At 41.6% G+C, this 72,089-nt stretch overlaps 1 protein-coding gene across 3 annotated transcripts; it reads left to right on the top strand.

The window, feature by feature from the left end:
• The first annotated feature begins 25,324 nt into the window (after positions 1 to 25,324).
• CEP78 (centrosomal protein 78) lies at positions 25,325 to 61,715 on the top strand. 3 transcript variants are annotated; one of them, XM_066257042.1, is made up of 16 exons: positions 25,325 to 25,865; positions 29,280 to 29,452; positions 29,546 to 29,618; positions 30,616 to 30,719; positions 32,437 to 32,611; positions 35,494 to 35,607; positions 37,667 to 37,731; positions 38,022 to 38,133; positions 44,665 to 44,800; positions 47,248 to 47,293; positions 48,567 to 48,692; positions 57,093 to 57,170; positions 59,000 to 59,166; positions 60,017 to 60,188; positions 60,508 to 60,555; positions 61,102 to 61,714. In XM_066257042.1, exons 1-16 carry the CDS (start codon positions 25,613 to 25,615, stop codon positions 61,660 to 61,662), a joined length of 2,403 nt encoding a protein of 800 aa, XP_066113139.1. In that variant the 5' UTR covers positions 25,325 to 25,612; the 3' UTR covers positions 61,663 to 61,714. The 3 variants fall into 3 exon arrangements, with proteins under 3 accessions (XP_066113139.1, XP_066113141.1, XP_066113140.1); XM_066257044.1 differs by lacking the exon at positions 57,093 to 57,170 and having other exon boundaries at positions 61,102 to 61,715; XM_066257043.1 differs by lacking the exon at positions 60,508 to 60,555 and having other exon boundaries at positions 61,102 to 61,713.
• The last annotated feature ends 10,374 nt before the right edge of the window (positions 61,716 to 72,089 follow it).

Genomic DNA, 72,089 nt, shown 5'->3' with positions numbered 1-72,089 from the left:
CCCGCAACTTCTCTACTGTCTGCCCAAATCCAATGTGGACCTGCCTGGCCTTGGTGGCCCTGCATTACACTGGCCATGGGCTGACACCTTATCTAGGGCTATCAGTCAGAACACTGATATGTTGCCTTTTCTTGTATCTTGGGCTTCCTCACAAAATACTGGCTGAGTTAAAAATGTGAGCATCTTAGAGAAAAGGATCCAAGCAAAAGTTGGATTGCCTTTGAGACCTAATCTTAGAAATTAGTTAATCTCACTGTTGTGGATTGAACTGTCTCTCCCTCAAAAAAAAACCCAAACAAAATAATAATAATAATTATCAAGTTAAAACCCCCAGTATCTGTGAATGTGACCTTATTTGGAAATTGGGTCTTTGCCGATGTAATCAAATTAAGATGAGATCATACTACATATGGTGAGTCCTAATCCAATGACTGGTATCCTTTCCAGAAGAGGAAATTTGGACACAGGATCACAAAGAGGAATGCCATGTGACAAAGGAGGCTGAGATTAGAATAATGCATCCACAAGCCAAGAAATGTCAAGGATTTCTAGCAACCACCAGAGCTAGGAAAGAGACATGGAACAGACTTTCCCTCAGGATTCCTTTCTCAGAAGGAATCTACCTTGCTGAAGCCTTAATTTTGGACTTGTATTTATTGAGACCGCCACAAAGTCTCACTCAACTTTGAGGGAAAGATACATAGGTTTCAACTCTTGGGAGAGACTAGGAACAGGCTGGAAGGGAATGCCAGGTTAGGTATACTGCGACGGTCATTTTAAGAAATGCAATCTGCCACAAATTGAAAATCCCAATTCATAAAACTTGAACATCTGTGGGTAACTGCCTTGCTAAATGAACTCTATATCCAGAAAACATAAAGTTTTCAGTATATTCTACCTGTATGTTGCAAAAACACAAGGGTTAGAATTCCTTTCTTACCAGATTATGTGTTGGGGTTGCTTAAGTAAGTGCAGGTTTATCTTAGAAATATCCTGTAGACAAATAGTCCTGTGGCTCTCTCAAACCTCAAATTCTCCTTTGGTGAGAAGTCCTTGGGTCTCATGAACATGAAAAGCTCACCAACATGAGAAGCTTATCCCCTGAGTCCCCAGTCCTGGTTTTTCTACCTAAGGGGTGACTGAGAATCTCTGAACTTCAAGTTGAGAAAATCAAACACAATCATAAATATGCATTATTGTTCAGTAGATTATAATCAGAAATTAATCTTCCCAGACTCTAGGCTCTGCCTGCTCTCTAAGCCTGTCCCACTCAATAGGCACCAAAGATTGCTTTTCTAGCACCATAATCCAGAAGCCAGGGCAGGCAAACAGCCTGGAAGTGCCAGGTGAGCCACAGTGCTCCTAATCTCTCCACCCTTCTAGGAGCAAAGGATGGCACTGATACGAAAGGTGGCTCCAGTGGCTCTTGCATCACACATCCAGGGGGAACCTCCACACCTCCTTTGTCATGCACTTTGTGGCCTCATGCTCTGAAGTTTTGAGGGGTGTTGCCACCAAATAACACAAATGGGCATGAGGATGAGGAAGCACTGGGTACCTTGGGATACTGACTGCAGGACCACTGAACCCTCAGCATGAGGAGAAGAGCCATATAAGCTAAGGGGCCTAGTGGACACCTATTTTGGCTCCTTCAAGTAGTGATGCAACCCTAATGGCCAAGCAGTTTGCATCAGGACTAGATATGACAAATTGTCATCCAGCATGGCTGAAAAACTCACCAAGATCATCTTCCCATGACAGGGCAATGCCTGGTCTGACAACATCCATGTAGATATTGTTTTTGTGTTCACACATAAAGCCATTCACACCCATGCTAGGAGGCACCCAAGTGCTGCACATTGGCCCACTCGGGCACAAAACCCTATGGCCTGAACCAGGAGGGGGAAGAGAAGACGGGACGGAAGCCATGTCAGATAGGATGCAGGTATTCCCCTTCCCTCCCCGTCTGCTACCTTATTTTTTCTCCTCTTCATTTCTTTTCTTCCTCTGCCATTTGAACATCCATCAAGCTCCACCCCACTCTCTGTCTCATTTTATGCCTAGGTTCTCTATGGCTGTAGGGTGAACACTCCCACCACGGATGGATGGGTGAGTTCTTTGTCCTCCACAAAGTCACCATGCCAGGTACCATGGAGAGATTCTGTGAGGAAGGCTCCTTTCTGAGAAGATGCCCAGCCAGCAGGAGACCTCCAGGATGAGTTCTGATGGTTCCCAGACAGGTTAACACTTCAGACAAAAGAAATCCTCCTAGGGAAATGGAACTCAATAGGCTTTGCTCTCAGAGATCTAACTAAGTAAAGCAGAGAGTAGGATGAGATGGAGAGATTGTCTGAAATTCATTCAGAACAGGAGTTTTCCCATTAAACCATCCACTTCAAGCACCCACTATTGCTTCAAAAATTCCAGTGATCAACTACATAAATCAAGGCAAAGGATCAGTATATCTTCCCCAGAGATATTTTTAAATCCCGGAAAAGGCCTCCAGATTCAGACATTTGAGTGCCAACCACAACAGGAAGCTCACCATACAACCCTTCTAGAGTAAATACACACATCTGTACAAGAGCACACATATTTAAGGTCTTATTCTTAAAGATGAGCTGAAATCCAAGGCTCATCATACACTTAAGAAAAACCTAAAATGGGAAAGATGTAGACTTAAATAATAGAACTTGGAGAAAAAAGAGATAATAAAGGAAGCTAAAGAAAACTATTTAAAAAACCTACCTATTATTAATATCCTCAGAAGTAACAAATAATACTGCATATTTAAAATGTGATTAGAATATCATAAAAATTGAATGGCATGGCATAAGAAAGTATACTTAGAAGTCAAAAATAGTTTCTGAAAGGAAAATCATTCATAGGCAGAATGGAAAATAAACTTTTAAGATATGTCCCAAAGAAGTAAACTATCAATAAAAGACAAAAAGATGAAGTTGAAAAATAGAGGCTTGGTCCAAGAAGATAAGTATCCAATTGGGTAGGTCCTCCAGAAGGGAGGAGATAGAAAAAGTGTTTTATAAACATATACTGCAGTGTGGTCAGAACTAAAGGACTGAGCTTCTCAATATAAAGGGACCACTGAGTACCATGAACAAAAAATGAAAGCATCCACAGCAAGGCACATCCACAGGAAGTCTGAGAGAGCCCAGGAGAAAAAGAGTGTCGGGAGAAAAGCCACGTGTAACCAACATGAGGGAAATCGGAATTGCATCACATTTCTCAACAGCCCCGGAAGCCAGGTGCAGCGAAGAATGTTGTCACAGTTCTAACTGAAAATAATTTCCAACCTTGGAGTCTCTACTTCCACAGGCTATTAATCATGAGGGAAAGTGGAATAAAAACATTTTCAGAAATTCAACGTCTGCAAATTGACCTCCTTCTCACTCAGCATCAAGAAGCTCCTGGAGGATATGTCACCACTAAAACTAGAGGGAAAAACAAGAAAAGGGAAAATTCAGCATCCAGGAAATAGCCTTTAACAGGTCCAGACAACAAATAGTCTGTACTGAATAAGAGGATGTCGGTGCCAGAGGGATATCTGCAGGGAGATAAAAGCAATGCCTGTTTTATGATTTGGGCACATAGGAAATAGGTATGAGATTTAGTATACACAGGAAATCTGGTTAATTAAAAATAAAATTGGAAACCTAAAAGAATATTGCCTGCACAAAGAATAAAATTATATTCCAGGAGTGTTAACATAACTAGACTAGACTATAATATATAAAGCCTAAAATTGATGATTTAATAAAATACTGACTAAAAGCATACTATACGCTGCACATAAAAGCAACCCTGTACTCCTGTCATGTCTGTCTTCATGAGCAGTCGCCCAGGACTCAACCCTCAGAGGGCCTTGTGCTTGGTTTAATGCTGTGTTGTCACTGTCTTGAAATTTTTAATTTTATCTTTCAATTTATAATTTCTAAGTGAAGTCTATGGGACAATGGAGCATGCATGTGAAGAGTAAACACAAATACATATTTTAAGATACAAACATGAATGTCACAAGAAATGGCTACAGTGAGTTTAAAGCCATCGCCTCTGGGAAGCAGGCCTGGAGGTGGGGGAGAAGAGGCCTACCTTTCTTGTTGAAAGACTTTTTAGCAGGATTTGACATTTCAAACAAAGTTCTGATAAAAACAAATGCATAGTTTAAAAAATAACCAGGATAAAAATGTGTATTCATCAGAGGTTTGTGAAATCTGAAGTAGACCTGAAACATTGTGAAATCTGTAAGCAAACAAAAATGTGCTCCGTGATCCCCATTTCTGTCAGTTTGACAAAACTAGGTATTCTGAAAGTCTCTCTCATCACACAACACTGAATGCGGGGTAAATTAGAGCAAACATACCTTTTACATTTCTTAGAAGCTCAAAACAAAAATGAACTTAAATAAACTTTTATTTTATAAGTGCTGAAATGAGTGGCAGCCCAACATGGAAGCCCGATGCCCGAAAGCATGCCCAAAGCAGAACCCCAGAAATAGAAATGTGGGTTAACTGCCCACAGAACGAGGCAAGGCCTAGGCCTCATTCACCTTTGTACTCCTGCCATGTCTGTCTTTATGAGCAGTCACCCAGGACTCAACACTCAGAAGAGCCTTGTCACTGTCTTGAAATTCTTAATTTTATCTTTCAATTTGTAATTTCTAAGTGAAGTCTAAGAACAATGGAGCATGCATGTGAGGAGTAAACACAATACACATGTCCACTGTTCCTTGCTGCCTTATAGCAATCGCAATGCCCCAAGTGCACAGAAATCAGGTGGAGCTGTAATGGGTGGGAGCTCAGCAAGATTCAAAGCCTGTTACCTGGTTGACTGAATAAGTAAAGGTGCTGATAATCCCCAAAGACCAACCTTTACATTTTATGTATTTTTTAAATTAATTTTAATGGGGTGGCATTGATAAATCACGGTACATTTGTTCAGAGAAAACATCTCTAGGTTATTCTGACATTTGATTTTGCTGCATTCCCATCACCCAAAGTCCAATTGTCTTCGTCACCTTCTAACTGGTTTACTTTGTGCCCCTCTACTCCCTTAACCCCCTCCCCCCTCCAACCACCACACTCTTGTCCATGTCTCTGAGTCTCATTTTTATGTCCCACCTAAATATGGAATCATATAGTTCTTAGTTTTTTCTGATTTACTTATTTCGCTCAGTATAATGTTATCAAGGTCCATTCATGTTATTGTAAATGATCCGATGTCATCATTTCTTATGGCTGAGTAGTATTCCATAGTATATATGTACCAAAGCTTTTTAATCCACTTGTCCACTGACGGACACTTGAGCTGTTTCCAGATCTTCGCTATTGTGAACAATGCTGCCATAAACATGGGGGTGCATTTCTCCTTTTGAAACAGTGCTATGGTGTTTTGGGGTATATTCCTAAAAGTGGGATAGCTAGGTCAAAAGGCAGTTCAATTTTTAATTTCTTGAGGAATCTCCATACTGTTTTCCACAGTGGCTGCACCAGTCTGCATTCCCACCAGCAGTGCAGGAGGGTTCCCTTTCCTCCACATCCTTGCCAGCACTTATTCTATGTTGTTTTGTTGATGAGCGCCATTCTGACTGGTGTGAGGTGATATCTCATTGTGGTTTTAATATGCATTTCTCTAATGATTAGTGATGTTAAGCATTTTTTCATATGCTTACTGGCCATCTGTATGTCCTTTATAGAGAAATGTCTATTCATTTCTTTTGCCCATTTTTGGATTGGATTGTCTGTCTTCCTGGTGTTGAGTTTTACAAGATCTTTATAAATTTTGGTTATTAACCCCTTATCAGACGTATTGTCAAATATGTTCTCCCATTGTGTAGTTTGTCTTTTTATTTTGTTCATGGTGTCTTTTGCTGTGCAAAAGCTTTTTAGTTTGATATAGTCCCATTTGTTTATCCTGTCTTTTATTTCACTTGCCCGTGGAGATAAATCAGCAAATATATTGTTGCGAGAGATGTCAGAAAGCTTACTGCCTATGTTTTCTTCTAAGATGCTTATGGTTTTATGGCTTACATTTAAGTCTTTTATTCATTTTGAATTTTTTTTGTGAGTGGTGTAAGTTGGTGGTCTAGTTTCATTTATTTGCAGGTAGCTGTCCAATTTTCCCAACACCATTTGTTGAAGAGGCTGTCTTTACTCTATTGTATGCTCTTACCTCCTTTGTCAAATATCAGTTGTCCATAAAGGTATGGATTTATTTCTGGGTTCTCTGTTCTGTTCCATTGATCTATATGCCTGTTCTTATGCCAGCACCAGGCTGTTATGAGTACAATGGCCTTGTAGTATAACTTAATACCCAGAAGTGTGATACCTCCCACTTTATTCTTCCTTTTCAAGATTGCTGAGGCTATTCGTGTTCTCTTTTGGTTTCATATAAATTTTTTGAATATGTGTTCTATATCTTTAAAGTAAGTCATTGGTATTTTAATTGGTATTGTATTGAATTTACAAATTGCTTTGGGTAATATAGACATTTTAATGATGTTTAGTCTTCCTAACCATGAGCATGGTATATGCTTCCACTGGTTTGTATCTTCCCTGATTTCTTTTATCAATGTTTTATAATTTTCCGAGTACAAGTCTCCTTGGTTATATTTATTCCTAGATACTTTATTTTTTTGGTTGCAATGCTGAAGGGGACTGCTTCCTTAATTTCTCTTTTTGACAGTTCATTGTTAGTGTATAAAAATGCCTCTGATTTCTGAGTATTGATTTTATATCCTGCCACCTTGCTGAATTCATTTATCAGGTCCAGTAGTTTTTTGACTGAGACTTTAAGATTTTCTATATAGAATATCATATCATCTGCAAATAATGATAGTTTTACTTCTTTTCCAATCTGGATGCCTTTTATTTCTCTTTCTTGTCTGATTGTTATGGCTAGGATTTCCAGAACTATGTTGAATAAGAGTGGTGAAAGGGGGTACCCCTGCCTTGTTCCTGATCTTAAGAGGATTGCTTCTAATTTTTGCTCATTGAGTATGATGTTGGTGGTGGGTTTGTCATAGATGGCCTTTATGAGGTATGTTCCCTATATTCCTGTTTTGCTGAGAGTTTTGATCATGAATTGGTGCTGAATTTTATCAAATGCTTTTTCTGCATCTATTGAAATTATCATGTGGGCCTGACCAGGCGGTAGCACAGTGCATAAAGCATCGGACTGAGATGCAGTGGACCCAGGTTCGAGACCCCGTGGTTGCCAGTTTGAGCACAGGTTCATCTGGCTTGAGCAAAAAGCTCACCAGCTTGGACCCAAGGTCGCTGACTCCAGCAAGGGGTTACTTGGTCTGCTGAAGGCCCATGGTCAAGGCACATATGAGAAAGCAATCAATGAACAACTAAAGTGTCACAACAAAAAACTGATGATTGATGCTTTTCATCTCTCTCCCTTCCTGTCTGTCTTTCCTTGTCTGTCCCTCTCTCTGACTCTGTCCCTGTAAAAAATAAAAATGAAAATAAATAATAAAGTGAAATTATCATGTGTTTTTTCTCCTTCCTTTTGTTTATGTGATGTATCACATTAATTGATTTGTGAATAATATACCAGCCTTGCCTCCCAAGAATAAATCCCACTTGATCGTGGTAGATGATTTTTTTCATATATTGCTGGATCTGGTTCGCTAATATATATATTTTTTTTCATTTTTCTGAAGCTGGAAACAGGGAGAGACAGTCAGACAGACTCCCGCATGCGCCCGACCGGGATCCACCCGGCACGCCCACCAGGGGCGATGCTCTGCCCACCAGGGGGCGATGCTCTGCCCATCCTGGGCGTCGCCATGTTGCGACCATAGCCACTCTAGCGCCTGGGGCAGAGGCCACAGAGCCATCCCCAGCGCCCGGGCCATCTTTGCTCCAATGGAGCCTTGGCTGCGGGAAGGGAAGAGAGAGACAGAGAGGAAAGCGCGGTGGAGGGGTGGAGAAGCAAATGGGCGCTTCTCCTGTGTGCCCTGGCCGGGAATCGAACCCGGGTCCTCCGCACGCTAGGCCGCCGCTCTACCGCTGAGCCAACCGGCCAGGGCTGGTTCGCTAATATTTTGTTGAGAATTTTAGCATCTAAATTCATCAGGAATATTGGCCTATACTTTTCATTCTTTGTGTTGTCTTTGCCTGGTTTTGGAATCAGAATTATGCTTGCCTCATAAAAGGAGCTTGGAAGTCTTCCTTCCTCTTGAATTTTCTGAAATAGCTTGAGAAGGATAGGAGTTAGTTCTTCTTTGAATATTTGGTAGAATTCACTTGTGAAGCCATCAGGCCCCGGACTTCTCTTTTTGGGGAGTTTTTTGAAAACTGTTTCAATCTCATTTATTGTAATTGGTCTGTTTAGGTTTTCTGATTCTTCCAGATTAATTTTTGGAAGATTATATGTTTCAAGAAATTTGTCCGTTTCATCTAGGTTGTCTAGTTTTTTGGCATACCATTCTTCATAGTATTTTCTTACAATATTTTGTATTTCTGTTGTGTCAGTTGTTATTTCACCACTCTCATTTCTAATTTTATTTATTTGAGTCCTCTCTCTTTTTTTCTTGGTGAGTCTGGTTAAAGGTTCATCGATCTTGTTTACCTTTTCAAAGAACCAGCTCCTGGTTTCATTGATCCTCTGTATTGTTTCTTTAGCCTCTATGTCATTTATTTCTTATCTGATGTTTATTATTACCTTCCTTCTACTACCTCTGGGCTTTACTTGCTGTTTTTTTTCTAGTTCTTTTAGATGCAGGGTCAAGTTGTTTATTTGAGATTTTTCTAGCTTCTTAAGGTATGCCTGTAATGCTACGAACTTCCCTCTTAGGACTGCTTTTGCTGTGTCCCATAAATTTTGAGTTGATGTATGCTCATTATCATTTGTTTCTAAGAATTTTTTAAATCTCTTCTTTGATCTCATTGTTAACCCATTCGTTATTTAATAACATGCTATATTGGCCCTGGCAGGTTGGCTCAGTGGTAGAGTGTCGGCCTGGTGTGCAGAAGTCCCGGGTTCGATTCCCGGCCAGGGCACACAGGAGAAGTGCCCATCTGCTTCTCCACTCCACCCTCTCCTTCCTCTCTGTCTCTCTCTTTCCCTCCTGCAGCAAGGCTCCATTGGAGCAAAGATGGCCCGGGCGCTGGGGATGGCTCCTTGGCCTGGGCCCCAGGCGCTAGAGTGGCTCTGGTCGCGGCAGAGCGATGTCCCGGAGGGGCAGAGCATTGCCCCCTGGTGGGCAGAGCATCGCCCTCTGGTGGGCGTGCCGGGTGGATCCCAGTCGGGCGCATGCGGGAGTCTTTCTGACTGTCTCTCCCTGTTTCCAGCTTCAGAAAAATACAAAAAAAAATAATAATGACATGCTATTTAGTTTCCAAGTGTTTGAGTATTTTTTCAGTTTTTCTGTTGTGGTTGATTTCTAGTTTCATGCCATTGTGATCAGAGAAAGCACTGTATATGATTTCAACCTTCTTAAATTTGTTAAGACTGCTTTTGTGCCCTAACATGTGGTCTATCCTAGAGAATGTACCATGAGCACTTGAAAAGAATATATATTCTGCTGCTTTGGGGTGAATGGTTCTGAAGATATCTATTAAATCCAGTTGATCTAGTGTGTCCTTTAAGTCTGCTGTTTCTTTGTTAATTTTCTTTCTTGAGGATCTATCTAGTGATGTTAGTGGGATATTGAAATCCCCTATTATAGTATTGCTGTTGATCTCACCCTTTATATCCATCAAAGGTCTGTTTTATATATTTAGGTGCTCCTATATTAGGTGCATAGATATTTATAATGATTATATCTTCCTGTTGGATTGCTCCTTTTATCATTATGTAATGATGTTCTTTATCTCTTACTATAGCCTTTGTTTTAAAGTCCATTTTGTCTGATACAAGTATTGCTACCCCAGCTTTTTTTTCATTTCTATTTGTGTGAAATATTTTTTCCATCCTTTTATCTTCAGTCTATGTGCATCTTTTGTTTTAAGGTGTGTCTCTTGTAGACAGCATATGTATGGGCCCTGTTTTCTTATCCACGCAGCTACTCTGTCTTTTGATCGGATCATTTAATCCATTTACATTTAAGGTTATTATTGATATGTAGTTGTTTATTGCCATTTTATTCTTTAAAACTGTATTACTCTTTTGCTATATTCTTTTTCGTCTTTGATCTGTTTACACAAGGCCCCTTAGCATTTCTTGCAGCATTGGTTTGGTTGTAGTGAGCCTTGAGTTTTTTTTTTGTCTGGAAAGCTTTTTACTTCTCCAATTTAAAATGATAGCCTTGATAGATAAAGTAGTCTTGGTTGTAGGTTCTTGTTCTGCATTACTTTGTATATTTCTTGCCATTCTCTTCTGGCCTCAAGTGTTTCTGTTGAGAAGTCAGAAGTCATCCTTATGGGGGCTCCTTTGTAGGTGATAGTCTTTTTTTCTCTAGCAGCTTTTAATATTTTCTCTTTATCACTTAGCTTTGGTATTTTAAATATGATGTGTCTTGGTGTAGATTTCCTTGGGTTTGTCTTTAATGGAGTAGTCTGTGTTTCTTGAACTTGTGAGAGTTTCTCCTGCCTTAATTTAGGGAAGTTTTCAGCTATGATATGTTTGAACAAAGTCTATATCTCTTGTCTTTCTCTTCTTCTTCAGGAACCCATATGATGTGGATGTTATTTCTCTTCATGTTGTCACAGAGCTCTCTTAGAGTTTCCTCAGACTTTTTGAGTCTCTTTTCTTTTTTCTGCTCGCTTCTGTGCCTTCATTTATCTTGTCCTCTAACTTGCTGATTCAATTCTCAGCTTCATCTATCCTGCTTTTAATTCCTTCCATTGTGTTCTTTATTTCTGATATTGTATTTGTCATTTTGACTGATTCTTTTTTATTATTTCAATGTCCTTTTTTATATTTGCTATGTCTTTATTTAGGTGTTCATAATAACCATCTATTATTGTTCTAAGATCTTTGAGCATCCTAATAATCATTATTTTAAACTCTGCATCTAGTAATTTGGTTATATTTGACTCATTTAGGTCCTTTTCTGGGGATTTCTCTTGATTCATTTGTGTTGCATTTCTTTGCCTTCCCATTTTGTCTGTGTAAAAGAAGGTTTTGGCCACTGAGTGTTGCCTCTGTATTCCCTAGGTGTGGTCTGTCTGCAGGCCTGCCACCCCCTCTGCTGCTGCTGCCTAGGGCATTTGGGTTTGAGGGTTGCTGGTACCAGCCCATTGGGACTGTTGCTGTGGTTTCTGCCTCTCATTAAAAGGAGGGGCTGTGATCACGTGCTCAGGTGTACAAGCCTTGGTGGCCTCGGCCTTTGCCCTGCCCCCACAGGTGGGGTTATGTGCTGCCCCTGGCTGCAAGCCTTATCCCTGAGGGCTGGGGTGAGCACCTTTGCTCAGCTGTGGGTCTCTGCCTGATTCTGGGCTTTCGCCCCGCTGCTGCAGGAGGAGCCTGCTCACAGGAGGGCTGCAAGCCTTGGCTCCAAGGGCCAGGCGGGTCTGCATGCCCTCGCTCTTTCACAGGGCTCTGCCTGTTCTGGGCTTCCGCTTCACCCCCGCAGAGGAGCCAGCTTGTGCATCAGGCCGCAAGCCTCATTTCCCGCAGGCCCAGCGAGGCTGCACTCCTGCGCCCTTGCTCAAGGGCAGGTCTCCACCACTTCCGGGGCTCCTGTCTTTCCCCCGCAGGCTGGATTGCAGGCAGCCCGCAGCTTGACTTGACCACTTTCGCATGTCTCCTCCCCAACCAGGCAAGACTGAGCTCACACCTGGGCCTCAGTGGTGGCCAGCCAGCTTCTGCCCTTGCCGACAGAACCACGCTTCTGCATCCCACCGCTGCCCAACCTCGGGTGAGCCCTCAGCCGTGTGGGTGGCTGCGCTGCAGCTCAGACCCTAACACTCACTACTGTAGTCCCGAAAGCTCCCTCCTTCTAAGTGACTCTGCTCTGAGTGCCGCAGGAGAGCTCGTTTGGCTGGTGTCCTGCTTCCCTTTGCTGGTATTGCTGTTTCCAGGGAAATATTCACCTGATTTGGGGAGTGACTCATCCCGTGGGTTAGGGTGGCTGTCTCTCAAAGTGTTTCTCCCTGTGCCTCCTAGATTACACTCTCTTCCTGCTACTCCAGTCCTCTCCTCTCTCCCCGTCCCCCAGAGCCCCAGGTGAGTGGTTGTGAGAGAGGTTTTCTGTGCGATCCCTTTAAGAAGAATCCTGAATCTCAGAAATCAGTCTCTTTCTCACAAACAGTATCCTGACTTGTTTCCAGCTAAATACTGTCCATACGCCTCTTCTAGGCTCTGGGGCTGCAGGCTGGGGCTTTGTTCCTGGGGCTCAGGACCCTCCCCTCTCTGCTAAACTCACTTCCTGCTAAGCGAGTCTCTCCGGGCTGCCGTTTGCTCTGGGGAGCTGGGCAGCCCTCTCTGCATTTCTGCTTTTCCTACCAGTCTCAGTGTGGCTTCTTCACTGTTCCTTGGTTGAAGAGTTCTCTTAGTTTAGTCCAAAGTTGGTTTTTCCAGATAATGGTTCTTAAAAGTAAGTTGTAATCCACTTTGGTTCTGGGAGGTGGAAGTTGGTATGTCCACCTACTCCATCGCCATCTTGTCCCCCACACTTTACATTTTAATCAGAGGCTTTCACATTTAGAGAAGGCTGCACTGTTCTAAGAATAATGAATGACCAAAGAACCCACTATTCCTTCCTCACTTGTTTACTTGCCTATATTAGCCAATTGCTTACATTGAAAATAATGACATAGAAGGAAAGGGAAAAATAGGACAACCCATAGTTCCCTTCTCTTTCAGTCCTTTACACATCAGTAAGCTGAAGATAGAGAGTAGGCAGAAATTGCATGCATTAAGAAGTAAAATTCTGTTCCTGGCTGGTTTGCTCAGTGGATAGAGCATTGGCCCGCATGCAGACCTCCTGGATTCGATCCCCAGTCAGGGAACACATTAGAAGTGACCATCTGTTTCTCCATCCCTCCCTCCCTCTCCTCTTTCTCTCTCTTTTCCCCTTTTGTGGCCAGTGGCTTGATTGGTTCAAGCACTGGTCCTGGGCATTGAGCATAGCTTGGTTGGTCTGAGTGTCAGCCTCATGGACTGAGGATAGCTCAGTTGATTTGAGCACTGGCCCCAGACAAGGGTTGCTGGATGGATTCATGTCAGGATGGGAGTCTGTCTCACTGTCTCCCCTCCTCTCACTTGAGAAAAAAAGTAAAATTTAAACAGCTGGGTTAGTTTTGTGTGGCATTCCTACAGTATTGGTAAGAAAGACATAAATGTACAATCTACAAAGAATAAATTATATAACTGTGGTGATTTTGCACACAAGTGAAGAGCTCTTATTTTGCACTTAAAACACTTTGTACAATATAAATATGAATGGTTATTTTGTGCTAATAATGTAAAATTTTTATTTTTCTTTACCTTAGAACAGGGGTCCTCAAACTATGGCCTGTGAGCTGCATCTGGCCCACTGAGGCCATTTATCTGGCCCCGCCGCACTTCAGAAAGGGCACCTCTTTCATTGGTGGTCAGTGAGAGGAGCATAGTTCCCACTGAAATACTGGTCAGTTTCTTGATTTAAATTTACTTGTTCTTTATTTTAAATATTTTATTTGTTCCCGTTTTGTTTTTTTTACTTTAAAATAAGATATGTGCAGTGTGCATAGGGATTTGTTCATAGTATTTTTTATAGTCCAGCCCTCCAACGGTCTGAGGGACAGTGAACTGGCCCCCTGTGTAAAAAGTTTGGGGACCCCTGCCTTAGAACAACAGTCAATAACAAATAAAATATGCCGACAAATTGAGACTGACTTTAAAAAAAGTTTTCTATTTTTGTACTGTTAACACCTCATTTCTTGCTTTCCAAACAAGGAACCCCATGTTTATTTTACCCCGGTTCCATAAGTTACAGAGCTGTTCCTCGACATCTCTTAAGATTAATTTAGAGCCATAGAGGGTGAAACGTTTGGAGTGAGGCAGTCACCCACCTCATCCTCCAATAGGCACCAACTGTTTTTACAGCTTTTAATTACACAAGTAACTTAGATTGGGTCCGCAGAAGCAGACTCTGAGAGGGAACTGTTCCAAGACAGCGCAGGAGAACCTGAACTGGCCAGAAAGAAAGTTCAATTTCAAGTAAAGTCCCTTGAAGTCAATAAAGTCATTTGAGCTGAATTGCAGGGATCTAAAAGTATGCCTTTGCGTTGCCAAACAAGGGCTAGGCTGCAGGAGCCTTGTACTCCTCTAGTCTGCTATTTGTCTATGGGAGGAGGTACCACAAACCACTAGCCACGCTGTCTCTCCATCCTCCAGCAAAGCTGTTTCTGGTAGCTTGAAGGCACCCTAGCAAAAAAGAGACACAGATGCTGGCTGTCGGGGGCTGAGCACCTTAGGTGCCAGGAAGCACAAAACATAAATACATTCTAATAAAACTACTTGAAACTTCAGGAATACAGCAAATAGTACAAGTCTTCCACAACACTCCGATGCTGCCCCTAAATAAAAGTAACCCTGATAACAAGGTGATGTTTGCTTTTCCAGGTCATTTTCTCTGCTCTTATATTCCACCCACAAATATTCATGAATGCCTACTCTGTGTCCATTACATGCAGATAAATCAGACAGATGTGGCCTCTGACCTCCTATACCTTACATTCCAAAGGGCACAGCGCTTGTCTGACTGTGCTATAACTTGCCTATTTCACTTTACAATATACCACGAATACTTTGCTACATCAACATAGGCAGATTAGCTGCATATTGCACTGGCTACGTACAATTCCATAGAATAGGTATTGCCTAATTCATTGAACCACTTTCCTTTTGTATTGATTAAGCACTGATTCCTAAAAAAATAGCTGAGGAGAAAATAAAACAAAAACCTTCCTTACATATTCACAGGGGTCTATTCTCTGAGACCGATGGAAAGTGACTGTTTTCAAGGGGGATGTGTGGAGATAAATACAGTGGGCCTCATTTTATTGCACTTTGCTTTATTGCACTTCACAGATACTGTGATTTTACATTTTGAAAGCAAGACCCTCAACCAGGAAAAATGATTACAACTCCCTTTATTGTGATACCCACTTTATTACAGTGGTCTGGAACTGAACCCTCAGTATCTTCAAGGGATGCCTACAAAGCAGTCTGCCTAAAGTTAAACGTAAGAGAATGTTTCAGGAACATTCTGTCTGGGTGAGGATGAAGAAAAGTCTGGGAGCCCGGCCAAACTAAGCATGAAGCTCACATAAAGAGAGGAAGTTGAACTGAGGTTCCAGTTAGAAGCCATTATAAGTCTTTGCGGGAACTTCAAGTCATTTTACAATAGGTGTATATTGTACGACTTCTGGTCATCAATTTGCCAGGCAATCCCCCAATGCACACTAACAATACAGATGAGCAAAATAAAGATCAAGGTCACACAGCCAGTGGGTGGTAAAAATCTGAACTTGACTACTCACCCCATATTTTTCAAAATTAATGCTGCCTGCGCTTTTGCTAAATTGTCAGATTTTAAGTGGCAGAATGTGAAATGGGTTTGCATTTTACTCCCTGGCCCTGGAGAGACTGATGGTTAGGGAGAAAGAAAATTGCTCATCAGCAGGATGGGCCTCCAGGAGAGAATATGAGCTTTATTTTAAAGTAATTTTTAAATAGAAACATAACATATATCCAGAAAAAGTACAAAAATCTGAAGCATCAATACATTTTAATAAAGTAGACCTGTGTAACCAGACCTTAGCACTCAAAACCTAAAACATTACCAACAACCCAGAGCCCCAATGATTCACCATAATTCTGATTTCTGTCACTGTGGATTCATTCATCTGCTTCAGAACTTCAAAAATGGAATCACATCATGTGGTCGCAGCTTCTAAATGAGTTCCAATAACCTCTACGTCAGGGATCCCCAAACTACGGCCCGCGGGCCGCATGCGGCCCCCTGAGGCCATTTATCCGGCCCCCGCCACACTTCCAGAAGGAGCACCTCTTTCATTGGTGGTCAGTGAGAGGAGCATAGTTCCCATTGAAATACTGGTCAGTTTGTTGATTTAAATTTACTTGTTCTTTATTTTAAATATTGTATTTGTTCCTGTTTTTTTTTTTTTTTTTACTTTAAAATAAGATATGTGCAGTGTGCATAGGGATTTGTTCAGTTGTTTTTTTTTATAGTCCGGCCCTCCAATGGTCTGAGGGACAGTGAACTGGCCCCCTGTGTAAAAAGTTTGGGGACCCCTGCTCTACGTCCTGTACTAATGTCCTTGTGCAATCCCCTCCCCTTGAGTGTGGGTTGGAACTAGTGACTTCAAAAGAACAGAATGTGCCAAAAGAGAGATGACCAGACATTACGGGTTTCCTGATGAGATAATATTGTCTCCTCAAAAGGATGGGTCAGTTTCCTATTTTTCGGGAAACAATAAAGGACAGAGAAACATGTTGAACTGCACCATGAAGATGTACTCAGCAAATCCATATTGCAGAAGCCTCTACAGGTCAAGCGGTCTGCATTATTCAATAGATCAATTGAAGGATCCTAAAGGATGAAAAAGTGACCTAGCTTAAAAGAGAAAAAGTCAATTAAAACTGGGGAAAGGCCCTGGCTGGTTTGCTCAGTGGTAGAGCATCAGCCTGGCGTGCAGAAGTCCCGGGTTCGATTCCCGGCCAGGGCACACAGTTAGAGGCGCCCATCTGCCTCTCCACCCCTCCCCCTCTCCTTCCTCTCTGTCTCTCTTCCCCTCCCGCAGCGAGGCTCCATTGGAGCAAAGGTGGCCCGGGCACTGGGGATGGTTCCTTGGCCGCTGCCCCAGGCGCTGGAGTGCCTCTGGTCGTGGCGCTGGAGCAACGCCCTGGAAGGGCAGAGCATCGCCCCCTGGTGGGCAGAGCGTCGCCCCCTGGTGAACGTGCCGGGTGGATCCCGGTTGGGCACATGCAGGAGTCTGTCTGACTGTCTCTCCCTGTTTCCAGCTTCAGAAAAATACAAAAAAAAAAAAAGGGAAAAACTAAACTATGCTGTCTAGGGAGTCAAATGAGTGATGGCAAGTTTATAAAGAAATTTAAGGAAGTGTTAATTATGAAAGTCAGGAAGAGAGGATTTATAACTGGATTAGGACACATGAAGAGGCTTCAGGCACAATTCTGTTTCTTAACCTAGTGGTGATTACAAGGGTATTTGCCTTATAATATAATTAATCAATAAACTTGTTCTTAGTGGTTTCTTGAATCTGTTTTATTTTATAATAAAAACGTTTTAGAATTCAAACACCTAGAAATAAATACAAATTAAAGATTTGAGATTCACATACTCTTCGGTAATATCAGCATTATACAGCACATTCCTGGTGAACTGTGACTGTCACATAACAGTAGTTGAGTTCTGAAGTATACCTTCATCTTTTCTTACAGAAGTTGTTCTACAAGTTAAAAATATTTTCAAATGTGAAAAAATTTCCATGATGTTGCCTGACCAGGCGGTGGTGCAGTAGACAGGGCATCAGACTGGGACGCAAAGGACCCAGGTTCAAAACCCCCAGGTTGCCGGCTTGAGTGCAGGCTCACCAGCTTGACCGCGGGGTCACTGGCTTGAGCCCAAAGGCTGCTGGCAATCCCATGGTCGCTGGCTTGAAGCCCAAACTTGCTGGCTTGAGCCCAAGGTCACTGGTTTGAGCAAGGAGTCACTCGCTCTGCTGTAGCTCCCCAGTCAAGGTACATATGAGAAAGCAATCGATGAACAGCTGAGGTGCCACAATGAAGAACTGATGCTTCTCATCTCTCTCCCCTCCTGTCTGTCTGCCTCTATCTGTCCCTCTATCTCTCTCTGTTTCTGTCACAAAAAAAGAAAAAAATTTCTATGATGTTTATCAAATTTACAAATGCCAATAAAAATGCTATGCTAACATTGTCCAAGATGCAATATTCTTCTGTGAGTTCACCCGACTTTAAATATATGTATATATTCTAGGGCTGACCTGTGGTGGCATAGTGGATAAAGCGTCGACCTGGAAATGCTGAGGTCGCCAGTTCGAAACCCTGGGCTTGCCTGGTCAAGGCACATATGGGAGTTGATGCTTCCTGCTCCTCCCCCCCCTTCTCTTTCTGTCTCTCTCTCCTCTCTCTCCCTCTCTGTCTCTCTCTCCTCTCTAAAAATGAATAAATTAAAAAAATAATAAATAAAAAATTAAAAAATAAATAAATATATGTATATATTCTAAATATAGCTTAGATCTGTGCCATGTTTTGGCAATGGAGACATGATGCCAGCAGGAGCTTTAAATTAGCTTTAGGGTTAGATTCACGTCTTGTGCTTCAATGACCACCACGAGATGAGTGTGCCCTGGGAGCAGATGCTCCACAGCTGCTCCATCTTCTTCCACAAAACCTCAGAGTAAGATGTGTGGGACAGACCTCAAACTGATCCACAGCCTGGAGCAAAACCAGCCATCTGGAGGTCTAAAACAAGTCATTAAGCTAACACATAGATGCAAGAGAATCAAATTCTTGTTTATGCCGCTGAGTTTTGGGGTAATTTGTCCCATAGCATTTTTGCAGCCAGAGCTAAAACGACATCCTCCATCAGTGTTTTTCAACCAGCGTGCCGCGGCACACTAGTGTGCCATGAGACATGGTCAGGTGTGAGTATAAATACATTTAGAAACTATATTATTAACTATATGTATAATATGTACTGTGTTAGAGTGTCATTTTGTGTCATTTTGGTAGGTGGTGTGCCCCAGGATTTTGTAAATGTAAAAAATGTGCCGCGGCTCAAAAAAGGTTGAAAATCACTGCTCCAAATCATGGCTATATAGATGGCTGCCACTGAGCCAGCTGTGTACAACTCAGAAATTTTGAGAATTCTTGAATTCTTGGTAGCTCTCCAAAACAATTCACATAGTTAAAGTTTCCCCAAATAATTTTGGTAATGTGCTATAGACATCACCCTAAACTTTTATTAATTATAATGCAAAGTTGTTTCTAGTCATTTTCTATTTGCATATAGTTAAAATGCCTTTGATGAATCTAAAAGGAAGGAAAATTGTAAATGAGCATCTTTGCAGATAGCTGTTATTCACAAGGGAAAACTACAATCAAAATGGGCATTTTGCTGAGTATACAGCATTGATGCCCCCAGTGCCTCTAACAGCCAAATGAACAAAGACACTTAATAACTACTGAATCCTGCTCTCATCACTTGAGAAGGAGAACATACTTTTCTAAAGTGGTGGTGGGATGCTCTTAGCAGCTATTTGCAACACTCTGTGAGTTGGGGTGTTGTGTTGCTAAGAAGCAGTGTATTGTCTGAGAATAACTACAGAAGCTTGAAAGTGGAAAAAGAGAGAAACAGACCAAGAACATATTCTCATGGTGACTCATTCATTCATTCATTCATTCATTCACCAAGTATTTACTGATAAGGTCGACTATGTGTATAATACCATGCTGAGAACTGCACTGAATGCAGAGATGTAGCCCCACTCTTAGAGATCTTAGATACCCGAGGGGCAGATAAGATGTAGATACCGGGCCCTGGCTAGTTGGCTCAGTGGTAGAGTGTCAGTCCAGCATGTGGATGTCCTGGGTTCAATTCCTGGTCAAGGCACACAGGAGAAGTGACCATCTGCTTCTCCACCCCTCTCATTCTCCCTTCTCTATCTCTCTCTCTTCCACCTCCTGCAGCCATGGCTTGGCTGGAGAAATTTGGCCTCCAGGTGCTGAGGATGGTTCCATGGGCTCGCCTCAGACACTAAAATAGCTCGGTTGCTGAGCAACAGAGCAATGGCCCCAGATGGGCAGAGCATTGTCCTATAGGGGGCTTGCTGGGTGAGTCCTGGTCAGGGCTCATGTGGGAATGTCTCTCTGCCTCCCAGCTTCTCACTTAAGAGAAAAAAGATGTGGATAACTTATAGCAGTTCCAGATGTGCCCTGAGAGAAGAGGTCCATATGTTGCTTGGATTCTCAGTGAACTTTTCCCAGAGAATGAGGGATAAGGTTAATGCCAAGGGGAAAAAAAAAAAAAATATATATATATATTTTTATATATATAATATATATAAATTTTTTATATATTTTATATATATAATTATATAATATATATCATATATATAATATATATCATATATATAATATATTATATTTATATATATAATAGGCAGAGCTGGAAAGGGACAAAGAAGTTGACAATTAGATCCATGAAACTTTTTTTTTTTTTTTCTGAAGCTGGAAACGGGGAGAGACAGTCAGACAGACTCCCGCATGCGCCCGACCGGGATCCACCTGGCACGCCCACCAGGGGCGACACTCTGCCCACCAGGGGGCGATGCTCTGCCCCTCCGGGGCGTCACTCTGCTGCGACCAGAGCCATTCTAGCCCCTGGGGCAGAGGCCAAGGAGCCACCCCCAGCGCCCGGGCCATCTTTGCTCCAATGGAGCCTTGGCTGTGGGAGGGGAAGAGAGAGACAGAGAGGAAGGAGGGGGGGAGGTGGAGAAGCAAATGGGCACCTCTCCTATGTGCCCTGGCCGGGAATCAAACCCAGGTCCCCCGCACGCCAGGCCGACGCTCTACCGCTGAGCCAAACTGCCAGAGCCGAAACTTTTTTTTAAGTCTGAAAAGTGAAATGAAAGTCAAATTATGAAGTGTCTTAAATGTCAATCTTAAGACTTTGGGCAGTATTATGTTAGCAATAGGTGTCACAGAAGGTTTGGGAAGGGCAATGGCAAAATCGAAGAACCCTGGGAGGTGTAGCATGGAAAATGAACCCTTGTAAGTATGCAGGCCTGAAAGGAGGCCACTGTGGGCTGGATTACTGAGAGTTAAAGGAAGTGGGGTGCAAGACAAGGCTGCAGAGCTCACGCCGTCTTCATGGCCAAGGAACGCAGAGTCCTGTGGACTAGTGCACTCCAAGTGCCAGTCCACACGAGATAAGGAGCTTGTTCTAGAACATAACTCAATATTCAATTCCTTAATCAAGAAAGTCTTGTCTGCTGAACCAAACAGTATGGTTAGTGGAGATGTGATTTACGTTTGGAAGCAAATGCATTATCTTATAGAACAGTAACAGTTTTTGACCAGCAGCCAGTCTGTAGACTTCACATAGAGTAGCATTATTTTAGACCATCATGATGAGGTCTGTCGTTATCCTGAGAGCAATGGGAAGTCACAGAAGGATCTGAAGAGGAAGAGGTGGTGGCTACATTATGGAAAATGGGCTGGAAAGCAGCCAGAGTGAGCAGAAAGAAGACGAGGAAGTTTGTGTCTGAAACTTTATTTTCCTGGTGAAACAAGAGGTATCCTCTTTAGGTGAGAAAGCAGGGACATAGAAAAAGAGTCTAGTAGTGATATGAAAAGAGGTGAAGGAGATTTGGAAGAGCCACTGTAAACAGCTGTAAGAAAGGTACTGAAGAAGAGAAATGGGGACCACATATTACTTAAAATAAGATAACCTATTTTGTTGATATACATCCGGGACTGGATCCAACAAGCTCGTTACTCTAGAACACAGATCCAGAGAAGATGAATGTTAGAGATGAGCAAATAGCATTAGTACTGAGGTCCCATGGAAAGGTAAGTTGGCTGGGAATTCTGGGTATAATGTCAGGATAGACTAGAAGTAGGATAGTGAGTAAGAGGTAAAATGATCCCACTAAATCTGTACTCTAGTCAAAACACTCACTCACCAGATCCCTGGAGAGTGAAAGCCCATCTTTTGTACTGCATGTGCCTGCAGGGAAACGAAAGCATGTGTCATAGGCTGGGCATAAACCAGGCTTGTCAGAGTGTCCCAGAGCCACTCTGCTCACTGTATTCAGAAAAGCATGTGGGTAGAAATCACCAAATACTAAAAGAACTAAAGCCATAGCAGCCAAAAGAAGCACCATTAAGCCATAATTAAATGGAAGTAGAGAAGAGATTAATAAGCAAGTCTTGAAAGAAATCTTGGCAGACAGAAAATAAGTAAGCTTGGAGGAAATAATTTTAAATTAATAGTTAATATGATGAAGCTTTCCCTGAGCTGCATCCACAGACAGTGGCCACAGGTGCTGGTGATGACTTACAGGGAGAAGAGAGGAGATCACTCTGTCATTCTTCAGCACTTCCTATGGGAACATAGGCATGAATGAAACAAGGTTCCTGCCTTCAAAGGGATTACAGTTTATGGAAGGAAAACCATCTATAAAGATACTTATCATTAGATATATTAAGTGTTATGATACACACATGTCAAAAAGCAGTGCAGTTAGGCACTAAACAAGCAGGAGAGGAGAGCTGAGGATTAGGGAAAGGCGGCTTCCCAGGGCCTGCCCAGGTGGTGGCGCAGTAGATAGAGCGTCGGACTGGGATGCAAAGGACCCAGGTTCGAGACCCTGAGGTCGCCAGCTTAAGTGCAGGCTCATCTGGTTTGAGCAAAAGCTCAGCAGCTTGGACCCAAGGTTGCTAGCTCTAGCAAGGGGTTACTTGGTCCGCTGAAGGCCTGAAGGCCCACAGTCAAGGCACATATGAGAAAGCAATCAATGAACAACTAAGGTCTCGCAACGAAAAACTGATGATTGATGCTTCTCATCTCTCTCTGTCCCTCTCTGACTCTCTCTCTTTACCTATAAAAAAAAAAGAAGGCCTCACAGGGAAGGTGACCCACCCCCCGCAACCTGAAGCCGGAAACAACTGGAAGTTAGCCCACTAAAGAGGGAGTAGAGGAGGAGGGTCCTAGGTAAAGGCCCAGGTTGGACTGATGGAACATCAGAAATTTCAAGTTTTTCCATGTATCAAGAAAACATTCAGGAAAAAAAAAAAAGAAAACATTCAGGGAGGAATGTAGCAAGAAATAAGACAGCAGAGGTAGTGGAATCGTGAAGGGCAAGCTAAGGAGTACAAACCTGACGCTGGGGGCAATGAGAGATCTTTGGCTTTCCACAGGCAGTTTGATGTTTGGAGAGAGGTATCTTTGTTAGAAGTCATCAGCCTGGAGGGGGTAGATAAACCTGAGAAGGAGATAAGATCACCCAGAAAAACTGAAATGTCACCACAGTTGGACACTATGGATGGGAACCTGAAAAACACCAACATTTAGAATGAGTAAGCAAGAGACAAACAAGAGAGGCAGAGAAGGAATTAGAGAAGTAGAATCAGGAGGCTTTGTGGAAAACAGGGAAGAGGGAGCTTTAAGAAAAACGGTGGACAACACAGTAAGTGATGCTGACCACTAAAAAATGGATGTAGCCACAAAGTAATCATATTGAAAACTGGCAATAATTTAAATTTCCATCCACAGGAAAATAGACAATTATTGCATTTTGCTACACGGAAATCCTATATAGCAAGGAAAAGGTATAAACTAGACCTTTATATGTCAGTATGGATGAACCTAGCAAAGAATGAATAAAGCAAGTAACAGAAGAAAACATAGTAGAATGTTATAGGATGTTTAAAAACCCTTACAAATGTAGCAGAAAAATAAAGACATATATTGCAATAATGAATACCAAGCTCAGAAGAGCAGTTATCCAGGGTCAGTTAAAGAGTGGTTGCGAGCCTGACCTGTGGTGGTGCAGTGGATAAAAAAGTGTTGACCTGGAACGCTGAGGTTGCTGGTTCGAATCTTGAGGCTTGCCTCATGGCACATAGCAGAGGAGCTATGAGTTGATGTTTCTCACTCCTCCCCTCCTCTAAAAATCAATAAATAAAATCTTAAAAAAAGAAAAGAGTGGTTGCAATTGGGAGAGTGGTTATATAGGGCTCTTCAACAGGAATAGTAACGTTTCATTTCATAAGCTGATGGAGGACAGAGGAGTGTTTGCTATATGGTCATGTATCACTTAATGATGTAGATAGGTTCTAAGAAATGGGTCAGTAGGCAATTTTATCATTGTGCAAAGATCATGGGGTGCACTTCAACAAACCCAGATGGTATAGCCTACTACAGACCTAGGCTTTTATGGCATACCTGCATCGTATATGCAGTCTGTCATTAACTGAAATGTCACTATGTGGTGCATGACTATATTATAATTTGAGCGTGTTGCATGTAAAAATTATTACTGACAGAGTATTTTAGAGTAGTGTGCACATAATGGCTGTGGCTGGGGGTATCCAGAATGCAGTGAATGGAAGGAAGAGCAATGCTGTAAACAAATGCCTACGGCCTGACTGAATGGCTATCATTATTCTAGAAACTGGAAACAAATACTGATACATTCAGGTTCTGACGCCAATGTTAAAAGATAAACTGAAGCATATTTTAAAATATTAAGAGTTTATTGAGCAAAAATCAATTCAAATTAGGCAGCACCAAATTGGAAGTCATTAAGCACTCCACCAATAGAAGCTGCGGAGAGACTTTTATAAGAAAAAGGAGGCAGCAAAGCAAGGAAACTATTGACCGTAGCTTAATGTCTAGTCAGCAGTTTGTGATTGGTTGTCTTTAACTTTTCAATTTTCTTAACTTGAGGCATTTATAGGTTTATATTTTGGTTTACATATGTAAGTCACCACAACCTTAGAGCCACCTCAGTCTTTGCTTAATATCAATTGTCTGAGTTCTTTCACTTAGCTGTAGGTTACTTACTGTCCCGTGCCTGTTTCTCTTTTGTAAAATGGATATACCACAATAAACTTTCTGTTAAATTATTAGGAAAATCTGATGATTTCATCTGACCCAGCGCTTAAAATAATGCTTAGGAGACAAAGTACTAGTTACCAAAGTTAGCCACCATCATCAGTACAAAACAAAGAGATTCGTAGCAACTTCAGTAATATCCTGAATTCATGGAACGCTTTCCAACTTGCCAACAACCCTGTGAGGTAAGTAGAAATTTCAGAAATGAAGAGTTCTTTGCAGAAATTACCACAGACGTTAAAGCTTAATGGAGCACAGTTGTTCTACATCCGTTGTTGATTGTACTCCCTCTCCTGGGCGGTGCAAGCAGAGACACTGAGGAGGATGTTTAGACTAGTTTTTTCTTTTAGACTTTTTAAAAAATGCCTTGCTACAGATGGAAGGCGACTTGACTTAGGGTGGTGAGCGCGCATGTGCAGTGTACAGGTGATGTATTTAGGAATACTACACGTAAAACCTGTTTAATTTTATTAACCAATGTTACCCCAATAAATTCAACTTAAAGTAGAAATAAAAATTAAAATTAAGTGCACTGCTACATTCACATCTCACTTTCATTCGGATCAATCAGTAAACCCTTTTTGGGAATCCCAAGTCCCTTAACCACTTACATGTTCTGCACTGTCCCGGTCTTGAAGGTCCCGCCGCTAAGCCTCAAGCACCGCCCCTCGGGAGGCGGGGCCTGCGTGCGGACGCACGGGGGGCGCGCTGACGCCATCGTGCACCGCCCCCGCGGGCTCCGGTCCGCGGGCTTGAACCGCAGGCCCGCGCTGGGGAGGGCTCGGCGGGCGCCAACGGCCGGCTCCGGAGAGCGGGAGGCAGCGCGGGAGCGCGGCGTTGAGGGGCGGCTGATCCGGGGTCCAGGGCCTTGCGCCTTCCTGCGGAGCCTCTGCTGCTGCTGGGCACGCTGCGGGGCCGCAGCCTTTGTGCCGTGGGCGCCCGAGGAGCCGGGCGGCGACCAGGGGCTCCGCGGCGGGAGCGGGCGTTGTCTGCACCGCCGGTGTCCCCCGAGGCCGCCCGCTGGCCATGATCGACTCGGTGAAGCTGCGCCGCGACAGCGCAGCCGACTTCTTCTCGCACTACGAGTACCTGTGCTCGCTGCAGGACTCAGTGCCGCTGCCCGCCGTGCGCGCCTGCCTGCGGGAGGGCGTGCTGGACTTCAACGCCGACCGCCTCCGCTTGGGGGACTGGACGCCGCTCCTGAGCGCCCTCAAGATTAATAAAGACCTGCCCCTGGTCTCTGTCAAGAGCTTCTTCCAACCGTGGGTAGGCGAAACAGGTTTGTAGCCCCCGCGCCCCGCAGCCTGAGTGTTCGTGCCGTAAGCGAGATTTTAAACGGTGCAAGGTACCGCCTGAGCGCTGAAACGGTGCCCAGTGCCAGGGAACTTGTGCCACGGAGGGAGCATGCGGCCTAGGAGACTTACCAGCTTGGTTACCCTGGACAAGTCTCTTTAGGCTTCTAGGTCTCTTCTCAAGGATTGGCCGAGTTAACGCTTGTAGAGCACTTTGCACAGTTTGGGACATCATTAAGCATTCGGCAGATGTTACCTAGTTTATTGAATGGCTTTGCCTAGTATAGAACAAAGCGATTAGGAAATGGATACATCCCAGCTTTTTGCTTCATTTTGTTTTAAGAAAGGCCTGGGCATTGCGCGGTGGTGGTGGTGGTGGTGGGGTTAATAGTAGCATCGTACATGTGAATACAGCCCAGAGTTTGAGTTTTAAGGTTTACACTCTGTGACCTGGACAGGTTACTTTTGAACTAAACATTTGTAAAACGCCGCTTAAAAACTACTCTTTCCTTGGGTTCTTAGAATTCACAGGTTATGTGTGTAAAGTATCCTGGCAATTGAATAAGCTCTGTCTGCACGCAGCACAGCTGGAGTCAAGGCTCGTGCCCTAGAGCATCTTTCTTTTTATTAGAGGAGGCTGCAAGTGAATGCAGCACAGTGGTCAGTGCTCTGAAAGAAGTGAGTGCTGGAGCTGCAGAGTGCAAATACTGGAAGAGAAGGTGCAGGGTAGGCTTCTTGGAGGAGCTATCCTTTCTAAGAATGGGTAGAAGCTACTCAGATGGCTAGATGGAGCAGCTGCACCAAAGTTTTGGAAATGTAAGAATGTATGGCACAACTAAGGTATAGCACTAGAACTTTGGGTTTAAAAAAGAAGTAAATTGAGACTAGGAGCCTGGTGAAGGCCAAATGGGAGGGGAGGAGCTTGTTTGTCCTGTCAAAAAGTTGGCTGTTGCCCTGGCCGGTTGGCTCAGTGGTAGGGCGTCGGCCTGGCGTGCAGAGGTCCCGGGTTCGATTCCCGGCCAGGGCACACAGGAGAAGCGCCCATCTGCTTCTCCACCCCTCCCCCTCTCCTTCCTCTCTGTCTTTCTCTTCCCCTCCCGCAGCCGAAGCTCCATTGGAGCAAAGATGGCCCAGGTGCTGGGGATGGCTCCTTGGCCTCTGCCCCAGGCGCTAGAGTGGCTCTAGTCGCAGCAGAGTGACGCCCCGGAGGGGCAGAGCGTCGCCCCCTGGTGGGCGTGCCGGGTGGATCCCGGTGGGGCGCATGCGGGAGTCTGTCTGACTGTCTCTCCCCGTTTCCAGCTTCAGAAAAATACAAAAAAAAAAAAAAGTTGGCTGTTTATTTTGAAGGTGGTGGGAAACAATTGAAGATGACGTGACCTTTTGATTTGGAAGCTCACTCTGGCCTCCATATGTAAGGCAGTTGATTGGAAGGAGGGTGGATTGTAAACTAAGGGTCCAAATTAAGCTATAGAGAGGGAGGACTGGATTACAAAGATCAAAGAGATAATGCATCTGAGATGGTGACCAGTTAGAAGTGGGAGGACAGCAAGTTTGAGTGACAGTTAAAATCAGCAGTTTTCTGTGAGAGGCAGAGCACTGTAGGAAGGGATTGGACTAGAGAAAGGATCTTCATCTTCGATGCTTGAAGAGAGGCCTGTGGGCATCCAAACATGTCTGCTAGAGAGGTCTGGGCTCAAGGTCCAGATCTGGGCGCTTTGGGAGGACAGATGAAGGTATGGGAGAAACTGAGGTTACCCACAAAGAAGATTCCAAAAATCGTAGGCCTGAAAGTGGTTTTTAAATGGACACTTGAATATGTTTATAAACTGAAAAAGTAGCCAGCAGAGAGGGGGGGTATAAAGAGCGAGAAGAGGAAATGATTATTGATTTTTTTTTTTATAAAACATGAACACTTAGCCAAATTATGTATGTATAACACATAGATACAGATGGCTGGGTTGCAAGTCCCAGAGGGAAAGGAAGGATGGAGATAGGGGGAGGGGGTAAAGGGGTTGAAATGGGAATGGAAAGAGCCTTTGCATGGGACATGGGGTGTACAGTGAGGGGGGTCGCAGGTGTTCTATTGGGTGGGACACTTGAAACCATGTCAACACAATACATTAAAAATAAAAATTAAAAAAACAAAACAAAAACACAACCCTGAACACTTGTGATGTGCCTGGCCCTTTTCTAGGCTGTGGGATTCGTGTCATCTGTTACCTTTTCTGCAAGAACAGTTCAGCTCATCCCCTGGTGAAGAGAAGTCAGGTTGTTCTCTGCATCTTACTCAAGTGTAGGGACTGCTCTGTACCTCTGAAGACTACTTAGCAAAAGCGATAACTTAGAAATCAAAAGAAATTTTAGTTGAAAGAGACCTTAGAGTCGAGGCTAGTTTACTTAACCCTGCGTAATATTTTACACTGAATATAAGAAAAATGTATTAGAATGTATTACAGAGACCATTCTCTTCAGAATTCATTTACTGAACCTTCCTTTTTACGTGCATCCAGTGAGTCTAGGTTAGATTTTAACCTACTAGATTTGCTTCTTCATGCCTAATTACATTTTGCCTGGGCTATTGCAGAAGCTTCTAGTGGTTTTGCTGCTGTTGAGTTCAGTATCTCTCAGTTCATCTGCCAGCTTGTCTTGAGTGATCTTCTAAACTGAGAAGATATGCTTAAAATAGTGCTTTTAATGGTTCATGCCCACAGGATCAGTGCATGTTAGTTGCACAGATTGTGTTCTGCACAGAGGCACGGCATCTGAGCTGTGTTCTGCCAAGCCTCATGGGGCTAGTTGGCCCTCAGAAGGGGTGCTTTTTCTAATCTATCTTAAGTAGGTACCTTTTTGTAATCCTTTCCTTTGACTAATTGGTTCTTCAGCAGTAGGTTGCCTTTTTCTACTCTGCAGAGGCACCTGTTCCACTGGTAGCCCTAATCATCACCTCTGATTAAAGCTATACTGTCTCCTGGGCTTGCTTCTACCAATTTCTCTACTTTACTTTGTCTCTTCCCCCATTTATAGGGCCTTTAGCTAGCCCCCTTTTATACTGTCAGTGTCCGGCAGGTGTCAGGCTTGGAAGTCTTTGCACAAGTGCTCTTCTGCAGTTAATGCACCTCCCACTCCCGCTCTGAAGTCATTCTCATCTTTCTAGATGATTGAACTTCAGCGTTATTTGCAGCCTTCACTTAGCTACAACTTTTTGCTTCCATAGAAACTTTTTTACTCACATAGTTTATGTCTCTATATCTTAGGTGGTTGAAGTTTTTAGTTTACCTGTGTCCCTCCATAAAGACACCTTTAAGGGTAGAAGTCATTTCTTTGCCTTAGCACAGAGCAGGTACTTTTTAGTGATGATAAAGTGTATGGTTGAAATCACTCCCTTTATACTTTTGCTTTAGGTTCTGACAGAAATAAAATTTACAAAAGTCGAGTTCCTGCGATAAGAAGCAAAGATGTAACCTTCCAGCTATGTAAAGCTCTCAAATGTTGTTTAAGTGCATCAAATGCTCTAAAGAACTTGGAGCTAAATGGAATAATACTGAGAGAGAGAGATTTAACTATTTTAACAAAGGTAAGCCTCCTCTATTGTGCCCTGAGAACATTTGATTGTTGCTTTTGGGAGAAACTAAACCAGTAAATTTCTTAACCTTTTTTCTCATTACAGGGATTGAATAAATCAGCTACTTTGGTGCACCTGTCTCTTGCAAATTGTCCAATCGGAGATGGAGGTTTAGAAAGTGAGTTTCAATCTTAAGTCTGTTCTCAGCAGACTGGTCTCATGATTCCCTACACGTCATGTTCATTCCTCTCTGGACCTTTTCTTTGTGCTGCCTCGACCTGCATTATCTCCTGTGCCTGCTCAAGACTGGTCCAGTCTCATTGTACCATAAAAATTCATCATGCGCCATACTTTCTGATTTTACATAACGTTGTGTTGAGCCACAAGGCCCACAGATATATAATATTTTGTATTTTCTATTTCTTGTTCTTTAACAAATATGGGAAGGGAAATAATAGCAAGCAAGATATAAAGAGAAAAAAATCATTATCTGTAAAGAGTTAAAACACCTGTATGCAATCATAATTATAATTTATGGTGGTATGTGTTAAAGTAGGAAATATATTCAAAGTACTCAGAGAGTATATAAAAGGTCAGCCAACTTGATGCTGGTGAGGTCATATTATGGAAGTAATCATAGAGAAGGTGACTGTTGATTGGAGTCCTCAAGAATAGTCTGGAGGGGTGAGGAAACCTGCATTTCAAATGAAGGTACAGTTTGGGGTCCTCTATCTTATATTGCCCTAATATATTGTATAGTCCCTAAAAATATCCTGGGTTTATAGTTGACATTTAAATTGTTGATTGATAATCGAGATGAGGTTATAAGAAATAAAAACAGAAAGACTCTTCCTTAGGCTTTTTAGTTTTTCCTGTGTTTCAAAAGGTCATAATACTTTACCAAAGGTCAAGAATAAAGTTTGCAATATTCGGAGTTCAGTTTTGTCATCTAAATAGAATTAAACTCTTGCTATAAATTGGATAACGCTTTGTTACTGCATATTTTAGAGTGCACCAATCAATATCCATTGTCTGCGAAGATCGTAGATAATGATTTTTAGAGTGAAGCTATAAACCTCCCAACAGTCTCAAGAAAAGTAGAGTAAATCAAGATTGACCAGATTGTATAGGCCCTTTATCTTATTGTATATGCGGTTTTTTCTTTTTTCTTTTAGTTGTTTGTCAAGGTATAAAGAACTCTATCACTCTTAAGACAGTAGACTTCACGGGGTGTAATCTGACATGGCAGGGAGCAGATCACATGGCCAAGATCTTAAAGGTGATTTTATGTTTAAACATGCATGGAAACATATCTGTGATTGAAGCACCTTACTATTTTGATACAATATGGTGGTTATTTTTGTCTTTTGATACATGTGATAATTGTAATTTTAGGTCTGTTGAAAGAATATGACCAGTTTTCAGTTTGGGGTTCTATCATTTAGTAAAAATAGTTCTCTTAATTGTAGAAATCAGAGGTTTAATGTAAAAACATTATAAACAGTGCTTTCATGTATTTTAGTAATTGGAAACATTTATTATGATACTATGAAGAAAGTTTGCCATTACAGCCTTCAAATAACTTAAATAAATCAAATATTTATTAACTACTGTAATTTATAAACTAATAAAAATCACAACCATAGCATTTTATAAATATACTTTTAAAAATAATGCTTTAACAACTTTACAGTCATTATAACTACTTTATTTTTAAGCTAAAATGATTTATTAATAATTTAGCATAAAGCCTTGTTTAATAGTTTGATGGTACAGGTGAGGAATAGGTAGATTATAGCTGGTGAGCCAAATTCAGCCTGTCACCTGTTTTTGTAAATAAAGGTTTTTTTTGGAATACAGTCACAAACATTTGTTAGTATATTAGTAACTATGGCACTTTGACCCCATACCATTCAAGTTGAGTAGTCGCATCAGAAAAGGTATGGCCCACAAAGCTGAAAATTTTACATTTGGGCCTGTACAAAGCAAGTCCATTAACCCCTGGTATAGAAAACAGTCAAGAGCAAAGATTCTGAAACCAAATGGCCTAGGTTAAAATTCCACTTCTCCCATTTCCATAGCTCTTGACCATGGGCAAATTACTTAACCTCTGTGCCTCATTATGTGGATAAAATGAACTAATTTTGTGTAAAGTAGTGTCTGCCACATAGAAGCACTGTGTAAGTGCTTGCTGTTATTTCCACTATTATTGTTAATAGAAAAAGGACACAAATTATTTTCCCTTTTAGAGTGTCCTAGAAACTTTGAGTCTTACTGTTCAAGAATGTAATAAGATTTTTTAACGTCAGTTTTTTTGTTGCCAAAATTTATTTTATGAATAGAAAGAACTGAATATGTCTTTCAGACAATACCTGTGGTTAAAAATGAAACCAATTTTATAAGGCATGTCAAACTGGCTTTGCATATTCAGGGCCTCTAAAGTTGGTGTGCATACCCTAAGTAGTCTGTGAGATCCATTGGGTTAGAAGAAGATATTAGAATTTCTATATTTATTTTTGTATCATTTAAAAATATGTGCAGCATATACTGTATATAAAATACATGCACAGAATTTCATATATATAATTTATTAATAAGTAAGATATATCTTTTAAAAATGTGAGATGCCCAGTCAAGCATTCAGAAACCTCTGAAGCACAGAATGATAGAATTTAGAGCCTTAGCAAGGGAAGAATTTAGAATCAATTTCCTGACTTTACAAATAGTGAAAATAAAATTCCTAGAAGGTAACTGAGTTGTCAGAGTTTACATAACTAATCAGCAACAGGTCATGCAGTGGCTGAAATCTGACTAGTCACTGGCAGACTAGTCTGGGTCATGAGTCCTTTAATTTAAACTTTTTAATTTCTCCAGTTGACTTTCCTGGCTCATATACTTGGTAGGTGTGTAAATCTCAAGCATGGTAAGCCAAACGCAGTATGCATACCCTGTTCCCTTAGTCAGGCGACTTAATTTCATCTTATTAACCTTTGAAGTATCAGACCATGAGAAGATATGAGGAAACCTGGGCTGAGAGTCTTCGTTATAGGAGACCTGATCTTGACTGTATGGCCGGCTTGAGGCGCGTCACTCTGAATTGCAACACGCTTATTGGTGACTTCGGCGCAAGTGCTTTTGCAGAATCCCTTAGTGAGGATTTATGGCTTAGAGGTAAATTCTAAAATTGAAGATATATATATTGTATTTTTTAATACTAAACATGCTTAGCTTTTGGTACAATATCATTTTTTTTTTTTTTTTTGCATTTTTCTGAAGCTGGAAACAGGGAGAGACAGTCAGACAGACTCCCGCATGCGCCCGACTGGGATCCACCCGGCACGCCCACCAGGGGCGATGCTCTGCACACCAGGGGACGATGCTCTGCCCATCCTGGGCGTCGCCATGTTGCGACCAGAGCCACTCTAGCGCCTGAGGCAGAGGCCACAGAGCCATCCCCAGCGCCCGGGCCATCTTTGCTCCAATGGAGCCTTGGCTGTGGGAGGGGAAGAGAGAGACAGGGAGGAAAGCGCGGCAGAGGGGTGGAGAAGCAAATGGGCGCTTCTCCTGTGTGCCCTGGCCGGGAATCGAACCCGGGTCCTCCGCACGCTAGGCCGACGCTCTACCGCTGAGCCAACCGGCCAGGGCCCAATATCATTTTTTAAAGCCTCTTTTTCCTAAAAGTTTTTTCGTGTTTTTAAATTTAAGAGTTGCATATATTCTTTATAGAAAATACAGAGTAAGAAGAAAAAATTGCCCATAATTTTAATAATACCCAGACATAATCACTGTCCATTTTGGTGTATGTACTTTCAGTCTTTTTTTTTTTTATAAATATATATGTACACTTAGAGATTATGAAAATGGAATCACTATACTTACCCTTCATATTCCTACTTTTTTCACTTAGTGATACATCAGGTAGTACTCCACTATATTGATGTACAATAGTTTAATCAATTCTTTGCAATTACATAGATTTAGACAGTTTGTGCTTTTTCCTGTTGGAAAAGGTGTGTAGTGGGGCACTTTGTTTATACATATCTAAGTGTGACATGTTTTATCATTTTCTTTTCACTTCATATAATTTTTTTCTTTTTTTTTTTTTTACAGAGACAGAGAGTCAGATAGGGACAGACAGACAGGAACGGGGAGAGATGAGAAGCAGCAATCATCAGCTTTTCGTTGTGGCACTTCAGTTCATTGATTGCTTTCTCATATGTGCCTTGACCGTGGGGCTACAGCAGACCGAGTAACCCCTTGCTCAAGCCAGCGACCTTGGGTCCAAGCTGGTGAACTTTGCTCAAACCAGATGAGCCTGTGCTCAATATGGCAACCTCGGGGTCTTGAACCTGGGTCCTCCGCATCCCAGTCCGACACTCGATCCACTGCGCCACCGCCTGGTCAGGCTCACTTTGTATAATATTAACATCTTAACAAGTTAGTAAATTTACATATATCACATTATTTGTAGTGACTGTTCAGAGTTCTATTATATGAATATGCCATGGTACACTTACTCTTTCTTGTTAGATGTATAACCATATATATATATCTAGATACATAACTAGATATATTTCCATTTTTTCAGTACTTTGATGTACATCCTTGCCTATGTCTCTAATTATTGTTTTTGGTTAAACTCCTTTTGTTTTTAATTAAGTTAGAGCAGGGGAAGCAGAGAGACAGATTCTTGCATGCGTCCTGACTGAGATCCACCCAGCAAGCCCACTACTGGGCAATGCTCTGCCCATCTGGAGCCATTGCTCAGTTGCTCCACAACTGAGCTATTTTAGTGCCTGAGGTGAGGCCATGGAGCCATCGTTAGTAGTGCCCTGGGCCACCTCACTCGAATCAGTCGAGCCAAGGCTGTAGCGGTAGGAGGTGGAGAAGCAGATGGTTGCTTCTCCTGTGTGCCCTGACCAGAAATCAAACCCAGGATTTCCAGGCATCAAGCAGATTCTTTACCACTGAGCCAACAGGCCAAGGCCAGTTAAATTCTTAGAAAAAGAGTTTTTCTGGGTTAAAAAGGTATACACGTTTTAAAGGCTTTTGCCTATATGGTCATGTTTTACTGTTTTAATTTGTATTTATTGATTTACTAGTGAGAATTACTTCTATTTTTATCAGTTTGGCTATTTGGATAATTCTGTCTTATGTGCACATTTCTGTGGTAAGAGTTTGTAAGTGTTACATCATATTCCCTTAGGTTCGTGTATATGACTTCTTATTTGTGTGTGTCATGAGGTTTTGAAAGACTCCAGTTATTTTGATATAATGGTATACACAACACTTCTTTAAAAAAGGCTCATATGATAGTTTCCTTTTATCTGTACTTTTTTATACCAGTGCTTTTGTGATGATCTCTGGTTTAAATGGGTAAGCTGTATAACTTCAGAACTCTTAGTATTCATGATAATTTTTTCAGTTCTTTGACCTTTTACCAAGGGAGAATTCTTGACTATCACTCTTTCATGATAGGCTTTTAGCATTATTTAACATATATTTTCCCATTCATATATTCACACACTTTTTAAATTTGTCATTATTTGCATCCTCTTAGACATTTTTGTTCTAAATCTAACAGTTACTATATTTTTGCCTATTTTGTTTTCCCTTTTAACTAATTTCAAGAGTAAATTGGGACTCAAGATCATGATCAAAAGAATGCAGTGCAGTTGCTGAGCCCAGCCAGTTAACTACCTACGAGGCTTACACTGCCACCAGCATCCTTGCTAATCATGAGCTGAGATTCTCCTCTGATGTTTTTCACTCAGAGATTATATATGGTTATTTTTTAACTCTAATTGTAAAATAGGCTGGGTGATTTATTGGTACCAAAGGCAGGATAATCATGGCGCATCCAGGAAGAATTTTTTCTTAGATTTTGTATTATGTGTGCATATGCTTTAAAAATAAATTCTTTTTTCAGTGTCCAATATTAACCTATCATGACTATTCTTGCATGGGAATTTTCCATGCGTGAATAAGTGAGAGTTGTATATGTGTTAAATCTGTACAGAATTGGCAAGTGACCTTTTGTCTTTCATTAATAGCACTTGACCTGCAGCAGTGTGGTCTCACCGATGAAGGAGCGAAGACTTTACTAAAGGCCCTCGAAACCAATAGTACTCTGGTCATTCTGGATATAAGAAAAAATCCACTTGTTGGTATGTCTCCACATCTTCTTTATCGATTAACAAATAGCAAAACAAAAAAATTATTTATATATTGACGTTTTTAAAATCTAATGTGTTTATGTTTCTAATCTACATTCTAGTTGAGAAATTCAGTTAGAAATGAGTAAACTGATAAGTAGTATAATTTTAAATATGTAGTAAGTAGTGCAAAAATACCTTACGGTAAGGTGTTTGTCCGGGACAGCTTTACTGGAGAAGTGACATTTGAGTGGGGGCGACCTGAGTGAAGAGAAGGGTAAGCCATGGGAGACCTGGAGAAGCACATTCCAGGACAAGAGAGCAGCGAGTACGCAGGCACATAGGTGGCAGGGTGGCTGGAAGACTGAAGGAGAAACAAGAAGGCCAGGCTGGCCAAACCGCTGAGTGAGGGAGAACGTGGCATACTGGGCAGTCAGGGAGCTGGCCAGGGACCTGATCCTGTAAGGTCTGGGGGGCAGGGTCCGTACATGGATTGTTCTAAATGTGCGAAGTGTTTTGAGCTTACAAAGGCATGATCTGGAAAGTATTTCAGCATAATGACTAGGTGTGGACACTAGACTTATGGAGGGATAAGGCAGCGAAACAGGGAGACCAGTTAGGAGAGTATCAGAGTGGTCCAAATAAGAGCTGATTATGGCTTACCTTAGGGTGGAAAGTTGGAGCTGGTGAAAAGTGGTTGAATTCAGGTTGTGTTTTGAGGATGTAGCTAACAAGACTTGCAGATTGATTAGGTGTGTGGTATGAAGGAAATAGTAATAAAGAAACAAGTTCTAGATGATTATGTGCAACTGAATGGTACCACTTAATGAGAAGAAGGGGGCTGAGGAGAGGAGCAGATTTGAGGGAATATCAGGACTTTGGTTTGATGTTTAGCTGTCTTTTAGGAATCTAAGTGTCTGGACAGTGCCTAGACTCTTTGCTTTCTTTTTTTTTTTTTTTTGTATTTTTTTCTGAAGCTGGAAACGGGGAGAGACAGACAGACTCCGCATGCGCCCGACCGGGATCCACCCGGCACGCCCACCAGGGGCGATGCTCTGCCCACCAGGGAGCGATGCTCTGCCCCTCCGGGGCGTCGCTCTGCCACGACAAGAGCCACTCTAGCGCCTGGGGCAGAGGCCAAGGAGCCATCCCCAGTGCCCGGGCCATCTTTGCTCCAATGGAGCCTCGGCTGCGGGAGGGGAAGAGAGAGACAGAGAGGAAGGAGGGGAAGGAGGTGGGGGGGGTGGAGAAGCAAATGGGCGCTTCTATGTGCCCTGGCCGGGAATCGAACCCGGGTCCCCCGCACGCCAGGCCGACGCTCTACCCGATGAGCCAACCGGCCAGGGCCACTCTTTGCTTTCTATCAAAAGATACCCAAAGTATTCAGATTTGATCTTTGCTGCTGCCAAAATAATAGCCATTGGAGATGAGAGGGGGGCAATATGTGAGGTGACATACTTTCATCTTAGGTTTTTGAGGGAGAAATTACAATACACAAAGGTGGGGTGGGTATACAATTACATATGAGGGTTTTATATATATATATATATATATATATATATATATATATATATATATAATTTTTTTTTTTTTTTTTTTTGTATTTTTCTGAGGTTGGAAACGGGGAGGCAGTCAGACAGATTCCCGCATGCGCCTGACCAGGATCCACCCGGTACGCCCACCAGGGGGCGATGCTCTACCCATCTGGGACATTGTTGCAACCAGAGCCATTTTAGCACCTGAGGCAGAGGCCACAGAGCCATCCTCAGCGCCTGGGCCAACTTTGCTCCAATGGAGCCTTGGCTGCGGGAGGGGAAGAGAGAGACAGAGAAGAAGGAGAGAGGGAGGGGTGGAGAAGCAGATGGGTGCTTCTCCTGTGTGCCCCAGCCAGGAATCGAACCCGGGACTCCTACACACCAGGCCGACGCTCTACCACTGAGCCAACCGGCCAGGGCTGAGGGTTTTATATTTAATTTTATGGAAAAAGCGATAATTGGTTGGCTTTTGTTTTTAAATGTAAATAGCCATTCATTAGGAAACAATTACTCTATTACAATTTATTTTACTTTAGATCATTCTGTGATGAAAGCAGTTATCAAAAAAGTTCTTCAGAATGGAAGGAGTGCCAAGTCAGAGGTATGGTATGTTTTATTCTCTAGGAAGAATTTCTCTTTCATTGATTGTTTTTCTTCATTTTCTAATAAAATAAAATTATCAGGGTCCTTTCTGCCGTATTCTATTGTGTTTAGTCAAATGAAATGGCTTTTCTGTTTTTGAAAATATTGTGTGAATCTTTAATTTGGCATCCTAGAAATGCAGATTGCAAAGCTTTTAACAACTTATAATATCTTAATTATTTCTGATTATGATCAAACACTTGTAAATTGCCTTAATTTGAAATGGAGTATATATTATTTCTCTTCTAGTATCAGTGGATAACTTCTCCGTCAGTGAAGGAACCATTTAGAACTGCTAAACAGAAAAAGAGAACTATCATCCTGGGAAGTGGTCGGAAAGGAAAAGCTACTATTAGAATTGGTAACCCTTTCTGTCTCGGCTTTTTGATGGGTCAGAATTGTACCCTTTATGTGTTCCTGTGTGCTAAAATTGAAGACTCTTCTCATGATATTTATGGTAACAACCACTACATGCTTATCAGGATGACCATCATTGTTCTGATACAGATTATGAGAATTTGTGGATGTATAAATATGGTAATGAATTTAAGGGGATACTAATATTTTCATTTTTTAATTAACCCATTTTCTTGTTTGTGGTTTATAAAGTTTATTATATTAAATATATTTCCTGGTTGCTGATTATTTTAATACTTTGCATTTGAAATTTGGGGTGTAGTTTGATGACAATTTTAGCTGTTTTTTGTTTTTTTTATAGCAAGAAAGAGAGAGACAGGAGAGAGATGAGAAGCATCAACTCATTGCGGCACTTTAGTTGTTCATTGATTGCTTTCTCATATGTACTTTGATGGGGGGGGGGCTCCAGCTGAGCCAATGACCCCTTGCTCAAGCCAGTGACCTTGGGCTTCAAGCCAGCGACGTTTGGGCTCAAGCCAGCGACCATGGGGTCATGTCTATGAGCTCACACTCAAACCGGCGACCCTGTGCTCAGCCTGGTGAGCCTGCACTGAAGCCGGATGAGTGTGCGCTCAAGCTAACAACCTCCGGGTTTTGAACCTGGGTATTCAGTGTCTCAGGTCGATGCTCTGTCCACTGTGCCACCACCTGGTCAGGCTTAGTATTGATGTTTGTCAGAGGTGATTTTTTTTTTAAAGTAAAGTATTATCATTTTGTGCTATTTCCCTTTGAAATTCCCACCTAAAGTTAAGGGAGGTAACTCCTTGTTTATTTCAATGATTTAAAAAAATAAAAGAAACTTAGAGTATATATAATCCTTATAAAAGAATACTGCAAACAAGATTAGTGACCCGAGATGGAACATTGTAGAAAAACATTTAAAATATTTTTTGTTATAATGGATATTTAATTTTCCAAATGATACTTAACCCTAAACTTTCCAATTAAACGTAGCCTGGCCTGTAGTGGTGCAGTGGATAAGGCATCGACCTGGAACATTGAGGTTGCCGGTTCAAAACCCTGGACTTGCCTGGTCAAGGCACATGTGGGAGTTGATACATCCTCCTCATCTCCTCTTCTCTCTCTCTCCCCTACTTCCCTCTCTAAAATGAACAAATAAAATCTTTTTTTTTTTTTTTTTTTCATTTTTCTGAAGCTGGAAACAGGGAGAGACAGTCAGACAGACTCCCGCATGCGCCCGACCGGGATCCACCTGGCACGCCCACCATGGGGCGACGCTCTGCCCACCAGGGGGCGATGCTCTGCCCATCCTGGGCGTCGCCATGTTGCGACCAGAGCCACTCTAGCGCCTGAGGCAGAGGCCACAGAGCCATCCCCAGCGCCTGGGCCATTTTTGCTCCAATGGAGCCTTGGCTGCGGGAGGGGAAGAGAGAGACAGAGAGGAAGGCGCGGCGGAGGGGTGGAGAAGCAAATGGGCGCTTCTCCTGTGTGCCCTGGCCGGGAATCGAACCCAGGTCCTCCGCACGCTAGGCCGACGCTCTACCGCTGAGCCAACCGGCCAGGGCAACAAATAAAATCTTTAAAAATAAAATAAAATTAAGCCTGTAATTTTATGACCAACATAATTTAAAAAATCTTCTTTATAAAACTCTTTAACAAGGTCATAAATTTCACATTCCTCTGAATATGTAAATATGATATAATCCAGTTCTGATATTTTTGTATTGTTTCTGAAGAGACCTTAAATTTATTTGTAGAACAAGTATCCACTTACAAGTAGCCTTTTTTGTGTGTATATGATAATGAATGGCAAGGTGGAGTTAAACAAAATTTAATGTGAACCTGACTCTAGAGAATAAATTTGCATTTTGAAACTGTAAAACCATAAGGTCTAATAAAAAAAAGTAAAACTTTTTTTATGTGTATAATCTGCCAGTTTCCTAGAAAAAGGTTTTTGGTGACTTTAGTTATACCAGATACATGAAGATCACCAGTTACCAACAGATAATCTTTTATTTGGATGCTACCTGAAAACCTTTCTATTTGGAGTGAAATGTTTATTGATTTATATGTTTATAATATATATCCCTTCCCTACTTTGAGAAGGGGAGGGAAATAGTGATTAGGTCTGGACAGTGTTCTGTTTTGTTTAGAGTCAGCAGAGTCAAAAGACGGTTTTGGTTGACATGTCTACTGGTTTAATTTTTAATTTTTTATTAAAATTTTTTATTACAGTTTACGTTCAGTATTATTTTGTATTAGCTTCAGGTATACAGCATAGTGGTTAGACAATCATATACTTTACACAAAGTGCTTCTCCAGATATTTCTAGTACCTACGTGGCACCATACATAGTTAGTACAATATTATTGACTATATTTCCTATGCTGTACTTTACGTCCCTATGAGTATTTTGTAACTACAGATCTGTACTTCTTAATCCCTTCAGCCTTTTCACTCAATTCCCCAACACCCCACCCCTCTGGCAACCAACCATCAGTCTGTTCTCTGTATCTATGAGTGTTTCTGCTTTGTTTGTTTATATTGTTCCTTAGATTCTACATGCAAGTAAAACCGTACCATATGTCTTTTTCTGACTGACTGACTTATAATACCCTCTAGGTTTATCCATGCTGTTGCAATAAGATTTCACTCTTTTATGGCTGAGTGATATTCCATTTTATTTATATATATATACATACATACATACATATATATATATATGCCACTGTTTTTTTTATCCACTCATCTACTGATGGGTACTTATGTCACTTTTGTAGTTTAGCTATTGTAAAAAACGCTAAAAATTTTTTTTTTAATTTAAAAAAAATTCTGCAGTGAACATAGGGGTGCATATATTTTTTGAAATTAGTGGTTTGGCTTTCTTCAGATATATACCCGGAATTGCTGGTCAGAAAACAGTTCTATTTTTAATTCTGGGAGGAACCTTTGTACTGTTTTCCATAGTGGCTACATCAATCTGCATTCCCACTAACAATGTCTACAAGGGTTCCCTTCTCTACACATTCTCACCAACACTTGCTGTTTTCTAATTTATTGATGATAGCCATTCTCACAGATGTGATCTCTTATTGTGGTTTTAATTTGCATTTTTCTGGTGATTAGCGACATTGAACATCTTTTCATATGTCTGTTGGCCATCTGTATTATTCCTCTCTGGAGAACTGTCTGTTCAGGATCTTTGCCTTTTTTAATTGGATTGTTTAGGTGTTTGGTGTGTGTGTGTTATGTATGTTGAGTTGTATCGAGTCTTTATAAATGTTGAATATTAACCCGTTATCAGATGTGTCATTGGTAAATATAATCTCTCATTCAGTGGGTTGTCTTTGCAGAATTTATTTTAAATTTATTTATTCATTTTATTCAGTGAGAGTAGGAAAAGGCAGAAAGACAGACTTCTACATACGCCCTAACCAGGATCGACCCAGCAAACCAACCAGGAGGCAATGCTCTGCCCATCTGGGGTATTGCTCAGTTGCTCAGCATCTGAGCTCTCTTTAGTGCCTGAGTTGGAGGCCATGGAGCCATCCTTAGCGCCTGGGCCAACTGGCTCTAATTGAGCCATGGCTGCAGGAGGGGAGGAGAAGAGAGAGAAAGAGAAAGAGAAGCAGGAGGGGGAGTAGTGGAGAAGCAGATGGGTGCTTCTGTGCGCCCTGACTGGGAATTGAGCTGGGGACATCCACACACCGGGCCAGTGCTATACCACTGAGCGAACCAGCCAGGACCTCCTAATTATACTTCTTAATGCATTCACAAGGTATCATTGAATTGATTGGTCAATTTTTTTAATTGGTAAAAATTGGAAAAAATTAAATAGTAATTTTTTAAAAATATCTTTATAAATGTAACTTTACTTTTTTTTTTTTTTTTTTTTTACTATTAAAAGATGTGTGGTTTTGATTCTCCATTAATTAACTTGTTTGGCCAATAATGTATTAAATGATAGTTGTTAAGAGTCTTTATTAAATCAAAAAAAAGCTCATGATTTGCTTACCAATTTTTATTTCTAAACAAAGTGAAAATGTGACAGGTTTATGAACCCATTGAGCTAATTAATGAGTAATTTTATTTCTTGGGCCTTTTTTTTTATATTTTCCTCAGTTATTTGGAGACATAGAGTAAGCCAAATCAGTGTCTGGATATGTAATTAGATCCAGGGGAGGTTAAGGGTTAAATAATTGTGTAAATTGGGTCACATTTTTTTTTCTTTTTTTTTTTTATATCTTTCTGAAGCTGGAAACGGGGAGGCAGTCAGACAGACTCCCGCATGTGCCTGACCGGGATCCACCCATCATGCCCACCAGGGGGTGCTGCTCTGCCCCTCTGGGGCGCTGCTCTGTTGTGACCAGAGCCATTCTAACGCCTGAGGCAGAGGCCATGGAGCCATCCTCAGCGCCCAGGCCAACTTTGCTCCAATGGAGCCTTGGCTGCGGGAGGGGAAGAGAGAGACAGAGAGGAAGGAGAGGGGGAGAGGTGGAGAAGCAGATGGGCGCTTCTCCTGTGTGCCCTAGCTGGGAATCGAACCCGGGACTCCTGCACGCCAGGCCGACGCTCTACCACTGAGCCAACCGGCCAGGGCCTGGGTCACATTCTTATTATAATGATGTGTACAGAAAGAAAATAGGAACTTTTATTAGAAATTTTTTTTTATATCCTAACAAGATAAGTATAAATTCTTTTGGTTTTAATTACAAATACACTTGCATTGGTTTCTGAAATTAAAGGAAAAGGTATGCATGTACAAATTACATACATTCAAACATTCTTTGTTAGAGGGAAATTATGCATAAGATGAACTGAGCTCCTATATAGTTTAAGAGAGAATGTTTAAATTTATCCAGAGAAATCACACAAGAGCATGTGATTGTCAATAAGCTACACCACATGAAATGTTTGTCCTGTATTACCACATATACTTTATTTTACATGCTATCCTAATTTTGCTAAAGTAGATCTTCTATAGTAAAATATATTTGAAGGACAAATATAACCATTTTAACAAACTTAACCTTATATTTTCAGTAACATTAGTGAAAATATTTAAATGCAAATTTTAATGTATGGTTTGTTCTAAATAAAGTATTAACATGTGGCCAGTTTTTGCTATCAAATATTTCATATAAAGATATTTGACTATTTAGTATTGAAATGTAGGCCAGGTCTCCACATTTCACTCTTTTATCCAATGGGTTTTATTTCTTTTGAGTTTTCTACATGAAATCAAATGAGCAATGAAGATCAGCAGACTTCTAGGAGAGTTACATTGATTACCTACCATCCAGCAACTTTCAGTCTTGTTACTTTGATTGTTTTTACATAAAAAAATTAATCGTAAGTTAAAATTTGGTCTAATTCAGAAGATTCTGTTTGGCAGGAGTCCTGGAGGTATCTGTTTCTCTATCCTTGAGATTCAGAAATGCGAAAGATTCTGAGATTCAATAAACTGAATGTCTCTCTCTACATGGTACATAAAATGTATCATGTATAATTTTTCATTCCTTGGGATATGGTTTTATTTACTTTGCATATTCTTTGCATATTCTGCACATTTCATGTATTTTAGTCAAAATTACTACCATAGAAACATTTTTATTTAAACATTGCTGACGTATTTAAAGACATTTTTACAAAGTGATCCTGTTTTAGTGGCTTTGACATCATTTTTAAGTGCCCATCTGTATTCTTTTAAAAGTGTGCATATGAGGCCCTGGCCAGCTGGCTCAGTGATAGAGTGTTGGCCCAGCATGTAATGTTTTGGGTTTGATTCCTGGTCAGGGCACACAGGAGAAGTGCCCATCTGCTTCTCCACCCCTCCCCTTCTCACTTCTCTCTCTCTCTTTTTCTCTCTTCTCATCTCCTCCTGAAGCCATAGCTCAATTGCAGTGAGTTGGTCCTGGGCACTAAGGATGGTTCCATGGCCTCTGCTTCTGGTGCTAAAAAAAATGGATCCAGTTGTGCCTGACCAGGTGGTGGCACAGAGGATAGAGTGTTGGACTGGGATGCCGAGGACCCAGGTTCAAGACCCCAAGGTTGCCAGCTTGAGCGCGGGCTCATCTGGTTTGAGCAAAGCTCACCAGCTTAGATCCAAGGTCGTTGGCTCGAGCAAGGGGTCACTCGGTCTGCTGAAGGCCCGTGGTCAAGGCACATATGAGAAAGCAATCGATGAACAACTAAGGTGTCGCAATGCACAACGAGAAACTAATGATGTTTCTCATCTCTCCGCTCCTGTCTATCTGTTCCTGTCTATCCCTCTCTCTGACTCTCTGTCTCAGTAAAAAAAAAAAAGGATACAGTTGCAATGGAGCAAGGGCCCCAAATGGGCAGAGCATCGCCCCCCTAGTGGGCTTGCTAAGGGGGATCCTGGTCTGAGTGCATGCAGGAGTCTGTCTCTGCCTCCCCTCCTCTTACTAAACAAAAGTGTGCACATGTGATAATTACTCTGTAGACCTTGAGTGCATCTTGACTCTTTTTTCTAATGCTTTCTCAAACATAGGGTTGGCTACAAAGAAACCTGTAAATAATGGAAGAAAACACTGCTTTGGTAAACAGTGTTATGCTCCTGAACCTCTACCACCTGGTGTGTCTGGTTTCCTACCATGGCGCACTGCAGAACGTGCAAAAAGGAACAGGTAGAATGTTTTTTTTATTCCCTCTCTTGTCATTCAGCATTTTTTATTTTGGACTTTCTGTTACATGAAGGGTCTCTGGCTGTTTCTACAGAGGATAAAGATAACTCACATAATGGTTTCTGCCTAGTATACTTTTTTTTTTTTTTCTTTTTCATTTTTCTGAAGCTGGAAACAGGGAGAGACAGTCAGACAGACTCCCGCATGCGCCCGACCGGGATCCACCCGGCACGCCCACCAGGGGCGATGCTCTGCCCACCAGGGGGCGATGCTCTGCCCATCCTGGGCGTCGCCATGTTGCGACCAGAGCCACTGTAGCGCCTGGGCCAGAGGCCACAGAGCCATCCCCAGCGCCCGGGCCATCTTTGCTCCAATGGAGCCTTGGCTGCGGGAGGGGAAGAGAGAGACAGAGAGGGAAAGCACGGCGGAGGGGTGGAGAAGCAAATGGGCGCTTCTCCTGTGTGCCCTGGCCGGGAATCGAACCCGGGTCCTCCGCACGCTAGGCCGATGCTCTACCGCTGAGCCAACCCGGCCAGGGCTGCCTAGTATACTTTTAAGGAAGAAAAACTAAAGGTAATTATAATTGGGAATTTAAAGTTATTTTTTGAATGTCACAACAGATATAACTCAGTGGGATTCAAGAGGAGACTAAAATGATCTCTAATTGTGCAAGTGAGAAAGGTTTCATTAAAGACTAGTATTGCTGCCTTACCAGGCGGTTGCGCAGTGGATAGAGCGTCAGACTGGGATGCGGAGGACCCAGATTCGAGACCCCGTGGTCGCCAGCTTGAGCGCGGGCTCATCTGGTTTGAGCAAAAGCTCACCAGCTTGAGCCCAAGGTCGCTGGCTCAAGCAAGGGGTTACTCAGTCTGCTGAAGGCCCACGGTCAAGGCACAAATGAGAAAGCAATCAATGAACAACTAAGGTGTTGCAACGTGCAACGAAAAACTAATGATTGATGCTTCTCATCTCTCCGTTCCTGTCTGTCTGTCCCTGTCTATCCCTCTCTCTGACTCTCTCTCTCTGTCTCTGTAAAGGGGGGGAAAAAAAAAAAAGACTAGTATTGCTGAGCCATGCCCTACACTATGGAGGAAGGGATTTAGAAATGTAGGAATGAGAAAAAGGACATTGTAAGTTTGGGAAATAGCTTAGTGCAGAATGGGTAAGAAGTATGGATTAGACTTAATCTAACTCAGTCTACTGCCATAACTCATTTAAGTGGTGAATCACACTAGATTTGACTAGTTTTAGCCGATTGTTTATCCAGGGGATAGCTGTCTATAGTAATTTTGTCATAGAAGTATAGAAGTCTTTTAAAATTGTTGAAGTAGCCTGACCTGTGGTGGTGCAGTGGATAAAGCATCGACCTGGAATGCTGAGGTCGCTGGTTCAAAACCCTGGGCTTGCCCGGTCAAGGCACATATGGGAGTTGATGCTTCCTGCTCCTCCCCCTCTTCTCTCTCTCTCTCTCTCATCTCTAAGATGAATAAATAAAAAAAAATAAAAATAAAAAAATTAAAATTGTTGAAGTATAACTTTCAGCTTGCCAGTGAATCAGTTTGCTGTAAAATAATTACTGCCAAATGACTTACATGGTAGTATTCAAGAAATTGGCAATTGCTTAAGAAAACAGAGAAGTTATTTTAAATAGGACTTAATGTAAGTACAATGTGAAATATTTATTAAATTGCTCACATTAGCCCGACCAGGCGGTGGTGCAGTGGATAGAGCATTGGCCTGGGATGCTAAGCACCCAGATTCGAAACCCCAAAGTTACCGGCTTGAGTGTAGGCTCACCAACTTGAGTGCGGGGTTGCCAGCTTAAGCGTGTGATCATAGCCATGACCCTAAGGTTGCTGGCTTGAGCAAGGGGTCACTGGCTTAGCTGACTCCCAGTTAAGGCATAGATGAGAAAGCAGTCAATTAACAACTAAGGTGCTGCAACAAAGAATTGATGCTTATCTTTCTCCCTTCCTGTCTGTCTCTGTCTCCATTGGGCAACTGATTATACTTTTTTCCAAATGGTAATGTAAATATTATTGTATAAACTATGGTGCTGAGGCCCCAGTCTTTGTACATTAGTTTTATAAGTTAGTGGTTTTGTAACTTCTTGAGACATTAATCTCAGGTCCAATCTGGTCATAAAAAGTGGCAAATTAGAGAACCATTAATATCACCAGTTAAAGAGGTAGACTGGAAATCTCAACCATCCTGAACATAGGCACCTGCAGGTACCGCTCAGCAGTTCAGAGTTGTCACAAAGCCACTCTGCTAAATTCAGTTCAGTTTTCTCTTTAGCAGAACCTTCCAGGTCCTAATTTTGAGCTTATTCATTTTTATACAGAATTTTATTTGGATATTGTACATAATCCTGACAAGTTTTATTAACTGGGGTTGACTGATTATGTATTTCGATTAAAATATAATTTAATTTTTTTATATCTCTTTAGGGGTTTTCCACCGATCAAAACTCGTGATGCATATAATCAATTGCAGGTATGTAGTTATTACATTTGTAATACATAGGAGGTTGAAGTGGGACGGTGGAAGGTCATTGTCTTTGCTTTTTAAACTGAACAGCGCCTTATAAGAAACATTTCCCTCCCCGAAATAAATTTATTTAAAACTTGTCAGGTCACTATCTCAATGCCACTTCGCAGTTGTGTGAATATGGTGCACAGTGGGGGCCTTGTGGTTTCTTTTGTAAACAATGAAACCGTTTCTCAAGTCCTCAAATCAGCTGTCACCCAGTGCAATGAAATGACTGCCATTACTGATCCAATGTGTGGAGGTGTCATGCAAAAATTTTCTCGTGTTTTCAAGAAATGTTGTGGGGGCTATATAAGTTCCAAATCCTAAAGCCAAAATAAAACAACAAATCCCAAAGCCTCTGCTTTCTCAGAACACTGTCTCTCCTTCACCAATACCACACCCATTTCCTATCATGCTGTCTCCTGGTCTTAGAGCAAATGGATCCTCAGACTAGCAGGTTCTCCTCCCAGTGACCCTGGGAGCCTTTGTAGCTGCTCTGTAAAAAGCAGCACACCTCCGGGTGTCAGGACTGCGCGCGTGCCCAGAAGAGTGCCCGCCTTGTTCTACCATTGGGATCTTCGATACTGCAGGGTTCGCTGCCTACGGTTGACACGGTCTCTCAATGACTTGGCCACTGTGCGGTTATGTAACCCCAGCACGCTTCTTTCTGATCTGTAGACTTTTTATGGGGTTGTGACCAGGTTCATTTAAGAAATTTTGGAAATAACGTATTGAACAACATGCCAGTGGCAGTGAAACTTGACCAGAGAGTTGTATTAGTGTTAATCAACACAGGTTTTTCTTAAGGATAAGAAGATGAGGTTTTTTGATGGGTCCTTTATCAGTCCCCTCCTGAAGGATTTTTCTCCTAAAAATGACATTTTACTTTCAGACTTTTTGTGTCTGATTGTAAATAAATAAATTTCTCCTCTGCAGTATAATGTTGACCTGAGGAAAAAAATGTTTACTCTGGCCTCTCTGTGGTTTATGTGAAAGATATTTAATAAAATAATATGGGAAGTTTCACATTTTAATCCTGTGTGCAATAGAATTCTGTACAGTAACATCAAAATAAGTGTCCCTGCCATTTTACTTTGTCATTGCTTGTTTTAGACGAAGGAGCAGTGAAAGACACTTATAAATAATAACTTAGTAACTCAAATTGTGTCAAATGTTCTTTAATATTTGGTAGCTGGTTTATATTATCTCTTATACGTCTTGTCTTCTTTTCTCCAAGCAATTAGATTTTCCTGTGACTGTGACGGTAGAGAGTCCTTCCTCCTCAGAAATCGAAGAGGTCGATGATTCTTCAGAAAGTGTTCAGGAACCTGAGAAAACCAGTTTAAAACAAGAAGCATTGCAGGTACAAAGTTAACCACTTTCAAACTATAGAAGAGATTAGAACAGCGCGTCTGTTTTTCCCTCCTTTCTGTATCCTCTTGAATGGCTCCTTAACTCAGACCAAGGTGAAAGGTGGACGTTTGAACTCTTAAGAAATAACAGTCAAATCATGTCATCAGTAATGTGTTTTCCTTTCCTGAGACCCATAGGACATATTAGGTTTAGGGAGAACCTTAATGATCATAAGATAAACTCCAAGAAATTACGTTCTGCATGAGTATAGTCAGCTAATTTAGTGCTCCGATGTTACAGGTCAGAAAAGTAACCATTCTAGCTGGACTCTTTATTTCCGGAGGAGAAAATATGACTGCATTTCTAGCAAAAGTAAAGTTGGAGAAAAAAAGTTTTGATATTGATATTTTCTTTCCAAAAATAAAATCAATCTACATTATGTTGCCTAATAAGCGTGGCATCTAATGTCATTTCATACTTCTGTTTGTATGGATAGAAAACAAAAAAATTATTTTTATGAGAAATTTTTGTACCTCAGAAATACTGTATTTTCTTTCAACTTTAATGCAGAGTTGATAATTTATAGTAAAGAATGGAAACATCACTGGGGGTACCTTGTCTTTTTGTGTCACAAATTCTACATATAATTTTTTTTTTTTTTTTTTTAGCAAGAGAGACAGGCAGTCAAACAGGAAGGGAGAGAGATAAGAAGCGGCAACTTGTTGCAGCACCTTGGTTGTTCACTGATTACTTTCTCATATGTCCCTTGATATGGGGGCTCCAGCTGAGCCAGTGACCCCTTGCTCAAGCCAACAACCTTGGGCTCAAGTCACGACCTTGGGCTTCTAGCCAGTGACCTTTGGGCTCAAGCCAGCAACCTTGGGCTCAAGTCAGAGATCCTGAGGTCATGACTATCATCCCACGCTCAAGCCAGCGATCCCGTACTCAAGCTGGTGACCTCAGGGTTTTGAACCTGGGTTCTCAGTGTCCCTGGTCAACCCTCACTCAGTCCACTGCACCACTGCCTGGTCAGGCAAATTTCACATGTAATTTTAAAAGTTATTTAATATAATTTTCTTTTAGTATAAAATTTGACAGACTTAGAACTAGTTATTCTGTTAGGACTATGGAAATTAGTATTTGATTTTCAAAAGAGAAGGCCAGATTGTTTGTTTGTTCATTTATTTATTTATTTTTCATTTTTCCAAGTGAGAGGAGGGGAGTAGACTCCCACATGAGCCCCAACCGGGATTTACCCACCAACCCTCATCTTGTGTCAATGCTCTGCCCATCTGGGGCCATGCTCACAGCTGAGCTATTTTTAGCACTGGAGGTGGAGGTTCCACAGTGCCACCTTCAGTGCCTAGGGCCTGTGCACTTGAACCAATCAAGCCATAGCTGCGGGAGGGGAAGAGAGTGGGAGGTTGGAGAAACTGATGGTCACTTCTTCTTTGTGCCCTGACTGGAAATTGAACCTGGGACTTCCACATACCAGGCTGACACTCTATCTTTGAGCCAACCGGCCAGGTCCCAGATTTTTTTTAGGTTAAAACTAATGATGAGATAAGTACTTAGAAAATTATGAAATATTATAATGGACATGTAAAATTACCCCTTTCTTCTTGTAAAAGAACACCTACAAATTGTAGCACTGCCTGACCAGGTGGTGGCGCAGTGGATAGAGTGTCGGACTGAGATGCGGAGGACCCAGGTTCGAGACCCTGAGGTTGCTAGCTTGAGCGCGGGCTCATCTGGTTTGAGCAAAGCTCACCAGCTTGGACCTAAGGTCACGAACTTGAGCAAGGGGTTACTTGGTCTGCTGAAGGCCCGTGGTCAAGGGACATATGAGCAAGCAATCAATGAACAACTAAGGTATCGCACTAAAAACTAATGATTGATGCTTCTCATCTCTCTCTGTTCCTGTCTGTCTGTCCCTATCTATTCCTCTCTCTGACTCTCTCTCTGTCTCTGTAAAAAAAAATTAAAAAAAAAAATTGTAGCACTTAAATGGCTTATTCTAAGTTACAGAGTAAAGACCAGACCCTAGAGCATCTAATCCCATTCATTGTCCTTTTAGGTGTGTTATATGCATTTCCTTCACCAGGTGGCTAGAAGATTATATTTAGAAAAGCAATTATAGTCGGCCTAGCGTGCGGAGGACCCGGGTTCGATTCCCGGCCAGGGCACACAGGAGAAGCGCCCATTTGCTTCTCCACCCCTCTGCCGCGCTTTCCTCTCTGTCTCTCTCTTCCCCTCCCGCAGCCAAGGCTCCATTGGAGCAAAGATGGCCCGGGCGCTGGGGATGGCTCTGTGGCCTCTGCCTCAGGTGCTAGAGTGGCTCTGGACGCAACATGGTGACTCCCAGGATGGGCAGAGCATCGCCCCCTGGTGGGCAGAGCGTCGCCCCATGGTGGGCGTGCCGGGTGGATCCCGGTCGGGCGCATGCGGGAGTCTGTCTGACTGTCTCTCCCTGTTTCCAGCTTCATAAAAATGAAAAAAAAAAAAAGAAAAGCAATTATAGACATAAGGAGGACCAAGAATTTGGAAACTGTAACTAGGGAATAGCTCCCAGATGTCCTTTAAGAGTTAAAAATTAAGTAAATTATATATATTTATACATTGGGAAAACTACAAAGCAATAAAATTGAATGACCTACAGGCAACAGTGTGGATAAATTTTTAAAAACAATACACTTTGATTCTCTTTATATAAAGGTAACAGTAGTAGTAGGTGGGTATGCATGTAAATGAAATGATTGTTGGGAAATGAGGTTGGTATTTAACTCTGGGAGGATGAGGGAGCTTGTAGTGGGGAAAGAATATGGAGGGACTTTTGAGATGCTGCCAAGTTTTACTTACATACTTGAAAGGTAATTATAAAAATCTTTATCACACTGACAGTTCTGTTCTGTGCACTTTTCACTATTCATATACAATGTGGGGCAAAAGTAGGATTACAGTTGTTTAATATGGAAAATAGGCTCTGGCTAGTGTCTCAGTGGATAGAGCATTGGCCTAGCATATGGATATCCCAGGTTTGATTCCCAGTCAGTTCACACAAGAAAAGTGACCATCTGCTTCTCTTTCCCTCCCTCTCCCCCTTCTTTCTCTCCCTTCCCCTCCCATAGCCAGTGGCTTGATTGGTTCAAGTGTGGCCCCAGGCGCTGAGGATAGCTCAGCTGGTTCCAACCAAGTGTGTCAGCCTCAGGCACTAAAAATAGCTCGGTACTCAAGCATCGGCCCTAGATGGGGTTGCCAGGTGCATCCTGGTTGAGGCACATGCAGGAGTCTGTGTCTCTATTTCTCTTCCTCTCACTTAAAAAAAAAAAAGTATAATTAATAATAATACATGAGTAAAATGTATTGTATGTACTTAAAACCATAAACCTACTTTTGCCTCACCCTGTATTTCACAATTGAAAACCTGCTTAAAGCAATGGTTGCCTCCAAAGAGCTGGATTTGTGAATGGGATGAGACTACAGTTGACCCTTGAACAGCGTGGGGGTTAAGGATGCCTACCACTTGCACAGTGAAATATTCAAGTATAACTTAAGTTGGCCCTCTACAATGTTACACGGATTCCCAACCACCAGTTGACCCTTGAACAACTCAAGTTTGAATTGTGTGTGTCAATTGAAAAAAATTCACATTAAGTGGACCCACACAGTTCAAACTCGAATTGTTCAAGAGTCAACTCTCCTTTATTTTAAGCTTTTTGCTACTGTTTACATTCACATACATGTTTATCATTTAGCAGTAATTGAATATATTCTATGTACTGCTCTTCTTAGTTTTACATGTGTGTTAACTCATGTCATTCTCTTAACAGCTCTGATATAGGAACTTATCTCCATTTTATAGATAATTAAATCGAGGCAAAGAGTTCTTGAACTTGTCCAAGGTTATATAGCTAAGGATTAGGGCCAGAATTTTGCCCTAGAGAATCTGATTTTTAAAAATATAATCTAAAATAGAAATTTATTAATTATAAGCAAAGAAATGTACTTTTTTTTTTTTTTTTGTATTTTTTTGAAGTTGGAAACGGGGAGGCAGTCAGACTCCCGCATGTGCTCGACCGGGATCCACCCGGCATGCCCACCAGGGGGCGATGCTCTGCCCATCTGGGGCATTGCTCCACTGCAACCAGAGCCATTCTAGCTCCTGAGGCAGAGGCTATGGAGCCATCCTGAGCGCCTGGGCCAACTTTGCTCCAATGGAGCCTTGGCTGCGGGAGGGGAAGAGAGAGACAGAGAGGAAGGAGAGGAAGGAGAGGGGGAGGGGTGGAGAAGCAGATGGGCACTTCTCCTGTGTGCTCTGGCTGGGAATTGAACCCGGGACTCCTGCACGCCAGGCCAACGCTCTACCATTGAGCCAACCGGTCAGGGCAAAGAAATGTACATTTAAGGAAAATGTAAGTTTTCAACTATCCAGTTAAAGAAAAACACACTTGGTCTTTCACACACATAAGTCTAGTATTGGCAGGGCTTTTCCTTATTCACCAATTATATATTGATTGTCTAATTTGTGCTAGGCACAGGTGCTGGGGATAAATGCTTAAAGTACACTCCCTTTCCTCAAATATCTTACATTTTAAGAAGTGAGCCAACAGTTAGAGTAGAGGTCATTTACCAAGTGATACATTGCCATTAACAGTATAAAATCTTAGAAATCTTTTGGAAACAGCCTGACCAGGTGGTGACACAGTGGATAGAGCGTCGGACTGAGATGCGGAGGACCCAGGTTCGAGACCCTGAGGTCGCCAGCTTGGGTGCGGGTTCATCTGGTTTGAGCAAAGCTCACCAGCTTGGGCCCAAAGTTGCTGGCTTGAGCAAGGGGTCACTCGGTCTGCTGAAGGCCCACTGTCAAGGCACATATGAGAAAGTAATCAATGAACAACTAAGGTGCTGCAACAAAGAACTGATGTTTCTCGTCTCTCTACCTTCTTGCCTGTCTGTCCCTGTCTTTCTCTTTGTCTCTATCTCTCTCGTTAAATAAAAAAAAAAGTATATCTAGCAATTTACTTTTTGATATTTTGGTTTCATATTTTCTTTAAAAGACATGAATTACTTTGTAGGAGGAGGGTGATACACTGTCATAAAAATTTAACATTACATTCTAATTTCCTCCACTAGAGGGAGAAACTGTTTCATGTAATTGAAGTTGGATGTGTTTAGAACTAGTTAAGAATGGAGTTTTCAGTCTACTATCTGATTGTGGTGATGTGCATTTGTAGGTTTGTAGAAAAAATTTATTGATAAGATACCTATAGCAAAGTACTTAAATCATAATCATAAGAATTTTTATATATGTATACACTCATATCACTCCTATCTAGGTAAAAGTGTGTACAGCTTTTCAGAAGTCTTCCTTGCTCAACTAAACTTCTCTAGTCAGTATATTGTCCGCCCCCACGGGAGCCGCCAGTCTGACTTCTATCATGTGACGGGGTTTCTTTGTTTGCTTTTATTTATTTATTTTTTTTAGAGTTTCTATGAAATCAGTTTTAAATATTAAAAACATAGTATAAATAGAGGAATTTTGCAATTTTTTTCCTCATTAAAAACCTGAGTAGCTTTGCCTAACTAGGCAGTGGCACAGTGGATAGAATGTTGGACTGGGATGCAGAGGACCCAGGTTCAAGACCCCGAGGTCGCCAGCTTGAGCGCAGGCTCATCTGGTTTGAGCAGAGCTCACCAGCTTGGACCCAAGGTCGCTGGCTCGGGCAAGGGATTACTCAGTCTGCTGAAGGCCCACGGTTAAGGCACATATGAGAAAGCAATCAATGAACAACTAAGGTGTTGCAACGAAAAAATAATGATTGATGCCTCTCATCTCTCTTATCTTCTTGTCTGTCTGTCCCTATCTATCCTTCTCTCTCTCTCAGTCTCAATAAAAAACAAACAAACAAACAAACAAAAACCCTGAGTAGCTTTAACTGGCGAAAAAAAAAGCATTTAAAAATTTGAAGTTATTAGACTGTTATTTTTTTAAATATCTCCTCTGTGTCGCGGTCCAGCCACGACGAGTCATTACAGGGTCTTCGAATGGGAACAGTTATGGAATTAAAATAAATGATAGACAGGGACTTAAAGATATATATATATATATACAGATGGGTTCAGGAGGACGCCACAGCAAACAGTCTCTACTGTTCCTTAGCCGGAAGGCCTGTGCTCCCAGAAGCACATCCACTTTTATTCATAGAAAAAATGTGGTCCACCAGCAATTCAATTAAGTTTCCAAGGCAACTCAAAGACAACCCCCACCATTCCATCCAAATCTACTTTACACTAATAAGAAACTAGCTTCCAGCCTCCTCCGGAGAACATGGATGAGACAAATGAGAATCAGGTGTAGCTCTTTGTCAACTAGGCAAATGAGGTGGGGTTTGGGCCCAGCACCTCCGTCCAGATTGCAAAAATACCGTTTATTTGTTTGCTCCCCAAAATCTGTGTATAAAAATATATGTTTATTGATCAAATTTTTGAAAACAACAAAAAACTCTTTGAAGGAAATAAAAGCCTCTTCTTTCTGTACGTTACGTGTCTAACTTGCCCTTTTGTCTTAAAAGGTGTAAAAAATATTTGTCATGTCACTAAATACTGTTCTACATTGGAGAATCAGATTAAACGTGTGGGCAGTCTCCCAAGAACAACGCACAGATATATTTTGCATGTAGGACTTCCGAAGCCCATTCATTAACTCTGGCTCAGATTTCTGGTAGTCACTGTTTTTTAGTGGCTTCAGGAGAATCCCTTCATATGGGTGTGCTCTTTTTATTTACACCAGTCCCAGTTTGGAAGTTTTTAACCTACTTCAGGGTTTAGTTATGAACAGTCCTATGACATCATGCTGGTAGAGAAATCTTCGCCCACATGTTTGAATTCCTTACGGTATATTCCTGGACATAGGATTGTTGGTGTGAACTAAAAATTACTCTCCAGAAAGTAGTACCAGTTTCCTTTAACATATACTATATTAACATACCTTGCTGTTTTAATAAATATAGGCATTCTGTTTAGTTATTGCTGTATAAGAAATCACCCAAATCAATGGCTTCAAACAATAAGTCATTTATTTTGTTCATGACCCTGTGGTTTGAGTAGTATGTTAATTTTTTTATTGCTACAAATTTAGTGGCTTAACACAATACCTGTTTTTTTAGCTCACAGTTGTGTGGGTCAGCAGTTCAGGCCCAGCATGACTGGGTTCTCTGCTCAGACTAAAAAAGTTGAGATCATGATGTCAGGTGCTGTTATTATCCGGAGGCTCTGGGAAAGAATCTACTTCAGGGCTTATTTAACTTATTGGTGTGATTCAGTTCCTGCAGTTGTAAGACAGGTTCTCCCCATCTGATTGGAAAGCTCTCAGTCAGGGGACCCTCTGAGTCCTTTGCCACACCATCATACTTCTTCAAAGCCAGCAACAGAATCTTCTTCTTGTCCCTTTTTTTACTTCTTCAGGAAGATCCTGGTCCCTCTTGTTGGGTTGTCATGTTTACCCAGATCAATATCCCTATTTTATGATTAACTGATTTGGGGAACCTTAGTTACACCTGCAACATCCCTTCACTGTAGCACTTCAGTTAGTTTAAGTAACAGGAAGGTTTGTGCATTTCAGCAGGTCAATCTTGGGGGCTGTCTTGGGGAGGTATGCACCACAGGTAGTATCCGCTGCTTCAGGGATCGAAGTGTCTTAGTTCATGGAGCATTGGTAAGGGAGTTTAGCAATGTCCATTCTGTTTTATTGACTTTGGTGAATGGAAAGATTACCACTTCTGTAAACAGGAATAGTACCCAACTTCCTGAGTTCAAATGTGGTTCTACTGCTTAATCAGTGATGTGACCTTGGGTGTGCTGCTCTTCTCTCTGCCTTAGTTCTCTCATCTGTAAAATAACATGGAGTTAATAATTGTCCTCTTCTTGTAGAGTTTTGATGATTATTTAATGCAGAGGCAACAATACAGTGCTTGGCATATATCAAAGTGCCTTAAAGATGTTAACTTTGTAAAAAATGCATTTGAATCTGCAATTACATAATTTAAGTGTATTAAGCATCTTAATAGGATGTCCTTAATTAGGGAGTCCACAAATAAAAATAGAATTTTCCTTTCTAAACTTTAAATTTTTATTTCTGACTTATTGTATTATAGACATATATGCCTTTTATGATTAGCTGCCACAAATCTATTTTGGAAAGACTGGGAGTTAAGTAAATTTTTAACATGCTAATTTGATATGTTTTGGTAATTAATTTCACTATCATGGTATGATATTACGAGTAGTAGACTATAATCCTGAAATCTGAGTTCATCTCTGCCTCTGAATCCTTGATGAGATCTAGAACGGGAAAGACTTGGATGGAATACGATGAATAGTTTGCTATATGTCCTCTATTTCTTCACACTAGGAAAAACTGGAGGAGTGCCTAAAGCAGTTAAAGGAGGAAAGAGTAATAAGGCTCAAGGCTGACAAACGAGTTAGTGAGGTAAACGAGTTTTCTTATGCTTTGGAGAGGTTTTTGGCTTTATTTTGATTTGATTTTAAGCCGTAGACACAGACAGTTTGTAAAACTGTAATATATTGCAAATTGGTTGTACCATATGAACCTTTGTATTTACTTATAATTAGTGGTTATACGATCTGTATTCCAGAAAGCATGTTTTTAAAAATGTAAAAATCTGCCTGACCAGGCGGTGGCACAGTGGATAGAGCGTTGGACTGGGATGCTGAGGACCCAGGTTCGAGACCCCAAGATCACCAGCTTGAGTGCAGGCTCATCTGGTTTGAGCAAAGCTCACCAGCTTGGACCTAAGGTCGCTGGCTCAAGCAATGGGTTACTCAGTCTGCTGAAGGCCCACGGTCAAGGCACATATGAGAAAGCAATCAATGAACAACTAAGATGTCGCAGTGTGCAACGAAAAACTAATGATTGATGCTTCTCATCTCTCCGTTCCTGTCTGTCTGTCCCTGTCTATCCCTCACTCTGACTCTTTCTCTGTCTCTAAAAAAAAAAAAAAAAAGTAAAAATCTTAGAGTGTTTTTGTTGTGTGCTTCTATATGACTTTAACTTATTTTTGTTCATGACGTTTTGATTCAGGAAAGCCCTTGTACTTATACTGCATATACTGCAACATAAGACTGTCTACTGACAGTGAATTAGGAAAGTGAATCATTTAAATAAGTATAAAATATTGCAAAACTGCTAAAAATACAATGAAAGAAAAATATGTTAGGAGAATTACAATTAGACTAATTTGCATGAAAGCAGAACATAAGCTATAAAAAAGTTCTATATAAATATATTCTTAAAATGTGAGTTTAGGCCTGACCAGGCGGTGGCGCAGTGGATAGAGCATCGGACTGGGATGCGGAAGGACCCAGGTTCGAGACCCTGAGGTTGCCAGCTTGAGCACGGGCTCATCTGGTTTGAGCAAAGCTCACCAGCTTGGACCCAAGGTCGCTGGCTCGAGCAAGGGGTTACTCAGTCTGCTGAAGGCCCACGGTCATGGCACATATGAGAAAGCAATCAATGAACAACTAAGGTGTCACAACGAAAAACTGATGATTGATGCTTCTCATCTCTCTCTCTTCCTGTCTGTCCCTATCTATCCCTCTATCTGACTCTCTCTGTCCCTGTAAAAAAAAAAAAAAGTGAGTTTAGGGAGGAATCTCTTAAAGTGTATACATTAGATTGAGGGATACTTGCTCATTCAGTGAATATTGAGCACCTGTTTATATAAGGCAAAGGTGCATTATGAACAAAATGGCCTAAGAAATACTCAGATTGGGCTTATATGTGGTTTTAGATGAACAGACGTTGAGGGGGTGGGATGCTAGGGAGTAAATATTTTCAGGAAGCCATGGGGAATATAGGTAGTCATACAGTTAATAATTGGTTATGGCTTAGGAGTTTTAAATTTATTGAGAAATTAATATATTTCTCATTAAAATTAATCTTTAGTATTCAACAGAGTTGCATTATACTTTGTTTAAATTTAACTCTGTATTTTATCTTCTAATTTCAAGGAACCCTTAAGCTGCTGGTTTCTAATATTGAATGAGGATCCACTGTGAATTTAACCAGTTAAAAATATGGTCTTTACAAACAGTGACTTTTATTTACATAGCACCTAAGTTTATATAAGAGACTTTGTTGGGTAGCTCTGGGTTTTGCTTATCATGTCCTTTACTGCTAGAGAATTGGATTCATTACAAATTAATTACATTTTTTAATGTTTTCTTTTAGTTTTGTTACTTAAAAACTTTTGATGACAGTGAGAGAAAACCATGTCAGACATTTTCAACCTTTTTCAGCTGGAACATGAAAATGCCCAGTTAAGAAACATCAATTTCTCTCTGTCGGAAGCCCTTCACGCGCAGTCATTGGCAAACATGGTCCTGGATGACGAAGGGGTTTTGGGCAGCATTGAGAATTCTTTTCAGAAGTTCCATGCTTTTTTGGATCTCCTTAAAGATGCTGGGTTCGTTCATTTTTCTCCATGGCATTCATCTCTTTGCAACTATAATGGTAGTTTGCTGGGGAACTTGAGCAGATTTCATCACTTCCATAGTCACATTCATTCTGTAATTATAGGTAACATACTTAATGTTTTTTAAATGAGGAATTAAATTTTAAAAGAAGTGCAGAATGGTAAACCTGCTTTGGTAGAGTAGAGAGCCCATTATAAAAGAGTAACCTATACATAAAATAATTAATAGGTATGGTTTTTACTAAAGACTAAATTACAAGTAATTTTAATCGAAAATATTTTAGAAGGCATAGGAATTTGCCTACCTTTTATTCATTTTGCTTGTTAAATAAATTTGAATTAAAAGTATTTTTGTCCTAGACAAAAATTGTAACTCATAATGCAGGGCAGATGTAGATCAGTGGTTCTCAACTGGGAGAGACTTTGCTGAAAGAACGGGAGGGTGATAATTGATGATATAATATTTTGTAGGTGAGTGGGTTGGTGTCGGGAAGAAAGGAACACATACGTTCTTGGAAACTGGGAAGATAGGTGGTAAAGAAGTGTGAGAGAGTGAGAGACTGAGGACTAGGTGCGTGGTAGGTGTTGAAATTGCTAGTGAGACAGGGTTTAAAATGGAGTAATAAGGAAATAAAATCAAATTGTAGTTAACACATTATTGAAGGGAGAGACATATTTAAAGGGCCGGAGGTCTGAGAATTTGGGAAAGATAGAGGCTTGTAATCTGGAGTAGGAGGTTGTCTGTTAAGGTTATAGAAGTATTTCATCATTATAGGTATGGGGAAATCTAAGCTGCTCTTATGTGACTGTAATAATCCTTGCTGTTTCCTCCTCTCTGTAGGCTTGGGCAGCTTGCCACAATGGCTGGTATAGACCCGTCAGATTTTCATTTGATAGGTCGTCCGCAGCTGAATTCTACTCTAACTAGTCCACCTAATGAAGAAAAGAAGGCACTTGAAGAGGAAAAACCAGAATCAAAGCAGAATACCCTAGGACAAATGCAAAACATCCAAGTAAGTGGACACAGAATAAAAACTTAGTGATTTTGCGAGTGATTAGCAAAAAGGGAGTTACCAAGTCAGAGGAAGTAAGAGCGTCAGTCTTAGTTCATGTGCTTGGGAGCTAGAGGCCTCTTTGGGGTCCTTTCTAAATCTGATATTAGTAAATTTATGCCCATTTCATGATATCATATTGTTATATGTAAGAAAACTGGAAGTTCTTTTGAAAATTTATGACAAAGCAAACTATCCTCAGTGAAAGAAATGAAGCATTAGAGAAAATATTTCAGATTTTAAATTGAGTAAATGTCTGTTGTATTCGTATTTCACCTAGGTTTCTATTTGTATGCAGTCAGCTTACAATGAAGGAACACTAATGAAGGTACCAGTACTGATACAGATAATTATTTAAAATAAGTGACCCAGATAGAACTAACAGGCACTATAGTATAGTTAATCACTGGGTGCAATGATAGGACTGGCGGGGGAAACCTGTCTGCTGCTCCCCTGGCCCTGCTGGGAGCCCCCGTCTCAGACTGGCTGTGGGAACTGACAGCTGGGAACGCGGTCTCATCACCATCTGGATACTGCTTACATGTGGCTGGAGGATGGAGAGGAAATTAATTTCCTTAGGGAATGGAGTTCTATTATTTCTAATGAGGGAAAGGGAAATGGGTAATTACCCCAAAACACAAGAGTCTGAAAATGTAGTGGACATAGCCTTGGATATAGTGAAGTTAAATTGGGAATCACTTGGCAAGCTATAATTAGAAAAAAAAAAAAACTAGCTCTAAATCTTCTAAATGATCACTTGACTATCTTAATAATGAGATCACAGAGTAACATTGAAGTTTAATACTCTACTTTTAATGATTGGCTTTGTTCATTACTGAATTTTTGTCTTGTTTTATCTTTTTCTCCCCTCCAGTTTCAGAAAATTACAGGTGATGCTAGAATTCCTTTGTCTCTCAACTACTTCCATGACCCAGTTTCTACTCGGGAGCCCTTAGAAACTTCCAGAGACAACTTGGGCATTGAAGTCTCTGAGCAGCGGCAGGAGTCTTTGGAAGAACTCATTGCTAGAACATGTTCTCCCTCAGCAGATGCGATTTCTGGATCTGGAATTCAAAGAAAAGAAGATGGGTTGTCTAGACATAGCAGATCTTCTTCAGAGAAAAGGACCAACACAGGTGAATGTACCAAAAAACGCTCCACTAAGAAACAACCTGGAAAGGACCTGCATCCTCGCTCTCACTCCCCTGTAAACCGGAAAAGCAAAGGAACGGGGCAGAACAGCTCTCTGGTTAATGAGCCAGTTAAAACAGAGTCTTTGAAAAAACACATTTCTGTCAAAGAAAGTAGAATAGTGACTGTTTCATCCAAGACAACTAAAAGTAAACTCAATCTGTTAGAATATTCTGAAAGTGATTCTCTTGGATCTGATTTTGAATATCAAGAAAGCATTCCTACCCAATCACACCTGACCTAGGTCTGAATCTTTTGAAATTATGTTTTTGCCTTAAAATTTTAATAAAATCTTAGTTTCATTATGGCATATGGTGTTTTTAAATATAGGCCTAAAAGCCATTAGAGAAAGATTTATCTATTTTTTTCATTGTAATGAAACTTTTGATGTATTTTTTCTTTTGACACTTTGCACCATTCACTCAACAAATATTGACTGAAGGCCTGACATGTATGATACTATTGTAGAGATTACTGTTTTTAGCAGCAAACAAAACAAAACCTTTACCCTTATGGAATTAATACTGTATAGAATGAGAAAAGAATTAGCAAAGCAGGGTAAGGGGACAAGAAAGGGATGGCAGTGAATAAATGGAATAGTTTTAAAATCACATGGCCAAAAGCCATTGGCATATCCTGATTCAGAACATTCAGAGCAGCATACATTTACTAACTACTTGACCAGCTTTATGTATTACTGCAGCCCTTTGGAGGAGAATTGGTCCTATGCTTATTCTATAGGTGAGGTGGCTGACGAGACAGATTATATGCACTGGCCAAAATTACACAGCTAAAATAAGTAGTAGAGCTGGAATTTGAACGAGAACTCATGCTCTTCATCATTTTGTTATCCTGTTTTCTTGTTAAGAGGAAGGACTCAAGGAAGACATTGAGAGAAAAGCCAATGAGAACTAGAAGTGCGAAAGAGTGTGATTATATGCCTGTGTCCTACCCCCAACTGAATAGGATTTTTTTTTTTTTTTTTTTTTGGTATTTTTCTGAAGTTAGAAGCAGGGAAGCAGTGCCCAACCGGGATCCACCCGGCATGCCCACCAGGGTCGATGCTCTGCCCATATGGGGCATTGCTCTGTTGCAGCCAGAGCCATTCTAGTGCCTGAGGCACAGCCATGGAGCCGTCCTCAGTGCCCAGGCCAACTTTGCTCCAATGGAGCCTTGATTGCAGGAGGGGAAGAGAGAGGTAGAGAAGAAGGAGAGGGGGAGGGGTGGAGAAGCAGATGGGTGCTTCTCCTGTGTGCCCTGACCAGGAATCGAACCTGGGACATCCATAGGCTGGGCTGATGCTCTACCGCTGAGCCAACCGGCTAGGGCTGGGTAGAATTTTTTAAAGGCAGAGTATATACGAATATATGAACACATGCCTCTCAACTAAATTATGCCTCTGGTAAACCATGTGTAATAAGTCTTTAGTCCAACCAGGCTGACTTGAGAGGTAAGATCAGAGAAAAGCTGGAATGTCAGATTTACTCTAGAACAGGGGTCGGGAACCTATGGCTTGCGAGCCAGATGTGGCTCTTTTGATGGCTGCATCTGGCTCACAGACAGATCTTATATTAAAAAAAAAATAACGTTAAAAATATAAAACATTCTTATGTATTACAATCCATTCATTTCCTACCGCTCATGTTCATGATTGCGGGTGGCTGGAGCCAATCATAGCTGTCCTCTGGGACAACACCAAATTTTTATTGGATAATGCGTAAGGTACACGGGTCATTGTATGGCTCTCATGGAATTACATTTTATTTTTTTATTTTACAGAGACAGAGAGAGGGATAGACAGGGACAGACAGACAGGAATGGAGAGATGAGAAGCATCAATCGTTAGCTTTTCTTTGCGACACCCTAGTTGTTCATTGATTGCTCTCTCATATGTGCCCTGACCGTGGGCCTTCAGCAGACCGAGTAACCCCTTGCTCGAGCCAGCAACCTTGAGTCCAAGCTGGTGAGCTTTTGCTCAAACAGATGAACCTGTGCTCAAGCTGGCGACCTCGGGGTCTCAAACCTGGGTCCTTTCACATCCCAGTCCGACGCTCTATCCACTGAGCCACCGCCTGGTCAGGCATGGAATTACATTTTAAAATATGTGGCATTCATGTCTCTCTCAGTCAAAAAGGATCACGACCCCTGCTCTAGAAGGTCCTGCTTGAGTGTTATCACAGGAGCTACAACAATGCCATGTAATTCATTAATCATAAATTGAGTGCTGTGGAAATAAAACAATAAACAAGATGTAGTCTTCGCCTTTTAATGATTTAGTGAAAGGGGAGACATACAAGCAGATGTCTTAATACAAGAATGTGCCTTAATACAAGGCACATTCTGTAAAGAGAATACTTCGGAAGTTTAGCCAGTATTTGGGGAAGGAGAGAGAGCTGTGGGGCCAATCTAAACAAGTAATAGCTAAGTCTTAAAAGACTGGTGAATAAGGTGATAAAGGGAAAGGATACTCCAGGTAGAAGGAACAGCATAAGCACAGGGACAGAGCCATGGGTGAGAGTGGTAGGTCTGGGAACCCACACCTATAAGCAGTTTGGAATTAGTGGAAGGTTATCAGGCAGTGGCAATGGTGCTAAGTAGGCAGCAAGGAGAATTAAAGGTCTTAACCATCCATGTCGCATGGTGCTGGTTCTTCTCCTCAGGAATGTGAGCTAATAAGATTGAAGAACAGAAGCGACATGTTCATGCCTGCATTTTAGATCATTGGCTTTAATATAACAGATCAATTTGAAGAAGGATGGAGATAATTATGCCACACTCTTCTGAGGAGCACTGGCTTTTAAATGGGATTTAAATACTCCCACTTTCTCTCCTGTCCCCACTGGGAGGGTGCTGGGGGCAAACATAAGGGAGACCCTGGTGTAAATAACATTCAGCAGACTTCTTTACTCCTCGAGGCTGCTGTAGACTAAAGAGCACTCTGAATCTCTGAGACAGGCATATGGTATGGAGCCCTTCTCAAATATATTGGATTATAGAATCTTTTTTAATAGAAGTGTCTAACAACTGGTTCCACCAAACACCAATTTGGTAATTTCTTAATGAGAAAATAGCAAGAGTTTAAAAAGGAGCCTGAAATGGATATAGGTGAAAGAAAATGAGTTTGAATTCACTTATGAAATAAAATAAGCAAGACTTGGTTATGGGATGTAAGAAGTAAGAGGCAGAGGCTGGACTTCCGTGTGTGACTAAGGTTGGATGGTGTCATTGAGGATGGAAATGGGGGGAGAGAACTGCACTGGGGAGAAGAGTTGCATTTAGACATTAATTTTAAAGCGTGTAGAATTAGGAAGTTATGTAGATAACTGGACATGCATGTGAAGTCATTTATTTTAAAAGTATAATATTCAAATAAAAACTTGAATATCATCCACATAGGAGTAGTAGTTCAAGTCATGAAAGTGAATGAGATTACAGAGAGCTGTGGGGACTAAGTAATAAGCAAAGAAAGGATTCTGAGGGTGGTGATAGAGTTTCAAGAAGGAGGAAGAAGATAGTGTCACGTTGTAGAAAATGTAAGGATTTTGGCGGTCTCGGTCCCTGGTGACCTAAAGTGAGAGTCATTCAGGGATATGGAAGAAAATCTGTTCCAGTAAGTTGAGGGGACAAAGCTGCCCTGAGGGATCAGTGAAGATCGTGCATATAGGCTACTCATTGAAAGGGTTTGGATGAGCCTGACCAGGTGGTGGCACAATGGATAGAGCATCTGACTGGGATGCGGAGGACCCAGGTTCGAGACCCTAAGGTCACCAGCTTGAGGGCAGGCTCATCTGGTTTGAGCAAAGCTCACCAGCTTGGACCCAAGGTCGCTGGCTTGAGCAAGGGGTTACTCGGTCTGCTGTAGCCCCATGGTCAAGGCACATAAGAGAAAGCAACCAATGAACTAAGGTGTCGCAATGAAAAACTGATGATTGATGCTTCTCATCTCTCTCCATTCTTTGTTTGTCCCTCTCTATCCCTCTCTCTGACTCTCTCTCTCTGTCTCTGTAAAATAAATAAATAAATAAATAATTTTAAAAAGAAAGTTTGGATGAGACGAGGAAACAATTAGCTAAAAAAGTTTTTAGAATAAGAGGAACTTAAATGTTATAGGTTGAAAGGAAGGAACCAATGAAAGGAGATAATGAAGATGCTGAGGAGTGAGACTCATCTATGCAGCCGCACCTCAGAGAAGGCGGAGTAGAAGATAAAGCGTGGAAGAGAGACCCGAAGAGATGGGGGTGGAGAGTATTGGGTTCCTCAGTGAATCTGAGGTGGCGGATCTATATATGTTCAGTTGATAATGATTAGATGAGTAATTTAGAGACTCAGAAACATGGAAGTATGGATAGGAAGCAAAACAGGGTTCACATTGCAAAATAATATAAAATGACTTGTTATCTTACCTTAAACCCACCCATAATTACTGGTGGCCAAAAATTGCTACTGTATCCCTATCAAGAACTATATCCGCCCTGGCCGGTTGGCTCAGCGGTAGAGCGTCGGCCTAGTGTGCGGAGGACCCGGGTTCGATTCCCGGCCAGGGCACACAGGAGAAGCGCCCATTTGCTTCTCCACCCCTCCGCCGCACTTTCCTCTCTGTCTCTCTCTTCCCCTCCCGCAGCCAAGGCTCCATTGGAGCAAAGATGGCCCGGGCGCTGGGGATGGCTCTGTGGCCTCTGCCTCAGGCGCTAGAGTGGCTCTGGTCGCAACATGGCGACGCCCAGGATGGGCAGAGCATCGTCCCCTGGTGGGCAGAGCGTCGCCCCTGGTGGGCGTGCCGGGTGGATCCCGGTCGGGCGCATGCGGGAGTCTGTCTGACTGTCTCTCCCCGTTTCCAGCTTCAGAAAAATGAAAAATGAAAAAAAAAAAGAAAAAAAAAAAAAAAAAAGAACTATATCCAATCTTATTGTAATGTATGTTTTTAAAATAATCCTTAATCTCAAGAAAGTAACACTTGATTTTTCAAAGAAACAGCAAGATAGGAGATAAATTAATTTTTAAAGAGAGTCTCATTATAAACTACATGCTGGAACTTATAATTTAACATGGATGACTGAACACATTATTTTACTCTTCCAGAATCCCATTGAAATGACTGGGGAAATATTAAAACAAAAATAATAGCCCTGCAAAACCAGAAAATGAACAAGTGGAATTTTTAGAAGATAAAAGTGGAGTATTGAAAGATCAGTTAATCAAAGAGTGGAACAGCTAAGCCTTTCCACTCACCTTTGAAGCACCTAATTCTGGAGTTTGCCAGCAGGCTAAGGAAGCAGCTCTCTCAAGCGGGTGTTCTGACGCGGGAAGCACTGAGAGGAGAAGGGAATTCTCCAAAATGACTGAAGGAGAAACTAAAGACGAACTACCCACTCACCTGGCTTTGGTGACCAGCTACCTTTCTTTATTATCAACAGAGGTGCCTATATTTAGAATTAGTGTTCATTGAAAGTGACCAGGATTCTCATTTGGCTAAGAAAAAGCATTTAAAACTTTAGTCTTACTTGACCAGGCGGTGGCACAGTGGATAGAGCATTGACCTGAGATGCTGAGGACCCAACTTTGAAACCCCAAGGTCACTTGCTTGAGCACAGGCTCACCAGCTTGAGCATGGGGTCTCTGGCTTGAGTGTGGCATCATCAGCATGATCTCATGGTCGCTGGCTTGAGCCCAAGGGTCACTTGACTCAGCTGGAGCCTCCTGGGTCAAGGCACGTATAAGAAGCAATCAGTGAACAACTAAAGAGACACAACTACAAGTTGATGCTTATCTCTCTCCCTTCCTGTCTGTCTGACTAAAAAAGAAAACAACTTTAGTCTTAGGACTTCATCTATAAATACTACAGCCAAGAATCATCAAAATTGAAGACAAAGAAAACCAGTAACACCAACTTAAAATATTAACCTGTTCAAGAAAGTTGTTACAAGAAGAAACAGGAAATTTAAAAATATAACCATGATCTTGAGAGATTCATAAGAATATTATATCCATAAAGACAGGATGCTAAAAAATAGAGTTTCTGGAAATTTAAAATATTATGAAAATAAAACATTGAGAGGAGGGACTAAATAGCAGAATTGATTCAGCTGGAGTTTAAACTTGTGAAAGGGAAGGTTTGACTGAGGGATCCCCTTAATAAGCACGGCAAATGAATTAGAGAAGTTACGGAAAATGTGAGAATCCTAGAAGAACAATGATTAGTGTCTATCGTAAGTGCACAAACGTATGTTAATAAGGCAAACAGTTCCAGTATTAGACTTCTTGTAAGTAAGTAGAAGAAGTCTTTAGGAATTAATAAGCAAACTGAATATGAAAAAATATTTTAAAGAAACATTTCATGTGAATTGCCTTGCCTTTATAATCACCAGAGATGCCTATAATCAGAAAACATCTGAATAAATATTAATGCATATGTGAAAATAAAGCGAAGTTCTAGGTTTTAACATGAATAGAGGGTAGGGCAGGATTTAAAAAATATGTTCAGGATTTTTCTTAAGTAAAAGAGGTAATATTTAGTTGATAGAAAGATATATTAAATTTAAAGGGCCTGACCAGGCGGTGGCACAGTGGATAGAGTGTCGGACTGGGATGCAAAGGACCAGGGTTCGAGACCTCGAGGTCGCCAGCTTGAGCGCGGGCTCATCTGGTTTGAGCAAAAAGTTCACCAGCTTGGACCCAAGGTCAGCTGGCTGCAGCAAGGGGTTACTTGGTCTGCTGTAGCCTCTCATACGGTCAAGGCGCGTATGAGAAAGCAATCAATGAACAACTAAGGTGTCGCGATGAGAAACTGATGATTGACTGCTTCATATCTCTCCATTCCTGCCTGTCTGTCCCTGTCTATCCCTCTCTCTGATTCTCTCTCTGTCTCTGTAAAAAAAAAAAAAAAAAAAAAAAAAAAAAAAAAAAAAAAAAAAAAAAAAAAAAAAATTAAAGGTATATCAGTAAATGTAGGTTAGATGTATGCTGCAGTAATGAGCCCAAAGTCTTAGTGTTTTAATACAGCAGATTTATTTGTCCTTGTTGGAATCCATGGGAGTCCGAAAGACCAGAGTAACAGGCTTTATTGAAAGGAAGAGAGGAGAAGAGCACCAAAAACAGACTGAGGTAAAACTTTATAGGGTTGGGGATAGCCTCGAGCAAGGATGTGCTTTCTGGAATATTCTTCATTGGGGTGATTGACCAGCTTCCTGGAATTCCTTTGTCCCATGGGCGATTGTCCGGGAATTAAGGGTGGGGTCAGGCAGCCAAGCGGAACAGCAAAAGGGCAGTTTGGAATTCATGTATCTGTCAGTCCTCATGTTCTCTATATGCCTTTGACAGATTGGCTAGGGCACCTACATTGTTTGTTGCAATACCCAAGTGTAAAGCCAGGAGCCAGGGCCAGCATCACAGCAGCCCGGCCCATGCAGGTTCGTATTGGATTCGGACAGTCGGTAAAGAAACAATGGAGCCAAAAACTGATAGGCCATTTTCTTTAATCCTAGCTTGCACCCGGCAGGCAAGTAAAAACACACACTGGGCTCCAAAACCCACTCGCATTCAGTGCTCACAAAGCCACTGACTTATCCGAGTTTCCCAGAATCAAAGGTTTCTAGCTCACCAGCCTTATTCTCTCTCCTCAGTTCCCCATCTCCTTCCTTATCCCAGATACAAACTCTGCACTAACTGGCATCTCAGCACTCCGCCATCTTGGCTGCTTCTCCTGGCCACATGGCCTCTTTCTGCTCTCTGCTCTGCTCCCTCTGCTCGCTCATGCTAATCATCCCAGGAACCAAGAAAGCAAGCTCCCGCTCTGCCCCTATTTTATAGTGTAGAAATCCAAACCTTTAATCCAATATACAAAATAGGGAAGTCTCTAATACAAAGTTACTTCTCTGAGGCATGATTGGATTGTACCACCCCACATCAAAAAGGGTAGGAAAAGCTTAATCCCAAAACCAAGCCCCAGGCTACAAGGATTCTGCCTGCTTTTAGCCCACCCCCAATACACATTAATATCACCTGAGTGATGGCCTCCTCGTGGGTAGCACCATCTTTAACAAAGTGAGCATAATATATCTTATCTGCCCAACACCAAGGGAAAAAGTGTGATACAACATACACTGACTTAAAAGTTTCTGACGACATGTAACACATGCCAATTTGGTTCACATTACTGGCCAAGAAAGGCACATGGCTGTGCCTGAATTCAGCAAAGCCAGGAAGTGCAGATGTATTATGTACCAAGAGGAAAGAGAGAGAGAGAGAGAGAGAGAGACCAAATATACATCAAATTATCAGGTGAGGACTGTGGAATTTTAAAATCCAAGAAAAACAGGATACAAAAAAGCTACATAGGAAGAAAAGAACACAGCAAGACCAAAGGCTTTTCTCACAATAACTGAGTAGTTTAAATTCTGGAATTCCTTAAGCTTGAGGAAAAGCACAAAATTCAACTATGTGCTGTTTCCAAAAGACATCTAAAAAAACTCATGAATATAAATGGACAAAAGTATACCAGGTAGGTGATAATAGAAGCAGATGTGGCTGTGTTAACTCCAGACGAAACAGAATAGAGAGAATCCAAGAAGAAACCCATTTAATGGGACCAAAAAACATTCTTTTGGCTGATAAAAAGTGTGTGTAAAGCCAATACCCAGGGCTGCCACTATCAAAGCAGCCCGGCCCATGTAGGTTTGCATTGGATTCAGACAGTCGGTAAAGAAACAACGGAGCCAAAAACTGATGGACTGTCATCTTTAATCCTAGCTTGCACCTGGCGGGCAAGTAAAAACACACACTGGGCTCCAAAACCCACTCACATTCAGTGCTCACAAAGCTACTGACTTATCCGAGTTTCCTAGAATCAAAGGTTTCTAGCTCACCAGCCTTATTCACCTCTGTTCCCCATCTCCTTCTGTTGGGCAGATAAAATATATTGTGCTCACTTTGTTAAAGATGGTGCTGCCCACATGAAAGCTGTCACCCAGGTGATATTAATGTGTGTTGGGGGTGGGCTGTGGGCAGGCAGAATCCTTGTAGCCTGGGGCTTGGTTTTGGGATTAAGCCTTTCCCACCCTTTTTGATGTGGGTGGTACAATCCCATCATGTCTCTGATAAGTGACTTTGTATTAGAGACTTCCCTATTTTGTATATTGGATTAAAGGTTATGAATCTACAGTATAAAATGAGGGCAGAACAGGAGCTTGCTCTCTTGGTTCCTGAGATTATCACTAGAGGAGAGAGCAGAAAGAGGCCATGTGGCCAGGAGAAGCAGCCAAGATGGCAGAGTGCTGAGAGAGAAGCCAGTTTGGACAGAGTTTCTGCAGGGAGAAGAAAGGAGATGGGGAACAGAGGTGAATAAGTCTGGTGAGCTAGAAACCTTTGATTCTAGGTGTTGGGCAGTGTAAGGCCAGGAGCCGTCATCGTGACCATTCACATGCAGGTTCCCATTGGATTCGGGCAGACGATAAAGAAATGGTGGAGTCAGAGGATGGGGGGCCATCCTATTTATTGGTGTCTCACTAAGACAGGCAAACCACAAAAGAAGACAAGGGAAAAGCAGAAAACCAGCTCTTCCCATGAAGGGCAAGGGATCAGGGGAGCCCCTGCAATTGTGATAGCAGGAACTGTGTGTCTGAGCTCCTGGTCTGTCCCACTTTATAGTGTAGAAAACCAAAATCCCTTAATCCAATATACAAACAAGGAAGTCTCCGATACAAAGTCACTTATCCAAGGCATAATTGGATTTCTCATGAGAGTGCACCACCCAGATCATACAATCAGTCAAGGGTGTGGGGAAAAGCTTAGTCCCAAAACCAAACCTCAGGCTACAACAACCTGGCCTGCTTATAGCCTGTCCCCCACACCCATTATAAGTCACAAGCGAGCAAACATATATATCATGTTTACAAACTTATTTGACCAACAGGCAGATAAAATGTATTATGCTCACTTTGTTAAAGAGGCCGTTACCCAGGTGATATTAATGTGTGTTGAGAATCCTTGTAGCCTGGGGCTTGGTTTTGGGATTAGGCCTTTCCCACCCTTTTTTGATGTGGGGTAGTACAATCCAATCATGCCTCAGAAAGTGACTTTGTATTGAAGACTTCTCTATTTTGTATATTGGATTAAGAGTTTTGAATCTACACTATAAAATAGGGGTAGAACGGGAGCTGGCGCTATTGGTTCCTGAGATTATCATTAAAAGAGAGAGCAGAGGAGAGCAGAGAAAGGCCACGTGGAGGAGGCCAGGAGAAGCAGCCAAGATCGTGGAGTGCTGAGTGAGATGCCGGTTTGTGTAGAGTTTGTATTTGGGATAAGGAAGGAGATGGGGAACAGAGGTGAATAAGTCTGGTGAGCTAGAAACCTTTGATTCTAGGAAACTCAGATAAATCAGTAGCTTTGTGAGCACTGAATGTGACTGGGTTTTGGAGCCCAGTGTGTATTTTTACTTGCCCGCCGGGTGCAAGCTAGAATTAAAGATGACAGCCCATCAGTTTTTGGCTCCGTTGTTTCTTTACCGACTGTCCGAATCCAATGCGAACCTGCATGGGCCAGGCTGCTGTGATAGTGGCCCTGACCTGCACTGGCCTTACACTAGGAAACTTGGATAAATCAGTAGCTTTGTGAGCACTGAATGTGAGTGGGTTTTGGAGCCCAGTGTGTGTTTTTTGCTTGCCCGCTGGGTGCAAG

The sequence above is a fragment of the Saccopteryx bilineata genome, chromosome 2 (assembly GCF_036850765.1).
Source record: "Saccopteryx bilineata isolate mSacBil1 chromosome 2, mSacBil1_pri_phased_curated, whole genome shotgun sequence".
Taxonomy (NCBI): Eukaryota; Metazoa; Chordata; class Mammalia; order Chiroptera; family Emballonuridae; genus Saccopteryx; species Saccopteryx bilineata.
The sequence above is the reverse complement of the archived record's forward strand: the minus strand, read 5'-3'. Positions and strand labels throughout refer to the sequence as shown.

Coding starts and splice junctions, on each gene's coding strand:
- CEP78 (XM_066257042.1), top strand. CDS start 25,613: ATGATCGACTCGGTGAAGCTGCGCCGCGACAGCGCAGCCGACTTCTTC. Junction 32,612..35,493: donor TGAGGATTTATGGCTTAGAG/GTAAATTCTAAA, acceptor TTTCATTAATAG/CACTTGACCTGCAGCAGTGT. Junction 59,167..60,016: donor GATCTCCTTAAAGATGCTGG/GTTCGTTCATTT, acceptor TCCTCTCTGTAG/GCTTGGGCAGCTTGCCACAA.